This window comes from Charadrius vociferus, unplaced genomic scaffold (genome assembly GCF_000708025.1).
Source record: "Charadrius vociferus isolate BGI_N301 unplaced genomic scaffold, ASM70802v2 scaffold303, whole genome shotgun sequence".
NCBI classification, from domain to species: domain Eukaryota; kingdom Metazoa; phylum Chordata; class Aves; order Charadriiformes; family Charadriidae; genus Charadrius; species Charadrius vociferus.
In genome coordinates, this window is record NW_009647756.1 from 81,468 (window position 1) to 153,556 (window position 72,089).

Genomic DNA, 72,089 nt, shown 5'->3' on the forward strand with positions numbered 1-72,089 from the left:
ATGGGCTATGATAGTTATTATCTGTGTCATGCTACATTTCTGTTATTCCTACATTCTGCATACAGGATAGGTTGAAGAAATCATGTGCCCAAATTCATTAAACAGCAAGCTTTTATTCTGATACATTATTTTTCTGCATTTGCAGCTATGTATGTTTGAATCCTAACAACATCCGATTCCCCAGAAGCATGATTCATTTGACAGATCTAATAACTACTCAGTGTAAGATTTCACCAGACCTTGTAATTTTGTTTGGGGGACTTGGCAGGGCAGTTTCATGCACTGAATTTGGAATGTATCAGTTATTCCACTTTAATACTTAAGTCCTAATACGATGGAGGAGAAATAGAAAGTTGTAAGGAAAAAAGTGCAAATCAAGGCATTGAACAAGCAAGACCATGATGGGTTTATCAGAGAGACCAAAGTGATTCCAGCCTTCTTCGTACTGCCCCGTACAATAATCCATCTTGGATTGCTCACAGAAGGACCAGCCTTCACAGCACCCCCATCTGCTGGACTGTGGCCAGCCTTAACCAAACTCTCACAGGCAGCGGCTTGGGATGCTTTGCACCCATCCCACTGCCCTAAGGGACAACCCATGGGCACTGAGGTATTCACATGAGGAGCTGAGGAATATCGCTTATTGCTTTTCCCTAATAGAAGAGCAAAATGTGTCAGGGTTTTGTTTGATTGGGGGCTTTTCCCCCCTTTATTAAAAAGAGTCAGTAGGTTCTATACTGACATCCCTATTCATGGGAGCTTTGCTTAAATAAAGTTTAAATATTGGCAAATACTTCAGTTTTACAGAAGGGTAGAAAAACACATGCTTTGCTAGGGAAAAAAAAAGTAAAACAAACTTTTCTCAGTATCATGATGAGCTCATCTCTGTCCGAGGGGAATTAAAAGTTATTCTGTTGATTTAAACAGAAGCAGGATCAGTTTCTTTTTATCACGGCCTGATTCATAGCCTAGGAAAAAACAACTAGAGAGTCTTATGGATATTTTAAGATTTCTGCTGATCTATGTACCTATGCATACAGGGAGATGTCTCACTGTAGAAGGAACTGCATTGCCTAAATTAAAAACAGATGGATTATTTATAAATGCAAAAGTAAATATAAGGCAATAAAATTATTACATAAGAAAATCCTGCAAGGAATACTTGAGCACCAAAGAACATATTCTAACAACTTGGCTTGGCAACAGCATGAGAATTTAAAGAAACTGAGAAAGGAGAGGGATGCATTTCTCACCCAGCACCATGCCTGAACCCCAGAATTCGGGTTCTCCAGTCACCCAAATCAGAGGTGGGACTTGGGAGCACAGCAGCACTTTTCCATTTGGTGAACCTCCATTCTGTTTCCCCAGAAACCTGGGCACTGGGGCCAGGGACCATGTGGCTGCACATTGGCGACAATTTTTCTGAAAATTGGTCATGGATTCCTATACCCAGCCCCAGAAGACCGAAAGCTTTCAACCAGTATGCACATAGTCAAAGAGGGGCAGATTCTAAAATTCTTTTTTGGGTCAAAAGTGGCTTCACTGTGAATAGTTAGATATCCATGGATGTCAATGACTGATCCAGGTATCCACACAAAGGAAAAAGTACAATGCCACTCTGGCAATAAAAACAGACAAGTTTGGACTCCATGTACAAGTTTGGACTTGGTTGGACTCGATGATCTTAAGGGTCTTTTCCAACCTAAATGATTCTATCATGCTGTGATTCTATTCTAAGTGATTTCCCCAATAACATAATCTTAGATTGCTTTGTAAAAACCAGCATCAGCATGAAGTTTGTTAGCTATTTGATTTAAAATGTTCCTATGGAAGCAAGCACAAGGTTTATCAACCCTTGAAAAATACCAGGCTGATCCAAGGATTTTAAACACACAGATACATTAATTAGTAGATGTTTCAATCATGTATATAGTAATCTATCATTTCAATATTTACAAACTCTTCTTGCAAAGCTGAGTAATACGATATTTAAAATACTTACTACATAAGTAGTCAAGAGGTTACTATTTTTATTTAATTATGGGTAATATCTAATCCCCACTGGAGATGGTCAAAGTTACTCCATGGAACCATCTTAAACAACGTGTTCAACAACATGTACAGCTACATGTTTAATGCTGAGGATGAACAGCAGCTGCTGAGAAATTCTGAGAGCTGTCAGTAGTTCAGTACTCCACAAAGTCTGGCCTCTTGTGCTCAACAATGAAGGGAGTTCTCTCTGGGCTATTTCTTCACATATGTGGTGGAAGGAACTGCCCATTCTGAGTCTGCTTCAAAGTCCTTCCAGCATAACTCTCCTTCAAGCGTATGAAACAACCTAAATGATTCTATGAAACAAAGCCTCTTTTTGTTCCAGCTGGCCAAAGTATTCACTGCAACCAACTAAAATCATGAAATTCTGAATTATAATGAGAAAACTTGAGAAAAGACTAAGCGAGGTGTAATGGTATTAGAAGGATCTTCTCAAGAATTGGCACAAAGTGGGTATATTTTACAGGCTGGAATGGGGACTGTTAGAATCCAGTAGGTTTAGTGTAGGAGGACAGTGTCATTATGGATTGTTTAAATCAACAACTTCAGAAGCTGTTATAGCCTTAGTCATTCTGAAAAGGACACTTATTTTTCACTGTTGAAGGTTTAATCCTATCAGGTGCCAAGAATTTCCTATTTAATGTACCCAGAGCTATTGTTTCTGGCTCCTGCCTTCATAAATTTTAATTAAAAAATGGGGAAAAGAATAAATGTAGCTTGCAGTTATACACTGTTCAAATAGATGAAATTTCACTAGAAAAGCAGTAAAGAAAGCAATCTTTCTATATCCCTTCACAATCCTTCAGAAATACCGTGCATTTATTCAATTATGGGCTATCACATAACACAATCTGGAGTTGTAACTACTGGGTGGCAAATCTTAATACATCTTTATTGGGCCACATTTGCAGATGGTAAATTAAAGGCTCAATGCAGCAAATCTTACTGATGCAAGTAATTCTTATTTTTGCATGTCTTCTCACTGATTTCAAACCCTTATTTATATAAATCTTTCCATTACCCTCAGTACTACTGTGAGACTAAGATTTTCCAGCATCAGACTTTAAATTATTTGTGGGTATTTTCATGAACAGATGTCATAAATTCTACTGAGTAAATTAGCAGCAATAGATTGCTTAAAGGATATGTGTTAAATGATTGTTTGATGGCACCAGAATTATTCCTTAATTGTTCTTTTTTGGGGAGGGGACGGGGGGGAGGGAGGTAAAGCCTATGGACTACTCCATGTTGCTACTCTAAAGAGCTTAAAATTTATGTGTAAGAGGAAAAAAAAAAACAGAATGTATGTCTAGAATAAACAAGATTATATATAGTTACCAGAGACAAGATAGAATAGACAAAGAAACAATAAGACTATCTCAGTCTAGACAATAAGTCCGATGCAAACACCAGTATTGGGATTTATCTCACCTCACTTTAGCTGTATAAAAGTAAGGCATTCGGTCTTAAACACCTCGGCTGTTGCCGTAGTCCACGGAGAGAGACAGATAACATGAAATGGGCCATTCATCCAACATATTTTAGGACGTGATGAATCACTTTCTGCATGTGGTCCTGTCCATTGACTGCAGAAGGCACCTAGCTAACTAGTCTATGTTTAGTGCTTAAACGGCTTTTAGATGGCTAAATTAGGTAAGAGAACCCAACCCAGCTGCCTTGCAAAGGTCAGGGTATACATAAGGGCGGAGGTGAGTTTTAAGGAAGGATTTACGGACAATAAATTCAGTTAGATCATCATCACAAGAAACAAGTCATTAAATATGTTTGTGAATGTTGTATCTTGGGTCAATAGCTCAGAGAGGAAATATATCGAGTGTATTTTCACACGCTATCTGCTTCCCTATCCTTGCCTTTTCAAACATACATTTTGGCTTTTTAAACTGTTTTGCTTCCTCTTGTTGCTGGGTATAAGGGAAGAGAAACTGGGCTGTGTAATGAGACAGTGAAACCGATGTGAAGGTGCTGACGAATGCTTAGAGCAGAAAGCTGAAAAACACTGATTTTCTTTTCAGGCACAGTTTTACAGAAGACAGTGCACAACAACAGTAGGAGAATAACTTTCAAAAATATTTTTTGTGGAAGTGAAAATCAGATAGTGGGAAGACAGTGAAAGGTAGAAAATACCAGAACTACACTAGATTAACATTATCTCTGACAGGCAACAATTTTCAGAAACGGCCATTGATTTCACAGGTCTTCACTCAACTAACAAAATAATCACTGGATGTCTGTGAAATTTTTGATCAAGAATAATTCTTGCTTGAGGTATTTGAGTCCTTGTAATCAGAAATTTTATGGAAGAAAAGTCCAGGTAAACACAGGAAAGGCATGTGGAATCTGTATTATATTTAGAAGGAGGGAAAATAATAGCCTAAGTTATATTTTGTTTTGTCATCTGAGACTTATTTGTATGTCCATTACTTTGTTTAGTATTTTTGTAGTTTACTTGGTGCAGTTACAAAATCTCTAGAAAAGGTAATTTAAAAAAAGAAATTAAAGATATTATGTAGTTTAAAGAAAATAGCAATTCATAAGTATTGTTTAATTTGTATTACATAAACAATGATTTAATAATAAAATCCTGTTTTATGAAAATACTATATGAATAGTTCTCCCATTTACAGCAAGTGAAATCCATAGTGCTATGATAATCAGCAAGGAGCCAGTCATAGAGACTATGGACTCAGCAAGAGAGCAGATAAATCAAAGTAAAGAGGAGTGCCAAACTTGTACGTGACATTGAAATGATCCTGGATACCCTTCAGGTCTTAAATCTATTTTTGTGTTTGCAGAAGCATCTTGATATTAGAATGGTTCCAATAAATCTCCCTCTCGATGTCAACCCGTTAATAACAATAATAAACCTTATGTCAACCCATAAAATGCTACAGACACAAGCCTTGTAATTTTTTCCATTTTGACTTTTCCCGCAGTGCTGATAAAAACATCTATCACACAAGCACTAAAGCCTGGATCGCTGGTAACAAATTTTCAGGCAAAAGTTGGTGAGGAAAAAAAACTTTGGTAGACTGATGCTTTCTTGATCTAGTGACGCATTCGATTTGTTTTCTAGACATGACTTCAGATTAGACATAACAACTGAATCTAATAGTCACGGCGTTTGTTTATTCTGTGAAAATGTATGGACTGTTATTACAGTCAAGTTTGCCTAAGTTAGTAGTGAAGTGCTTCATCATAAAGTCCTGCTGTAGCTTCAGAGCAGTGCTGGCACAGCTTAGAAAAATTTACTATAATGATCCTTGAAAACCAGCCCATTTTCTTGCAGTTTAACTACAGTCCATGTATTTGTGGCATGGATGGGGAATCTGGACTCCTTCTCCATACCAGCAGTGTTGCAAAACCAATGAAGAGCTCAGACTTTAGAGAAAGGATGCCTCGGTCAGTTACGTATACTTATCACCTACAAAAGAAAATGGGAACAAGGCAAAGTATATCCTTTATTCCCACAGATTCATCAATCCAGGGAAAACAAACTCTTTTTTTTCTTCAGATAAAAAATACCTGGAAAGAACTATAATTTCATAAGCAGCGCTCTGATTTTAGCTCTCCTTCTCATAGCCGCTTCAAGAGACAGGCTGGAAAACGCCCCGGTCCAAGCCCAGCTCTGCTAAACGCTGTGATTTGGTGAAGATCTATCCTGCATATTGGAGAATTCAGTTGAGATATTCAAGGTAGCTTTACACAAACTAGAACAGATGACAGACACAGTCCGGGATAATGCGGAGCTAGTCGGCAGAGGCTAATTTCATGTGGCAATGGCTCTCACTGTGTGGGATTGGACTCTTGTCAATGAGGCCCCTGCCCTGCCTGCCTTGTTGCCACCCTCAACACAGCCAGTTCTCACTGTGTCCTGACATCAGCAGCCTTCTCTATGTCTCCATTTGCTTTTCAGCTAGCAGGCAAAAAACCTTTTGCTGGGCTTGGTGGTCATTTACATAATGCTCACACGGAGAGGAGCCCCAGCTGCGACCGGAGAAGACTGAGCTGGCCCACTGCACAGGACAGGGCACAAGCCAGCTGCGTACGGAGACAGGAGAGAGGTGCAGAACATAGGGAGAAAGAGGAAGAAAGCCTGCAGAGAGAAGAGAAAGGCAATATGCTTCCTCAAACACCAGCAGAAGATGAGTGTAGATGAGTGGACACAGCAGAAGAGCAGTTCCTTCCTACCCTTGGGGTCACCCACTTAGGGCGATCAGCACATGAGCTACAACCTATTGCCTGACCATTCATACCGAAAAATCCAGAGGAAAGAGAACAGACAGAGTCCTGTGCACATTGGAACTTCTGTGTGTGCTTTCACCGTTTGTTGGCAAACAGATAAAATCTGCAATGGCTTTTAAAAGTGCACAGTTTGGACTCCTGTTGTGTTTGTTAATAAGTTGTTTTGATTGTGCTATATATTGCTATGTAAACACATGAGAAAGAGTGAGGAATAACAAAATTGGATGCAAAGTTGTTAACGTTATCAAAATCTTGTAATTACATAAAAGCAACAGGAAATAAAATGACATAGACACTGCAACACTACACATTGTCTTTTCCTCCCCCTCATGATGACATTACATTTCCTCAAGATCATCTTTCTGCGTGATGCAATCGTATGAGCATGGACCACATGCCTTATTTCCTTTTGCTTATCTGCATTCAGCTTCAGAGCTGAGCGATATATTTTCTAGGTGCTGCCCAGAAGTATGTTCACTGAGGCAGCAGTTCCCATCCGTGTCCCAAATCTCTCAGCTCCAGTTAGCATTTCAGCAAGATTGATAACCTCCTCTTTCCATTCCTCCCTTTCATCCCAGACCTTTGGTAGGAAGCGTCTTACAGATTTCTACTACCAAAGCACTGGCAGCTGATGGATCAATGCTCCCCGGGCTAGCCGTGAACCTGCTGGCTAGAAGAAAAGCTGTTCCTTTCTGGGTTTTACACAGCTACAGGTTCCTTGGTAACCCTGAACAATGGGGCTGAAATGCAACAAGACTCCACAAACTCCCCCTGTGTGACTTATGCTTGAGGAAGAGTTGAGAAGAGTAGCTGATTGGGACCCTAGGTGCAGGTAAGCCCACAGAGATTTTCTTCTTGCCTATCCAGCCTCACTAGGTGGTAGCCTCTGTATCATGGAACTGATCTCTAGGGTTTTATATCCTTGGCATGTTAGATGTTTTTAAGGGGCTTCTTTTTCTCGAGGTTCCTACAGAGACCTGCACACATAGATTGAGAGCTCTTCAGGAGAAGACCCTGGCACCCTATGTGCTTGCGGCATCACCAAGTGTCAAATACCGCAACTGTAGCAGCAGCCAACACAATAATGCCAAAACTTGGGCTCCATTCACACCGTATAGTTTACATTATCATCCAAGGAAAAGAAAACAACTTCCTTTTTAGGAGGTTCATGGCTTGCTAACTCACGCGTAAGTAATTATAAAGCCATAATTTATTGCAATTCATGAGAAGAAATGAAATACAAGTCTTAACATATGCCATATATACTAGTTCCTGCCTACATATAGATAATGAATAAAACTGAGTAAGCTTTATTCAGTTCCTTCTCAGATGACTCTTAGAGGGTCCCTAAGCTATTTTCTATAAACTAAATCAGACTTGCCCTAAACACGAATACAGGACTGAGTCATCTAGTCCAGCTCCCTCTTATCACAGGCAACTACATTTTGCAAACCCTCTTATGGCCAATCAATTTTCATTTTTCAAAATAGTTGGAAGTTTTTGCTCCTTGTCCTCTTAGGAAAAATCTTCATATATATATATATGATAGCAAAGTTTTCATTCCCCTGCTTAAGCAAAGTTCCACTTTTTTGTGTGTGGGCTTGTTGCCACAATATCTGATTGCTCTGGACTGCTGTGGGTTAGGTACAAGTGTTCAGAGAAAACATGAGGAAAAACCATATGTACTCATTAGTGAAAAAGATCATCATGACAGATTGCTCTCCATATGTGGAATTTCTGTACGGTAATCTTGCTATTTACATGACACACGGAAAATGTATGATTTTCTAATGACAAATTTAATTTTATATAACACCTTATTAACCATAAAGGCAAGAAAAAGCTGATTTCATTTCTATCTATTTCTTTAGGACTGACCTGCCATAATTTTAATGTGTTATATTTATTGCTTTAGCGTTAATGTATTTATTGATACCATTGCAAAACATGAACATTACAATACTGGTTGGAATCAACAGAAATTAAACAGGCCAGAATAATTAGCCTATAATTGATGTCATGAAGCTCAGACAGTTCTCTATACTTCAGAAGCTTACCTCCAGCAGTTTTCTGATCTACTGTACGTGAGAAAAGGGAAGTATTTATTAGTAAGTCAAAGAAGCCAATTAAATCTTGCAATGCAAATGCCAGAATTTACTTATACTTAATTAAGCTTGACTGAATAATTTTAATTAAATTAATTATTTGCAAAATATAATTAATATTGAAATATTAGTCAAATAATTCTATCAGTATTCTTCCTTCACATTTGAATATTTTTATACATTAAATACTTATGAAGAAAAGTGTCACTTAGGAGAATAAAATAATAAGGAGATAGAGCAGAAAAGTATGCAATCTGGTAAGCAGATGACTCTTTCTTTATCTCAGCTTTTTTTCAGTCTTGTTTAAGTACTCAGTTGTCCAGCAAAAAATGTTAAATGGAAATCTCTTAAAATAGGCATTTTCTTAATTTCTCAAAATAGAATCATATTCCTGTAATCTTTCCTTAGGCAGAACCTTTACAGGCTTGAAGACATACACAATCTGTTCCAAAACTCATGTAATTGGTGGAAACATTTCCACTTACTTCAGTGAATTTTGGAAAAAGCAATATCACAAAAAGTAGTAGGCTGCTCTGTCATGGTTTTGGACAGTAAGTACATGACATTTTTGTTACTGTGTCCGAACTATTTTAAACTCCAGCACAGACTATTGCACGTGATACTGAGAGATCTAAACTTCCTTTTTGGGAGGAAACTATGCCTGAGATAGATTTAGAAAGCAAGATTTTTTTCAGATAATTTGGATGAAAAAAGGCAAATCAAATGAGTTTTTGTTGCTTTATGGAACTGCTACGTAGAATTGTTTATCTTCGGGTAGTGATTTCCCTCACAGGAATTGAAACAGAGCATAGTGACATGGAGAAATACACCTGTTTCCACACTGAAACTGTTGGTAATGATTAATTACAAAGTATTTGGTGAAAAAAACCCACAGAATATAATGGGCATATTACAGTAATTTTCCATAATGATGAAATCAAAACTGTAACTGGCCTATATATTTATCAATGCATGTCTTTTAAACCTAGCTTTCTTTAAATGGACAAGTATTTTGAGGAGTTTCATCCTTATTAATTTTCTTTTCTTTGTACTTAGTGTACCCAGGTAAATATGTAAAAAAGCAAATGTACCAAAAAGCGATTTCATTTAACTTTCATTAAAATTCTCAGATGAACACCTGAGGAGTATCAAGGATAATTTTACCACATTACTTTATCTAACACAGCGTGCCTCCAATACAAGAATTTATTGTTTTCTAGACGAATGCATGTATCTGTTGTAATAAATCATTTTCTGTTATTACAGAATAAGATTTTATGATGCCATTAATTATGTACTTCAGCCAGAGGCATTTTTGCATGAGTTGTAGAGAGATCTGTGACAACAGTGAAGAACTGTACTAATCATATGCAGATATTATTTGTAAGAAACCTGTTAGTAATTCCAAATTTTATATGTAACACTCCAAAAGGGCTTGACATGTACTTTTACTTTTAGCCTCCATTTTTATGGAAAACTTCCTGCCAATAACAAGAGTTCACTGCATGAAACAAAGCCAAATGAACTGTCTGGGAATGGCTGCATCCCATTCGTCATTATTCTATTGAGGTACGTTACTGGTTTAGAAATGGGGCTGGTTCTTAGGAAAAATATCTTTCTTGAGCACAGTGATGGCAACAACTATAGCAGCAGAAAACAAAAGTGAGGTCATAGTTTACTTGCAGAAGTCTCACAGTACTTCAACAAATCTTGTAAATGTGAAGACTCAGGTCTTTATTTTTTTTTTTTTTTTTTTGTTTTAATTTCTGAACTGTTAATCCCTTAAGGCTACGGAGAGCCCCTACCTTTCATGCTTAGATATCTGACTTTGCCAAGGCAGCAGCCTTGCCCATGTTGGCCTTGTGGAGCTATTGATATCTTACCAGATGCTATTGATATCTTACCATTTACTAGCAACAAATTACCAAGTAAACATATTCAAAAGGCTTTTTGATCTTATTAGTTATGAAATAACTTTTAAAGTTTTTATGCAGCCTCACTACAATTTATTTGGGCTTTATTTGAATCAGGAGTGGTCCTACATTGATTTCTCTGATGGAGAAATAAATAGGTGGGGTTGTCAGATGGAATTTCCTCTGTATTGATCTAAGAACTGCACTTATTTTAGGAGGACAACACTGAAAGCATCCTCTGAAAAGCTTTTTGGCACAGAAATCAGAGCAAACAATAAAAGAAAAAAAACAAAACCAAACCCAAAAAACCCCACCACAAAATGCAGAAATAAAATAACTCTCATGGAGTTCCATACAGACCAAAGAAAGAAAAAGAAAGAAGGGTCAGAGAGTCCATGAAGCCATCCAGAGTTTCCACTACTGCTACTGTTTTAAGGAGGAAATGGATGCTTGGATGAGAGGTGGCCGAAACAGTGGTTCTGCCTGGAGGGGTCACCATTACTAATCACTGTGACTCAGATCGCTCCACAAGGCAGGCAGACTGTGCGATATTAGCCTGGGAAAGCAGGCAGGCAGGAAGGGTAGGAGTATTTCACACAAGTTGGCTGCTTTGGCATGTCTTTTATCTTGTCCGTGATCAGCTCTTAAGTGCCTGATATGTGTGTGTGGTTTCTTAAACATCCTATTTTGTAGCTAGTACTAATTCAGTCTTAGTAATGTTTTGTTTGGCTGTGATTCACTTTGAACAAAGCCTTTCAGGAAACCCCTCCAAGCAGCTGTTGTGTTCTGAAGCCTTCTGCTAACAAACTCAGAATCCCAGACAAAGTCCTTTTATTTAATTATTGAAAAATAATTATGAAAAGCCAGTATCTGACAAAGCTGGATATAATGTATGCTTGAGATGAGAACACTACTCGATGTGTCCGATGACGTTCAACAGTTAAATTTTTACAGAGAAGTGAATTCCTTGGGTAATGCCAAAGCTATAAAATACACAGATTGCTTTCTGTCTGTCATCTTTTTTACTTGGTATCACTGAAGTCAAGGGAAAAATTTTCACTGACCTTACTTGGCTCTACAAGACCCGTGCAATGTTTATAGAATTTCTCATGTGTTTCTGTGCATGTGGATGATCCAGGGCTCAGTTTCTATTCCGACTCTGAGTTAACAAGTTTTGTCTATTCAGTCCAGATTGCTAAAAGTACTGGGACTTTCTGAAGGCGCCCATTATTTTAAAGATGTTTGTTGTCCGCTAATAAATGTGTATATTAATCTAAGCAAATGTACATACTGATGAATGTGAGTTAGTACATAACACAGGAAGTACAGTGGGTGTCACTTTGTGATAAGATGCAGTATAGAAAGTATTTCTCACACAGACCACCAGACAGAGGAAAGAGTCTGTGCAACTTTGTCAAGCTTATACGAACAAGAGGAAACACATGGGTTTAAATTTGCGTTAAGAACATTCACAAAAGATCCATTTTAAAAGCTGCAAGGTATGCATTACAAAAAGCAAGATATTGGCAGATAGGCATTAGAAATGTCCCTTGAACGCTAAGAAGGTCTTTTTCCAAGGAACAGCATCTTGCAGCTTGTACAGTTACCACAGTAACTTCTTAATTTTGCTCAGAGAGTCTCAGCAGAGTATCACCAGGGAAAAAATAAAATTGACTTTTTCCCATGTTGGGTTTGGTTTTTTTTTTTCATGAAAAAGAGACTTTTCAGACCCTAGCCAGATTTCTCAAAATTCAGTGGAATTATTTTTGGAAAACCAGCAGGATTTTTCCATTGCTTATAGACAAGGGGCAAACAAGAAATTGTATTTTCTTCTTAATATCAACTACTCTATATATTTCTAACAACAAAGACTTTATATTCTTATGAAAACATGAGGCATTGAACAAAACCTTTGCATTGACAGCAATCATACCAATTGCCATCAATTACATTTATGATCTAATTCATTTACCATCTTAATGAGGCCATTATGGAGAAGCACTAGTTATTCCTCCAGATTAGATTGAAGCAGCTTTTCACTATTGGCTTGAATTTGAAATTCCCCCCATATCCCTTTCCCTTATTTCTGAATTTTTGGCTGCCTTGTTTTATTGAAGTAATAGGGCTAGTATTTGAGGGCAAAAGTAATAGCTGCCTGCCTGGAAAAATTCAGACAAGGACCAGATCTTCATCTGGTGTTAATGAATCTAGAGGTTTCAGTTTCATAGAAAAAAAGTTATATTAACCAGATGAGGATTTGGCTCATGGAATTTTGTACATTAACTTGTCATCCATTTTTTGAAACTTTTCCAAATGTTTCTGTCAATCCACGAGATCTCCACAACGGCTTCTTCTAGCATACTTGAATTTGTTTACTCCTTTGGCTTTGCTTAAGAGAAGGATTTGTAATGTGCTAGGGACATTACCACTATATCTAGTAGTATTATGAACCTAAGAATCCTGAAAAGCATCATCAGACAACTTTGTCTGTGGGACAGTATCTTCCACTCTTACCAACCTGCATTTAATGCTCATGCAGAAGGGAAGGGAGAAAATGGATATGCACCTTTGTTCCTCTTTTCTTTTTTTTCCCTGAGTCTGCTGAAGGCTCCCTTACCAAAACCAGAGCTCCTACAGACTTCCACTGTGTTTTGACTACAGCAGTTCCCAGCAGACCTCTCATGCAGCCAAAGCACATGTAGAGCACAGTAGCGCTCCAGCCTGATCTGCTCACCCTATATTCCTAAGCCAGGGGCTAGAAGACATGTCACAAACCCATTAAGCTGCTCTGCTCCCTCTATGGATCTCTCTGAAAGGAGGCAAAGTCCCCATTACCAATCGTATGAATTATGCTTCTGAAGCAACATAAAGACTGTGGACCACAGAAGATCCAATTCACAAAGGCTACAGTAATGATGAACGGTAAATGTCAGCAAAGAATCATGACTCTAACCATCAAATCACTAGGTGGTTATGAAACAACTTCTTAGTGACTTTGACTTACAAGCTCAAGATCAAAGATTCCAAGCTGGTGGCACAGGACTGGATGACAGTGATGAATTTAAGAAATTTATCACCATGAGATTATGTGCAGTTTAGCACAATGCTTATTCAGATAATTTAAAAAATAGATGGAGTCTTAAAATAATTGTAGAAATCAAAACCAGTAAGTGTATAATCTTCCTGCTGTCAGATTCTGAAAAGCAGATGTACTCAGAGTTTACAAGGTCCTTATTGATTTTCTGTATGATACAGTCTTGTTATCTTTATTAAATATATTTAGAACCATATTTTATATGTTCCTGGAGGAACATGCTGTGTCTGCATAGTTTCTATGCAAAGCACAGGATTAGGTAAGCTTTTTAAGCACTGACATTAATAATGCTATGAACAATTTGCAACCCATACCAAAACATAATGTCACTTACAGGAAGGTGGAGAATATTCTAGATTTCTACATGCCATGATACAGATAATTGATTCTAATCTCTCACAAACAATGGTGAGAGAACAAAAATATACTGGCAGCTATTTTTTGGCAGGTAAATACTGAAGAATTAGGAGAAAGAAAGCAAAATGCAAATGTCTGGAGACTGGGGGGAAAAAGCCTTCCATCTTCCTACTGAAAAATAGAATAGCCACAGACAGGAACTGTCTGAGAGGAAGTAGGCATTTTCCTTTAAATGGCAAAAGAAAATAAGCTTCTTGAATAAAACAAACTGGCAAGATGTTGCATTCACGCCTTGCACTGGAAGCTTGTGTCAAACACAACAAAGCCCTTTCTCAGGGACCATTTGTGTGAGTAAAAACAGACTTCCACAACACAGATTGAAAAATCTAGTGGTCTACTGCTTTGTGACATCAACAACAGCAGCATAGTTGGCGCAGTAGCTCCTATGTGAAGGTGGCAATCTGGACCACAGCTGGGTCCTGGAGGGGTTCCTCTGCCATCTGGTCTCTGCAAGGGGGGGACACAGCTCTGCGATCCTCCTCATCGGCAGTGAGCGTGCAGCCTCACAGGCAGCATTTCCCACAAGTGGAACTGCTGAACTCGTAACAGATAACTCAGACGCCTCACGATTGCCTACATACCTAACCATAGCCTTAGTGACTTAATAAAATAAACAAGTAGTGTAACAAAAAAGTAGCAAGCAAAACAAACAGAAATGCCTCTCCATTCTCCTCAACAGCATGATTTTAACTATTTTTTTTTGGTATGTCTCACCTACAGTTCTTTTGAGTGTCCTGCGTACACAAGTCAGAGGCCCGGGTCGCATGGCAAAATCAATGCTCCCCACCTGCCCTGAGCTTTGAGTTACTTCCCTTTTCATTGACTTCCATTTATATTCCTTGGACACAGTCTTTGAGACACCGGTGCAGACTGTTCTCTCTGGATTGCATGTTGAGCACATTAGTGTTATTGGTCTTTACTGCACCAAAACCACCAGTGCGTACGCTAACCATCTACGTGATTGCCTAATTGCTATTGCCTGCTTTTCCTAGGGCTGAGTCCTTCCACTGCATGAAGGCAACTCCGTCTCTTCCTCTTAGGCCAACTGCTGGGTGGCTCTCCCCTCATTTTTAACTACTGAGAATCAGTCAGGGCTGGTAGTACACTCGAAAGGTTGCACAAAGCAACTCCTACGTGTATATTTTCTTGAGAATGCTTTCAGGTGTAGCTTTCAGCAGAAAACACAGCATTAAGACAAATGAGACACTTGGTCAGAAAGGCCAGTTCAAGCCCAAAGGCTCCAGTCACTCCCCAGTCACTGCTTATCCAGAGACCAAAGGCAGCTACAGCCCCAGCACGCCCATGGTGGCTGAGCACCTACAGTAAGATGGCATCACTTCAGGCCTTGTTGCTCAGTCTACACACATCTACGACAGCAACTTCTTCCTCTCCAGCTTTTACCAGTGTTTCTGTTGGACCATAAGGATCTCAAAACACGTTACCAAAATTTTTATGGCAGCAATACTGCTTTAGAGAGAAAACTGAAGCAAAAGGTGGACTACGAAAGCATGCAAAGGGCCTCTCTTCCACTTCCATGTCCTACAGCAGGGTCCTGCCCTCTTTGCTTCACCCAACATGGGGCTCCAAAGGGGGTGACGGGCCCCTCTCCCACAGGGGCTATCCAGATTGGGGAACATGTACATTACAGTCCATGTGGGGCTTTCATCCTCCCTCGGGGGAAGCGCACCTTCTCTCTAACCTTTACTTTGTCTTGTGCACAGATGCCACGCAAAGGGCATCGCAGCCTATCTGCCTAAAACCGCTGTATCTTCCAGGAGGGCAGAGGGCGAGGGGAGGGTAAGGGCCGTTTGGCACTGTCAGACAAAGTGCTGGCTCAGTTCTGGCGACAGCAAATGTTACAGTCTCTGTCTTACTCTGACTACTAAACATCGTTGCTTTTGGCCAAGTGCTTGGAGCAGCCAGAATCTTTAACCAAATCTCTTATTTCTTCCCAAAGTTTCCATCAGACTGGTTTACGCGTCTTTCGCTCATTTTAAAGGGTGTGGTAAATCCCTCGCTGCAGTCAGTGATCCCCGCTAGCACAGACTAGTGCCGTTTGCATGCCATTTTGCCAACAGCAAGCCCTGAGAGTCATGAATGAGAGCCCAAACATCACAAGACTGCCTAAAAAATTTTAAAACTACAATAAAATTTAAAATAACATTTTAAAATAACAAAGGGAGGTTCTTTTCATTACACTTCAGGTGCTGAAAATTTAGGTTCTTTTTTTTTTTTTTTTCCCCACTCTTTTTCCACTGTCTTGCAGCCTGGAAATATTTTGTAGGAATGAAAGCTGAGATTTACACACTTATGAGTGCTGGTACATTACAGTTTCTATCAAATTTCATTACAAAGCTCTGGGAGCTGGTAATATCATGCAAATTCCACTTAAATAGTTACTTTAAATGTGCAAATAAAGTTAAGGAAATGAGCACAACAGAGCATTTCTTACTATTTATAAATAATTTAAATATTTAACATACATAATGGACCACGTTTTAAGTGATGCAAGGCCTGACATGATTGCTAAAGCATCTAGAAGTGAAAACATGGTTGATTTGATCCAGAATCTCTTGCCATGTATGTGCTTATGAGAGACCAATAGATATTCAAACCCTGTTTTCATATGCAAAATAAATTGTATGCCCACAAAAATGCAGTAGCAAAGCATTAGACTGTTTTAGAAAAGGAGGTTGGTTTCCTCACCCTTGTAAAGGCATAAACTGGACCTTTTGCATTTCCTAACCAATGTATTCACATTTGTAAACAATATCACATACAGAAAAGTTTTATTTTTCTACATAATTCTATAACTGAAAACTGCTGTTCACATTAGAAACAGTACTTTTAGTGCCTAAATTTGATTATGTGTTTTTCTCTTCTTTTTATTTCACACGTTCTAAAAATGCAGATTTCCTGTCACTACTTCAAATTTCCAATACTACTCCATTCTTTTCAACTCTGTCCTGGAAAAGTCCCAGAAAATCTGGTTACCACCCTCTTAATTTTGAACAATCAGGTTCGGGGTTGGTCTGAATCAAACAAGCTTCCATGAAGTGTCACTAGCTTCCGTTAAATAGCCATTAGCAGTGCTGAATCTTCACGCCTGTTCTACTGGAAGACTAGTTAGTTTTAAGAATTTCCTCTGAATTTCAAGTTTCCAGTTCTAAATGGTTCCATTGTGGTTCTCATTTGGATCTTTGTCACCCTCTAGTGTCACGACAATGGAAGCCAGAAGCAAAAAAGGCAAGTTACAGTGTAGAAAATCTGAAAGGTATCAACACAGACCTAAGATTATAGCTACAGAAATAAACAGGATGCAGACAATAGATATAGCGAGTGCAGTCATGCGATTGCATGATACATAACAAAAAATCAAGAGTCAGCGGTTGGTGCGGATTAGGAGGCCTAATCATCTGTCCCTACCGAGGCCGTAGGGACGTAGCTGTAAGCTTTGTGCAGCTGTGTCAAAACACGAGTGTGCTGTTGCCAAGCACGCGCAGCCGTGACAGTTCACAAAGTGCCTGTCAAAGCTCTCCTTGCCTGGACTTATCAGCGTCTCATAAAGACGTTTTTGAAAAGCAAATGCTTTTGTGTTTGAAAGGCAGTGGCACCATATCCAGCAGACTCCTGATGGTGGTGTCCAACACGAGATCTCCTGGGTACCACAGAATCCAACTTTTTTCCTTGGCCAAACACATTCCCCTTCCAGCACAGGATAATGCTGTTCAGTCTAGTTTAGGTGAAAGAAAATAAAACATGAGTCCCATCTTTCCCTCACAGTTTTCCACAATTACAAGAATGAAAGAACCTTCCTGATGTGCCTTAGCACATCTGTTTCCTTCCCTCTACTCCTTACCTTTGTCTCCAACCTCATCAATATCATCTGAACTTTCAGTCTCTGATGCCAACACTATGTTCTCTCAGGTCCTGAAACTCCGTGTCTCTCCTCTCCATGCTCACCAGGGACACGTTCTTTGTGGGGTTTTATTCTACACTGTTCTTTTCCGTGATTCCTCCTGCCTCCTTTTATGTTGCTATGGGGATTACTTATATGCCTTTTTTTTTTTTTTTTCCCCAGAATACATCCTCCAATTCTGCCCTCAGAGAGGACTCCCAGGAAGCACATCTGGAGCCTGCACTTGTAAAATGCTAGCAGAAGAGGAGCTAAGCCTTGCTTGGTGGGCAAGTAAGGAGGGGACATGCACAGGTGGTCTTAGCAGCCAAGAAGAGGGCAAAGGAGTGCAGTAGGTGGGGGACTAGCAGCGACTGGAAGGGCAGAGCAGAAGCAGCAGGCTGGGGTGGAAGGTCTGAGGGAGGAGAGTTAGGAAGGGACAGGGCTATAGGGAGAAGGAGGCTCCTCACTGGGGGCCCTGCAGCTGTTGCAGGGCTGGAGGATGAGAGTTGGGAAGCTGGAAGGAATGGCAGACTTGCCAGTGGAAAAGGGATTTGGAGGTAAAAAGATTTGGATGAAAGGAGCAGAGGGTTTTGTAGTATTTGCAGGCTTTGGCCATGAGAACCGGAGTCTTGGTTAGGAAGCAAAAAAGTCAGTGTGGGCATCATCCCTCAGGAGCTCATCTACCCAGGCTCTTAGTTCAGAAGCAGAGACACGCACAAGGATGTCTTCAGCAAAGTTGCCAGGTGCCACCAGAAATGTGGTAACCCTGCTGTACTGCTGTGTTTGAACCCGTTCCAGCATCCTGTCCACACCACCACTCTTTCATCCCTGAAAACCTTTCTCAAAGTGCATGACAGACTGCCCCAGAAAGACGGGCAGACTCTGCCTTCATCACAGCTAAATTTATTTGATTTTGAGAGCCCGCGTGGCAATGAATGTATTTCAATGTGTATTTTGTAAAGCTCCATTAAACCGAGAATAATTATTAATTACACAGAATAATGATGCTGGTTTCTGCGGGGTGATTGTTCACATTGCAAAACTACTCAGAACTGAGCTTGCCTAGTAGCATCTGCCATAAATAAAGTCAGGGCTGAGAGGCTCTAGGAGAGGTCTGTAGAGATCTTCACCCGGTGTCCACCTACTCAGGACTTTGCCTGGCTTCCCGACTGCTACCCCATCCTTTTTTCAAAAACCCTGAATTTTTCAGTTAAAATATCAGAATGGTAAAAGGTGAGTCAAAGGTTCGCATCCAGGGAGTCAATCACCCCGATAGTTTCAACCTGATCCTGGGCTGTTTTTTTGTTGTTGGGTTTTTAAAAATCTGTCTTTAAATGGCACATAGATTCCCCATTTGTCACCACGTAATTGCCTCGTTTCTTCGTAGAAATGTTCTACTGCTTAATGCTATAGTTTGTCTAGCACTCTGTGATCCTCCAGATGAAAGAAAAAAATGAAAAAAAACTTCTGCTATTTAAAATAAGTACCTGGGAACATCTGAAAAATACAGAATATCTCATACAGACTAATTTACCACACAAAACTATGTTTTCCTGATTTGGCAAATGGTTGATTAAACAGATCCCATGTTAAAATATGGTTTGCTATATTGAATGATTTTGCATAAGTACATTTTTGGATCTTGATTTCTAGAAACACAAGCACCATTTAGTTAATCCACATCTGGTATGCAGTGCATAATGCTGCATGTTTTACTCGGAGTCATGCCAAAGTTTTAAGTGATCAACAGAAACAGTGTCTGTGAACCGAATATATGAGAACATAAATTATAATGACAAAAGACTGGACTTTTTAGAGACCAAACACAGAATCCAAATAAAATTGATGTATTGAGGCTTAGTACTCCACGGGCTAAGTACCTGATTCACAAGGTTGTGACAGATTTGGGGGCTGCTTCGTAGAAGGCAATCAATAGTTTGCAGGATCAGGCCCACAGAGAAAGAAGTGTCAATGATTTTGAAGTTGCAGCTGAAGCTCCCGCGTTTAGCAATCTGACAAAACCTTGGTACGTTAATGGGCTAGAATTTCTAACTGTATTATATTAAATCCTCTGTTGTTCACACAGCACTGATTTTAAAATGGTAAACTGGTATTTAAAACACAAGGATCAACAGCAAGATTTTTTTGGCCATAAGCATTTAAGGAAAATATCACCCTATGATGTGTTTCAGGAACATAAAACCTAACTATGACAGAAAAAGTATGAGTTTACAATGTGTGAATTGCAGTAAGAGGTGGTGCTGATAGTATCAGCTATGAGTAAGTTTGCCTGACACTTTTCATGATAATACCCTATATTCTGTTGCTACAATTTAGCAGTACTTTAACTGTTTGCAATTTTACCATTGAAATTTCACACATTTGAATTTTATACAGTCACATGTGTCTGCTGCAAACCAAATCACCTTTCCTTCCCTCTCTCCCTAGATTCCTCCTTCATTCCCTCGCTCCTTTACTCCCTTCCTGTCTCCTCCAAAGTCATGTCCAAATTACATGGGTTTGTGTCTGTTCACAACCTCTTCTCTGAACAGCTGCAGTACTTCACACCTTGGAAAAGTGACCTGAAATTTGAAAGGGGACAATTTTTGTGCAATGGATATGTCCTTTCCCAGGTTCAGTGAAAAGCCTACCAAGCTTTACCAGGGTCCAGGTCTTTGAAAAATTTCTTCATCAGCGCTCAGGAGGGACTCACTAGCACTTAGCACCTGAAATTTCAAAGGGTGCAACAATACTCTCAGCCAGGAATGACAGAGCTTTTCCTACCTACAGTTGCAGCTTTGGGATTTTACAGATCAGAACTAAGAGCTTGTTTTTCCTGGGGTTTTATCCTCCCTTTCTTTTTTCCTTTTTGTTACAGGTAGAGGATGAAGTTGCCTGATAGAATTGCAGGGTACAAATGGGTGTGAAGCTGATACCTGAAGAAACTGCTGAGGAAACCTGGTAGAAAAAGGAACTGGAAGCTTGTGGAAAGAAAGAAAAACTGGGTCAAGAATTTATGATGCAGAGACAGTAGGATTTATGGGTCAGGGAGCAGAGAGGGAAGAAGGAATGACTAGACAAAGGACTTAGTGGGGATATCAGGACTGGAGCTGGAGATCGTGATGGGATGTGCCATGAAAATCATGGAACAAATTATAAATCCCTGGAAAACGATTATTTGCAAGTGCATAGCAGTACTTGTTAGTCACTTCCTAACTTTTCAGAATGTACTAGTTAGTACTCATCACATTCTCCCAAATTCCTCTGCATCTCGAGTCACGCATATGCTAGGTCACGTATTCAACACTGGAATTCAAGTAACCATGGACAAGTTTAAATTTTTTATTTCTGTTTTACCCTCGAATTTACCCTTTGGCCGAAGGAAAAGTACACTGGGCCAGGGTCCAGGAACTGTTAGTTCTAGCTTCGTATGTGACTAATGTATGACTTTTTACACTTCGCTGTCTTTGTTACTGAGTCCTTTCCTCAGCAACTCAGCCATGGTACAGCTAATATTGTTTTGTATATTTATTATGTGCAAATACACCCTGCAGAGATGTGTCACGGGATTTATGTTACTGCAGCATATAATTACCACTCAAAAAAAGTAATATGACAATGTATCTTATAGGAACCAAGTTCTCAAAAATTACTTTTAAAACTCTTTTTGTCTGTGTACATAATGCTTTTAACCTAGAAACAATGACTCAACAAAACCCCTAGTTTGCAAGCCAATAACATTTTGAACTGTATTTGGAGTCCAAGTGTTTGGTTAAAGTACGTGAAGGTGGAAAGGCCACGCAGCAAGATCCCAAATAGACAAGAACCTAAGTGAGAAGACATTTAGTACCTGGCAAGACTCAGTCCTCAGTGTGTAACTTGGACAACACTGGAAATCAAGGCATCCTGGTTCCCATCCCTCTGCTGTAATAACTAATTACATCACACTGCCCTCTCCGTTGTTTTACGATGCATCCCCGTAAGACTTGGCTAAACCGATTTCTGGTTTATGCAAGCAGAGTTGCCAGCTTCGGTTGGCTTTCTACCACCTTTGCACCACAGCCAAGTATTTCCCCCCATCACCAAGCATCACAATACTGCATGAGGCAGACATGGCTGCGCTAGTTGGTCTCCCAGCTTTCTCCCCACTGGGCATGGAATTAGTGTGGTTAAAACCTAATATGTTTTAAGATCCCACTAGCACTGACTGAGTTCTTTTTTCTTTTTTTTTTGAGTGGCAGACTAAGTTTAGAAAGGGACAAGTAAATTCATTTATACTGGTTAAATTAAAAATAGTGGCTATGCTGTGACAATAGCATCAGGGGAAATCCCAGTTGGTCTTTCAGAACATTTCAGGCTTCCCGCTTCACTGCCTCGGCTGCAGTGTGCCCCCTTACATAACCCAGCAAGCAGCACCAACACACTCATCTGAGCAGGCACATTGCCAAAAATATTTGGTCTATTGAATACCAGCGGTACACAGACTGAAGACTTTTGTGACCCTCCTCCACATGAACTTCAGCTTCAAATGGCAAAGAAGTGTTTGCACTCTTCTCCCTTGAGAAACCCAGATTTACTTTTATGAGGCCATCAATATTAATGTTCATGCGGCATTCCAAAAAGCTATTTTCCCCTTCCTCTTACACTGCCAAATACGAACAATGAAGCAACTTTGTAATCAATGTTTTAAACTGTTTCTTGTTCCTTCCTCCTCCTTCCCCCCTTCTCTTTTCCTATTTCTTTGAGGGCTATTTTTTTTTTTTTTTGGCTGCAGAACCCTATCCTTACTTTTCTCTCTAATGTTTCCCTTGTTTATTTGGCCTTCTTTGCTTTGGGCTTGCATCAAGTTCCTCTGTAACATGCAATCACATAGTTACACAAATGTCCCCGTAATGCTGAAATTGTCACATACATTCCAGATGTCAAATCCAAAATGCTTTGGGTTTTGAGAAGAAAGGCGGAGGAGGAGCAGAACAGACTGAAGCATACACACTCAAGAACTGGGTATTTGGGAAGATGCACATTCCCTGTAAAGCCTTCCAGAACCACAACAATTACTGAGTGCAACACAGCCACTCACCAGAGCAGAGTCCCTGCAGGCTCTCTGGTTAACGGGATGATCCTTCTCTTCTGAACTGTAGGTGCTCCACAGACGAGGATGTGTTTTTCAGAGAAGAGTTCCTAAACTTTATCCAAGCACAGTCTGCGTTTCACTGGAGATTGATTGATCCATAGGGCTAATGACAGGAATTTCTATCTTTTTTCTGTTTTCAGTTTTAACTGCAGTAATTTGTCAGACAATCCCTATTTCAAGGAAGTAAGCAAGCAGAGAATCACACAATACTTTTAAAGGAACACACAAAATTCAGAAACTGTGCTGTGTGTTCTTGAGTGCTCATCTAATGACTTTCATGTAAATATAGATATCGAACTCAACTTGCTGCGGCTGCTTCACATCATCTGGGAAGTAAGTGTAGTTGACAGCCAACTTGTGTCAGCAAGCTGGGGAAGGGCCTGGGTCCAAGCTATACTATGAAGGCATGTCTATGTAGTCAGGTGGAGACAGTTGTGGAACAGCTTAGCTCATTTTCTAAGGTGCAAAATGGAAGACACATTCAATCCAAAAGCTGTTTGGACACGCTAATGTGGAACTGTGCCCAAGCTAATACATTCTGCTCAGAGGCAGGTTATTCTTTTACATAAGTTGGCTGGTCCCTTATTTGGTGAGGTATATATGCTACAGCTTGAAATAACACAGTTCAGCCTTTAATATGAACATTGGTTACTAGACAAAGTCTGCTCAAAAAGCCAGACTTTCTTTTTCTTTTTCATGTTCATCCTTCTGAAGAACCCAGGAAAGTCATCAACTGGTATGGGATATATTATGCTTGCACGGCAGAAGTAGAGCTGAAGTTAAGAGGCTAAACCTCTTAATGGTTTGTTTCTCTTACACATTCACAATGTCTTTCACTCTGCAGGAACAAGTGAAAGGACACAGAACTACTGCCATTCCATTAGTCAAAAAATGTCCCTTTTTCCCTTGTAACTATCGAATGTATACATTAATTTTAAGTTATAGTGGTAATATATGCCACAATACATTTGAGGCTTACCATTTTTTAAGTTAAATAGTACAGTTAAATATTTTTTTCCAATTGAAATGCTCAAGGGTTATCAAATGTATTATTATAAGAATTTAACCTTATATTAAAGTGCTTGCTGTCAGCATATCATGACCTTATAAATGTCTTTTCAGGGAATTTGATGATAATGCACTTCTGTTTCCCATTCTACACAGACTCCAATTGAACAGATTCACATGTAACAATGTTTAGTGCTTTGCTACGTCATTAACAAAGCCAGATGACCTCTCTGTGTCAGAGGTAAGCCATTTCATATACCATCCTACTCTTATTTCTGTTATCGTAACTGAGCTCTTAATTAGCTAGGAGTCTCAGCAATAACTTTCTAATCCTTTACCTGCAATTGCTAAAAATCTGTAAAAATATAAGTAATCCCCAGGACTTAGGTGGGACACAGTCCCGAACTTAGGCATCTAAAATCGTTTCTGGACTGTGCAGAGCTTCACAATCACCTATACTAATTGTGCACACATTTATCTTAATTAGTCTTTCAGGCTGTATCTCACAGTGTCTAGCACTTTGTTTTCCACAGAAGATGTTTACTCTGTTAAAGAATAAATGTTGGGAAAAGAGTGATGCTTAGGTTGTAAAAGTTGTTTTCACTGCAGAGTTAAATAGTAATCTACACTGCATTAACTCCTCTTGTGCTGTCTTGAACTAAAGCATCTGCATAAAAAATGCACAGAAGTATCTCTTTAACTCAAGTTAACTCTGCAGCAAAGACAAGATGACTGTGGTGCCGAAAAGACTTGAATACTCCCTGTTTCTAGTGGGACTCCCATGCAAAGAGACAGGTACCACTGGAAAGTGGTAAGTCACACATCTGGCTTGTACTTTAGAATGGGAGAAACCTTGTGGCAGGACCTATTTCTGTCTGTTGTGCATAGAAGGAATGTTGTTCTGTCTGTCGGGTATTGAAGGTACCTTAGACTAGATCTACCTACTTACAAATTGCAAAATCGAGCTGGGATGCATCCCATCCAGGAGTAATGGTTAACATTTTAGTGAAAAAATCCTTCATCTTTTCCTAGGATACTGGTAACTTTTGACTGAGATTTGATAATTGATGAAGAGTGGTAAAACTGAACAGTGCAGCTGATTGATAGACTCCTTTCTTAGATGAACACAACACACCATTTCCTCAGGCCTATGGATTTTGTTCCCCCCTCACAACAGACTTTCCTGAAGCTAGCATCTATCTTTCATAAACACTCATCACATTTGTTTATATTTGACTGAGGTACAGTTTAGCTGTTTATCTAATATCCTTTTGTCTCTGTGGGCTTTTTCAAATCTCCGTAGAGCAGGAGTTGCTTCTGAGACAGTGGCTACTGTTCCATGGCAACTAAAAATAAAAAAGTGCTCCCTTCTCTTGATTTTGAACCTGCCATCCGCAAATGGCGTTTCAGGCAACCCAGTTCTTACACTGTGAGAGTGTCGTGGTTTGGGCTGGGCTGGCCACTAAAACAAATGACAGGGAGAGAAGAATGAGATAGAGAGAGAGACTTATCGATTGAAAAGAAAACTAAAATATTATTAATAAAAAGAAAATCTAATAATAATAAAATAATGAAATATATACAATATATACAAAACCATATCGAGCTCCCAGGATGATGATCACATCACCGGCGGGCACTGGGAAAGTCCCAGACTGAACATAGTGACAGACAGGAGCTGAACTCAGGAACCAGATTCAGGAACGCGTAGATCAGGATCAAAGGCAGACACACAAACAGAGACCTCCTTGGATGCCGGCCACTGAAGAAAGAGTCCCTTTGATCCCTCTGCTTTTATACTGAGCATGAGGCAGATGGGATGGAATACCCTGTTGGTCAGTTTTCGTTCACCTGTGCTGTCCGCTCTGCCCCATGTATGTGACCCATCTATACTTTGCCGCTTCCGACCCTCCAACTTGGTACATAAGTAAGTTATCTGGCATTGGTTGTTACAGCAATAAGTATAAGCAGGAGCCTCTCTGCATACCATGCCTTGGTATTCACTGTAAACTTCAGACCTTATCTGCTAGAAGAGGACACTGTCTGAAAAATATGCTGTTAATTTCAGAGAGTTAGTTAATTAGAAGAGGCTTAGCTGAAAAGTAAAATTACTGAAAAGAAAATTGATTCTGTTTTACCTCAAAGGGAAGAATCCCTCCATATTATTTTTTTCCACACCACTAATGATTTTATGACCTATGTTATATCATATCCCAAACAATTACTTCTTATCCAAGTTAAAGTATCCCTACTCTACTAAGTTTCATGTTTTGTGGAAGCCATTCCTTATTTTTGGTCACACAAATTGCCATCATTACTATCTTTCCTAGTTCTACATTATTTTTTATAAGCACAACCAGAACAATGCACAGTTTTCAAAATGTGGATGAAATTTATAAATCTGGATCTGCAAATTGCATCATGATTATAATTTCATCACGGTTTCTGTTTTACTGGCCATTTTCTCCTCCTAATTCTTTGGGGTTTTGTTGGTTTGCCATTGCTCAGTATTAATCTGACATTTGCATACACTATCTCTCCAAGAACTCAGACACTCCTTCTGTAATTGTTATAACTTATTCAGAGCTGCACTCGTACAATTGTAATGAGGCTTTTTTGTCCCCATGGGTATTACTCTGTATTTAACACCGAATTTCTTCCACTATTTACTGCCAAATTGCTCCGTATTGAGAGAACATTCTTGCATTCAATCGCAATTGGCTCTTGGTTTGTATTATCTACTGATCTTACGACCTCACCATTTACTTCTTTTCCAAAACATTCAAAATGCAAAGTAGCACAGGAGCGAGCATAAAACCTTGAAGAACACCTATGAGTAAACCACTGCTGTTATCAAAATGGAATGCTACTCTTTCATTCGCTACCCTGATTTCTGAAGTTTTTTCTTTCACTTACATAGGAACACCTGAGAAAACATGATTTATCTCACACTTGCTTTCTCCAGCATGCTGTGATGACAGATTGTGCTGAAATTTTTTGGAAATACATCTATAACTTATCATCCAAATCATTCTCATTCACCTGCATGGGGATTCTTTCAATGAACTCTGATCATTTGTGCCTTACACCCTCTCTTTGCAAAAGCTTTATCAACTTTCCCTTTTTATGTCATGGTTAGCTATGTCTGCCCCTTTTTCATCACAACTGATATCAGCTTGCTCGGTGCAGAGGTCAGGCTTATTGGTCTGTAATTCCTGAGGTCCCTCTGAATTTAAAAACAAAAGGAATGTCACATTTGCCACATTCTATTCGTTTGGAACAAAGCCCAAACTACGTGTTGAGTTACATCGCAGTTAATAATTTGTCACATATATCAGACTTCCTTCAGAAGTGTTTTGAAAACCTGATCTAATCTAGGTGATTTGTTACCATTTGGTTCTATCTAATCTGATATTTCTTCTCTGACACTTCAATTCGAGAAAATCTCTTTGACTTGGCACCATAAAAAAGGTTCTGCTGTGGAAACCTGCCCAAGCTTGTCCATGGAGAACGTTAATGTGAAAAATCAATTTAGCATTTCTGCTCTGGGCTTATCTTCTTCAAATGTTCCTTTTATATCCCAAACATTATAGAATGCCTATAAACCGCCTGGCACAACTCATGCTTCTGATGTGTTTAGAAAAAGTTTTATTATTCATTCTTATGCTTATCAGAAGTTATTCCTCAAAATACTTTTGGCCCACTTTATAAAGGATTTATATTAAATGTGGAAGAGTTTATGTTCTTTTCTGTTTTCCTCATTTCAACATAATTTCCACTTTTTGAAGACTGACTGTTCTTTCTAACAGCCGCTTTCACATTTCTGTTTAATCATGCCAGCTTTCTGTGTGCGTGTGGTCCTTTTAAAGTCTTTTTTGATACATAGTAAATGTTTGCTGTTAGTCTCTGGTACAGCATCTTTAAACAATCAGCATGCCACCTGCAAACTTTTTACTCTTTTGGCTGCTCCTTTTAATTCCTCTTTAATAGCCACGATTTGCATCCTTCAATAATACATAATAGCCTAATAAGATACAGGAGATACATATCCTTTGATACTCTCTTTTGGTTCCTAGGCAAATCCTCATAACATAGGAATTTCTTTTTAATTACTATTTCTAATAACATCTCTGTGTTGTCAGTTTCTCCCAGAACCCTTCTTTGTTTCTTGGGGAATTTGACCAACATGTCAATGAAAGGAGGATCAATCAGATCTCCGATAAGATAGCACAGAGTAAATCACCCTCCAGCTGGTCTGAACCGTACTGAGTAGGTCAGCAGCGCCAGGACTGACCGGCTCCCCCTCCTACAGTCTGGGCTTGCTCTCAGGGATTGCACAGTTAGCTGCAAAATTCTTCGTGACTATGAGGAAAATTATAAAAGTGTTAGGAGATTCGGTAGTGCAGACAGGTGCGAATCAGAGAGGTTCATTTTGAAAGTAGTACTGGTTAACGGAAATAAACTAAAAGAACGTGAGATCAGAACTGCCCCCAGAGATTTAACTATCACAGAACTGCCAAGTGAAGTCTCCTGGATTTGCTAAGCAAAACGAAGTCATTTCAGTCCATCAATTCTTACATTGCACTTCTCTGGAATATGAGTCACATCCAGATTTCAAGACGTTATTTTCTTTCCCCAGCAACTTTCAAGAGCAGTAAAATTAATAACTGATGACATAGAAAGCGAAATGTTTCACATAAGAAAGCTGCATGTATACTAGGAAGAAAAAGACTATTTCAGCAATGCACAAGTGCCCAAATAACAAAAATGAATGTTTATCATACTTGCTACGGGCGTCTTAGAACATTTTCTTTTTCTCTCCTACAGTGCCATCTGGTGGTACTCTATAGAAAAAGCTGAGTCGAATAAAGCTGATTTTAGCCACGCTCATGCTGTGAAGGATTCTAACTTTCAGTTCTGTCTCTCACAAGCTTATCGTCATAACGTTTCCGAGTAATTTGATTGCTCTTTCTATAGACATAGTTTTTAATGTTATTTTTTTAATTTTAGTGTACATTACATCTTACTTTACCTATGTTTATTTTCAAAAGCTGTGATTCCTGCGATGGTCTTTAGACACAAGCAATTACTATATAAAATAAGTAAGTTATTTTAGGAGAATATGTGAAACTTCTTTTTTTTTTTTCCTTGTAGTTTCTAAAAATAGTTTTTTCTATATTCAACAACAAAAAAATTGTATATTTCAATTTATAGGAGGAATTCCTGGTCACGTTGAAACTCCTGGGAAAAATGCAATCAGCTTTTGGGGGTAAGAGCATGACTCAAAGTTTTTTTATCCTTCTGGTGGAAAGAGGAAAGGAAGTGTTTGTCTTGCATGCTGTGGAGGAAAATGTATTACATCTCCAAGAGCAACTTACACCTGCCATCTTGTCTCTGGCTGACTCTCACTCCAGATGTACAGCAGCAATCAAGAAGAGAGCTTGAAGAAGTCTCAGGAGACCTATAAAGTCAACAAAATGGCTTATGACCTCTTTTTTGTTCAATATTTCATGATGTATAAAAAAAACCCAAAGCACTGAGGTTTTCCATTTGATTTTCCATTTAAAAGACAGATCTTGTAAGAGTGTAAGGTTTATCACATCAGGGAAACGGGAAAAGTGTCATTCAGTTGAGATGTTTTTTCAGCTCAGGCTGTTTTCAGCTGTTTAGTTTGTTACTTTATTTTTGTACCGCTAATTCCTATATCTGGAAGGGAAAGTTCGATATCCCTGTCTCTCTCTCAGAGAAGAATAGCGAATACTCTCACCTCAGATATCTGAGTAATCCAGATGTGAAAGTAAGCAAAACAAGCCTTGAAATTTCTGGTATTCAATGTAAATAATTAGGTAGGTGAGAGCATACAAATAAAATGAGACTGTTTCAATCAAAGCTTTTGTTGTTTCAGTGCAAGTCTGAGCGGTCAGACTAATCACATATTATTTTACCATTCTCACATTTAGGGTCCCTGATTTATTTATCAGACAAAATGCTGCAGGGTAATAAAGGGTGCGTATAGCCTCAGCATAAATCATCTTCTCTTTCAGCTTAAGAATTACCCAGGAGGTGAGCTGCCCCATCCTCTTTTTGGTTTAATTCCTTTCGCTTCCATTCCATTCAAAATATCCTCTGAACAGGATGTTCTGCTTCTGCCTCTTGTATTCCTAAAGCTTTTGTATTCCTAATCCTTTTGTGGGAACTGATCTGTGTGTCTCTTCTGCCTAATTTAACCATAGTTTATATGGCTATAAGATAAAGATATTTTATACCTCACTAGTCAAGTGTAAACTATTACAGTAAATCGTGTTATTTTCACAAGTTTGGTAACAAGTGCTAGCTGGCATTATAAGTGTGGAAGTAACACTTTTATTTCCACATTACTGCTTTCATCATTCACGTTCATTTCTTCAGGGGAAGAACGATACTCGATGTCACATTGAGGAGTGTCTCTCCACTACATTTAATTCCTGGGCTGGGAAAAAATATTGCCTAAATATGAAAGGTCACAATTAAACTCTGCAGTATAAATGTACCACTCCCGATTTCTCTGTTTTATTAAACCTTAACAGCATCTGACTGCAACAGAACGCTGTCCTGAGGCCACGGGGAACATTTTCTCAAGCACCGCTTAACTCTTTTTTCCTTTGTTTTGCCTCAGTTGTTTTTTGAGCTGCTACAGCAACCAGGAGAGGAGCTGTTGTGCTTGTACTTAGCTCTCACTTGCATTAAGGCGATGTTCTAGTTCTGTAATGATTTAGGTGGAAGTTGTGTAATTGCTGCCCGCATTTAGACCTAGCTGTGTTTCCAGGCCAGAGATGTATCTTTAAGTAAACAAAAATCAAACTGCAGATTGTAATAGGGAAAAGAAATGGAAGAGACACTGTGCAAGGAAAAGCAATTCTTTTTTTATCAGTCTTTTTCCACATTCATGATACAATTTCTCCAGCAAAGATCTGTTACATTGATTGTAACACGAAAGGGGCAAATCATGTTTGTTATCTTAAGCCTGCTTCCCCCAACATCGATGAGCTTTTTCCTCTCTGTGTTTGCTATCTTAGGCTCTTTTTTTTTTTTTTTTTCCCCTAGCAGAAACAAAGACCTGATCATTCTTCAGGTGGAATATTCCTTTGGGAATATTCGTGATGTTCCAGTATTGCTAAACACAAAAGTTCTGCATACATTTCTGAATATCTGAAAACAAATAAGCAGTGCCAATGGGATTTGCTTCAGCGGAGTATGGAGTACACAGGTTTTAGTCAGAGTAGAGGATAAAAAGAATGCAGACTGTTGTCTCACAACGGTGTTTTTGTTCTTGAAATACTCTTGTAAGGTTCAGGCTTTGCTATATAAATATCATTCAGAAAAGTATCTTCTTAAATACATTTTGGGAAAACCATTAATTAAATTAATATCCTTCTATTATTAAATTTCAAACAGCATGCTCCATCTTTTCAAAGGCTCCACAGCTCTGTTGTTCTCCAAACACAAAGAGAATGCAATGACTAAAAAGCTATCAGACCGAAGCACAGACAGTGAATGCAGCATATTTGTGGGGTGCTTGGAGACAAATGAGATTTTGGCGTAGTGGTGACTCATTTAATTGCACAGCTATCACAAGATAATGTGATAGTATTAACATAAGTAACTATGTGCTGCAATTATTCCTCTCAGAGTGTTATACGGTAGCATTTATAACAGTGTTCACTGCTTCCAGCTCATAAAACAAATCCTGAAAGTATTCTCATAGAGATTACTTTGTAAGTATTCTGAATAAGCTATTAGATTTTGTGTGCATATGGCACCGTTAGCTGCCTCTACCCACCAGTAAGTGCCACTGGATCTGGCAATTACTCACAAAGGCAGGAGTGGGCTGAAGAGCTGTCAGTGAAGGCAGTGCCAGTCCAGCAAGTGGGAAGTCTTTAACCAGGCGTTCCCGAACTACAGCATGCACCGTAGGTAATGCACAAATACCGCCAGAATGGCAAAGTGTCTCCCTCTACGCACACAGTCCTGAAAAGCCACTAAAAATTAAATTTAGGAACACTCTTCTTACACCAATTAACTCAAAACAACTGGCCAAACTGAACTGAGTGGAACTACCTGATCTGGCAAGAAAATGGGTAAAAGAATTGGGTGCCTACAATGAGGTTGTTAAATTCTAATTCTCTGCTGATATTCATTATTTCTGACCCTAAAATTGCCGAAGGTCCATCAAAATAGACACGGAAAAGAACACCCTGGCAAACATTCTAAGCCAAGGAGGTAGGCAAAGGACCCTGGAAAGCGATTTATTAGAGAAGTGATCATGGTTGGGGTCAGCCTTATTTTGACAATATGTGCTTTCAGATAATGTATTTTAAACTCTGTTCATTTACACCTTGAATTATGGTAGGCCCTAAACCAGGTCTTCACCTTTCCAAAATGCCATCTGAATGGTGATATTACAAATTTAAACAAGCAGTCATATGTAAATCAGAGTTAATAGAGCATCCCCTTTGGTAGTTGGACATGCATTATTCAGCTCTGGGTATCTTCTTTTTCCCCTGCGGGCTGCAGCCATGATTAAAATGTTACTTTAAAATGAATGTCTCCACAGAGACAAAGACGGATTTAACACATAATGGATTCTCTCCCACCATGCTATTAAGCAAGAAAGTTACCTCAGCATGAAGATTTCATTACACCTCACCAAAGACTTTAGATACTCCACTGCAATCTCAGAGATTCCACAAGACCAAAACGGATTAAAGCACCGTATCTCTTTAAAGAATATTGTCTTCTTTTTTTTTTTAAATACAAAGATGTAAGATTTCCTGTGAAGCTGTCAATGTACATGCATGCCTTTTTTTTTTTTTTTTAAACACAGTCTCTTATTTTTATAAAAATTGCCTGTTGTGGTGTAAAGCCTGCAAGGCCATTACACATGGTGCAGTTCAACATCAAGTTTTCAACGGCATATTTTATTAAGAAGGTCATTGTGGTTCACAGCACAGAGTCAGACTCATTTTTAGAGCACCAGATCATTCAAAGGCTTTGCAGCCATCACCACACAGTATTTGGAAGAAGCAGCATTTGGACCAGATGGCTTCAGATCAGAACTTGTATTTCAGTACCTTCTGCACAAATATTAAAGTAAGTTCCAGCAGTGCTCCCCATGGACACTGCCTAGAGAGATGTTCCAAATAGACCATGATACAATTAACTAAGATCCAAACAGCGGGAGTTTGAGGTTAAACAGAAATCCCACCTCCATACATACACAGCCTTTCAGGTTTATGCATAGCTGTTTTCCTCATTTAACCAAAGGAAAAGTAAGTCCGTGGCCATATTCCTTCCATCTTTCATACAGCTTAGCTGCCCTTATACGCTATTAGAAAACAACAAACAGAGCAGCCTGCGAGACTTCGGAATTGCCTGTCCCAAATGGCAGGCACTCATCGTCTCCTTCCTCCCTGGGGAAACTCATGCCTGCCCTACCACTTGAGTCTGCACTTAACAGACACTGATTTTGCCTCAGTATAAGTAGAAGCCAAGGCCTTTCTCTCCAGATAGCATCACTTCAAACAGGCCCAGATTAGAGCAAGAAAACGCAAGTATGACTCTCTGCTTAAGTTTAATTCCTTGAAATCCAGGCTGCTGCCTGACTCTTCCACTAGTTCTTGCTGCAGTGCAATCACAGCAAACTCACAGCATCTGCACTTTTGACACAGCTGATTACTTAAGAACACATTTTTTGTGCGGTGGTCACACAGAAATTCCCTAGGACTAATCTTTAAAAACTAGTCTGTGTCAGAATCACTGGAGTCTGTAGAGCTCATGCATAAGATATAAAAAAAACTATACAAAACCAAATCAGTATTAAAATAACCCACTTGCATTTGTCTTCATGTCTTGAAACACAAAATCTTTGAAGAAAAATCTTGAATTATTATGGGAGAAATTCTACTTTGGGCTTATAGCATATGGGATCAAATTATTTCACTGTGTTTTTGCTAAGCAGGAAACTATGTAAGAAAAACGATCAGACTCTGAAATAGCAAAGCTAAAGAATAAAAAGTTTAGGAGATTTTGCAACAGTAAATAATTCCGTTAAATAGAGACTGTGGAATACAGCTGCATTTATTTTAATTTTCACTCTATATTAAACATGAGACTTTTCTTTCTTATAATTGAAGTTAAAAGGCTGTGAATTAAGCCAAGCTAATACCTGAGAAAATTTCTTTTAACTACTGAATACGCTTTATCTGGGTTTGCTTTCCATTGGCTTCTGCCAGTGCTCTGGTGAACAAATGTACCAACAAAGCACAGGGGAACATTCTGACCACAAAATAAGGTGGAATTTGAACTTGTGTCTCAGTTCCACTTAGAAGAGACAATACAAAAGCACATGAATGATACTGCCAATCAAAATAAGCAAATCTGACTCCAAATATGTAAAATTTGCAGTGATCTGCAAGTGAGGGAAGCAATGAGAGCACCAATGGACAGTTCTGGTCTACAACCGCTATTTATATACAGTGAATGTGTTCAGGCATGAAGACAAGAGCCATGTTCAGCATTGTAGAGCTATAGAAATAGATCTGCAGAGAAAATGCATTAGTCAAAAAAGCTAAGCTACTGATGAAACACAGCTCAGTCATTTACCCAGAGTTACATTGCAAGCGATGTTGCAGAGCCCCATGAACAGTCCAGAGGTAGCGCCCCCCACATAAACGAGTGAGAGACACGGATTCGCGTAGTCACATTGCAATTAGCAAACAGCATGCATGACATGACTGAAAGATGAGCAACGCATGAGATCAGAACAAATGGCCTGTGGGACAATATGGGGCAGCTGTGGGCACGTAAGCCAGGGGCTCTGGGGCTGAAGCAGATTGTGAGATCTAGCAGGGAAAAATGGGATGAAATGTAAAGGTAGGTGTGTTCTATAGGGTTTACAGAGCTCTCTGGGGAACTGTGGTGACTATACATAGATATTTAAATACGAACACATTCTTTATTCATTTTATTCAGCTGTAAAACAGGAGTATGTCTAGAAATAAATGAGTATTGTTATTATAAATTTTTCTGATTCACACGTTCTCTACCATGGCCAGAGAGAAAACAGGTCAATAACCTTAAGTACTAATTTCCAGAGCTTCAACAACATGGTCCTTTCAGGGCAGTAAAAAATACAACCAGGATTCTTCTACATTACCTAGAAATAGTTTGCACTATTTTGATGCCTCCTGTAAACTGTAAGTTGTTTCCACCTACAAAAAAGGAACTCCAGATGATGGAGGTAATGTGATTGACCAGCAATATTCTAATTCTCATCATATTCTGGTTTGCTGTAAATGTTGCTAAAGAAAGAAGAAATCAAGTAGTCTTTATCTGAAAGTATATTAATACAAAATCTTCCATGTGTCAAAATTACTAACACCAACAGCAGCCCAGCTGGATTCCTTCTGCTCGCAGAGGAAGATCAGAATTAGGATGAATTAGATCTCTTCCACACCATTATACCACTTCTGCTTGTCAGAGAATGTGGGAGGAAAACTGTTAATGCTGAGGCCAATTTGTTGTTTATGTCATCTATTTGCATGCTTAATTAATGTAAATTACCAGCAGCTACAGAAGTTTTAGACAATGACAACAGTTACGCTCCAGTTTTTTAAGCTAAAACCTCCAGGAGAAATACACGGCCAGTTTATATCTTCCCTACATCAGTGATAGCAATTTCCAGTTTTTATTAATTTATTCTACTTTTGGAATTAGAAGCCAGGCAATAACTACTTTAATAGGGAAAAAGAGATTATAATCAGGCTTAGGACTGGGCAGATGAGAATTACCAATGGGAAACGATCCTTGTTCCCAGAGAGCAAAACAGCTAGTACCCACGGTAGTTCTGGGCACGTCCTGGAAAACAATATTGCACTGTGCAAAAAAGCTGTTTCTGTGGTGTCGGCTTTTTTTTTTTTTTTTTTTTACGCTCCTTTTCTAAACACAATATGATGCGAAGGAATTTCATAGTACTAAAACTCCCAGACATAGACCCAATAATGGAAGTCGTGAGAGGGCTTTGCAAAACAAGCTCAGTGTGAACGCTGCTAGAATGAAGCCTACAATGATTAGACTTCTGAATAATCAGGCAAACAGCCCGCATTGTAACAAGCTCTGTTTATGGGGCTGAAGCAAACACAGACAAGTTTGATTCACATGCCTCAGTAAGCGCAAAAACACTTGTAACAAGGAGCCTTGCAAACTGAGCAATTAGGGCTATGGAAACAGTCTCTGCCCTACCAAGATCACAAGCTCGGTGAGAGGCGGGAAGCGCTCAGCCAAGCTGGGATGCCCCAGAGGGACGGGCTCTCAGCTCCCAGACAGGCGACAATGGCAAAACCAGCCCCTGACTGGGGCTGTGTTCCCTGTACAGCTGCATCAGCAAAACATTGCCGAAAAATGTCTGAGCGGGATTACATAAAAATCTAGCAAAAGAAAGCCCTACAGAAAGCAGCTCTAAACATTTGAGAATTTCTAAAACCGTTGCAAAAGGTATAATTTTTGTAAACAGCACTTTGTTGGCTTTATTACTAAATTGGAATATAAACAATCCCAGCTACAGCAGCTGAGGCACAGGTTTCTGCTTGCAATAAACGTGAATGCATAGCATTACGTGGATCTAGAAGTATGTGTATCATGTTGATCCCTTTACAGATATTATTTACTCTGCATAAAGACAGTGTTCTACTACACTGCTTCACAGACTCATCTGTGTTATGCTTTTTTTAAGAACAAAATTCTCGTGAGCACAGCCTCCTAAGGGGTTTGTTTTATGGAAGGCCACCTACATGAGGCTGACAGCCTTCGACTAACAAGGCTGTAGCCATGAACGTGTAATCAAGGTACAGTTGCTAAAACCTTTCCCGTCTCCTGGGGATACTCCCAACGGCTGGATCCCTTCGAAGCCCCCCAGGATTTTCATGCCATGATTTGGGTCAGCTGTGCTTACCACCACTGTTCTCCCTTGGAGACTCACCCCGGTCCCAATACAGATCACCAGGGCTTTGTGCTGTTCTGTAACGGAGCACACGTGGGGGTAGGAGTGCCCAGCTGTCAAGAGCTGACAGCTTTCCTATCTAGAAATGCCCCCTACTCCCAGGTCCAGCTAAAGGTAACCCTTTAACCACTGCTGCTTCAACACTCGACTGCTACTTCCATGGTTGACCACAGCAAAAAGCTGCTATTCTAGACCATGGACTTCACGTGCTGCAAATGACATAGAATCCTCTATTAGTATCAACTTTTTTGGGTCACCTGCTCTCTTAACCTTTAACAAAAGAAACTATCGCAATGGGTTGCATTAACTACACTAGAGAAGCTTCAGCAAAATTAAACTCACTGTCCTAAAATGCATGTAGCTGTTAGTTTCCACCTCGTCCACACTGTAGTAATGTTGATCTGGTGCACAGTGTCAGCTTTTTTTGCCACCACTTCCATCTTTTCCTGAAGCCCCAGCGGCCCTGACGTCTTCAGATCACGTTGCAGCTTGTTTCTGACCTCCTTACTCTTTCTGGTTTGGTTTCTTGTGTGAATTTGTATTAGAAATCACACAACACAGGATGATAGAGAGAGATACAGAGCAGAGAGACGCCTGCTCTTTGTTCCTTACTTTAACATTGCTAAGTCCATGAGGACTTGGAAATACAAAATGAATACAGATTACAGTTAGCTGGAAGAATCATCACTATTGTCTTCCCTTCATCTTTGTGAAAGCAGCTGTGCCACAGATCTCACGAAGGTGCTCTGCTGAGCGCCAGGCAATTTGTTGGTCTAATAAAATGCATCGCTGCGTGTCAGAAGTTGCAGACCTCATTTCCATGAGCCTGTTGTGTGACCTAGCCATACTTGTTTGCCACTTAAGGGTGCTAGTGAAATTCAATAATTGTTCTTGAAAAGCAATTAAATAGTCTAAATACATCCAAATCAAACAAAACTGGTTTACAATTTATCCACTTTCATTCTGCGTTATTTTTCCATGTTTCTATACTACATTTCTGTGCTGGTCAAGACATGTCTCTCTTGAAAATCATTGCACTTTATGACTCCCGCTTCTTCTGTGTATAATTACACAAGAATTTGAGGATAAGTTTACAAACTCCCTTTTGAGTCCCAAAGCTTGTTCTCTTTTTCCAATTGTATCGGTTAGTCCAAGAAGAAAATTAACCCGTACCTGCAGACTTTGTCATTTCAAGAATTCTAAAATATTTTAAGGATGTATTTATGTGTTCAACCTTTTAACATACGGTTCTTTACTACAAGACTATTGGGAACTGTCAAGTGAAAAGCAGAACATTTAGCTAATGTCTCTAAATTGTTAACGCTTTCTATTAAACTCCAAGGCCATAACATTTTGCTTCCACATTAAGCGCCATTCAAAAATACTAAAAAATCAGTTCTTCATTGTTTATTGCACGTACGCTGTGTAAGATTAGTGCTAATTTCCAAAAATGACATTGCCAGAAGATGGCACCTGCTATACATATTTGGTATTGCTGAAACAACAAAGATGAGCAGGCTGCTCTAGAACAGGGTGGATACATAATTGATTTTCCCCACCCTATGTTCCAGGGTTCAGAGACTGGAGGATATACTCATTATATAATGACACACAGTGACTTCAATAAAAGTAGAATTTAGCCTCAATCTTAAATACAATCACAAGGAAAGACACTGTTGCAGGGTAAGTGCAGAACTATCATTACCTCTAACCCATAGTTATTTAGAATTTCCATGGCTCCACTTAAATTTTATGTCTGCAGCCTCTTTCCCACCAATTGAAATGGTGTGTTTGTTTTCAACACCAAACATTTCCACAGGAATATTTTGCCTTCTTAAATAAAGAAGGTGTCTTATATAAAAATGAAATTTTGAATTCTTAAATATTAGGATTTTGCCTCTAGCTATTTTGTTCTCTTTCTGCCCATTCCATAAGACAGAGAAATCTCTAGTTTCCCCTTTCTCTACAGCGTTTTCAAGCATTTTTGGCTTCATAGCAATCAGAGTGACAAAAGGAGACAGAAACATGAAAATATTAAAAATGTCAGAAACCTGGGCCCTATTGGTTTTATTTCTCACAGTCACACATAAGGAAGAAGTGGGGGATTCTCCAGAATGGATCTTTCTATTGGTACCTCACACCCATAGATCAGATTCAATTACCTCTGCAGGCTGGTGGTGATTGCTGAAATTTGTAAAAACCTTTCCACTTTGGCACACATTTTTTATAATGTTTAGGATACCCTTAAGCTTCAGGACCGAAGCTTTTATTGTAAAGTAGGGTGAATTGCCTGGGTCTGGAGAGCCCTGAGTTAGCAGCGGGGCAGAGGTTCTACGATGTCAGCACCTGTGAAATTTGAAGTGAAGCTACGGGAATTAAGGATGTCCCTGTTTGCTTGTATACGTCCTGCATACTGGTAAGAGCTTTCAGCAAAAGAGAGGGCCACGGGCAGGTCAGGAGGCTTTGGAAAATATGATTCTTGCTAAGTGCTATCGGGGGAAAAGAGGAGCCATAAGTAAGCCCTTTGGGGATACCTTGAGATCCATGAGGTTTTTCTTGCAGAGATCCAAATGCTTGAATGACTAAGTCTGTTATTCACTTTCTGGGAAGCAGACACTGTCCACCGGTAATATTTTCCTAATCTAATCTTTTTTAAATGTAAGTGTTTCATACATTATTACATTCAGAGCAAAGATGAAAAAGTACTGGTAGGGAGCAAGGAAGACTTTTAGGGACCTGTTTGGACAGTATGATTTAAATGACATGCCAAGATGCATAAGGTCTGGAAGGACCTGTTAAACTGAAGGCTCCAAAATGCAGACAAGGCAAGCTCTCTTTGCCAGCTGCAAATTCTTTAAAATGAAAGGAAGCTACAAGAAATGCTTGTTCGCTGTTTCCTGCTCTTGCCCTCCAAAATCAGTAACTCCACCTCCCCACTTCCAAACTGTTGCTGTCCCAGCTCCAAGGGGCTTGCTTTTGCCCTCTAAGCTACTGCTCTCTCCTGGACTCTGACATCTCTCTATGTATTCTTGATTCTTGACTTCTGTCTACGCTCTAAGATTTGATATGACCTTTTAGATTGGCTGTTTTTTTGCAGTACTGTTTCAAAAGTTTTTAAACAGTCAGAATTAGTATCTTGTATTATTTTCAGAGTAATTCATTCCTTTTAAGTCACTACTTCTAGATGCTGGCATTTTCTCACCATATTAGGACAATAACTTGAATGGAAAAAACCTCAGGCTCTTTTTAACGGAAGGAAAATCTGTGAGCTAACAGTCAAAAGAGTTTTCATTAAAATCCATGTAGATTAAAAGGCTAAAACATTCAAATTAGTAGACAAGGCAATCTTCCTAGGGGGAAAACAACAAGGCAAACATTGATGTTCTGAGCAGCACACAAACATGGGAAAACACTGGAGGTTTCATTTTGACAATATACTGAAAATAAACTACCTCAAAATGTCAAATGGTGAACATACCTCTGAAAACACTGAACCATTTTTAAGCACTTCACTAAAACATGCTATAGGCTTAGATACAGGATGAGAAGAGCACAGAACATTAAGCAGTGCAGTTTAACACCCTATTAGGAAGGTCTCACGTGTAATTCCTACCTGACACTGCCCAAGATCACACAGCCAATTAGCAATAAGGCCAGAAAAATAGTTCAGATATTTTGATTTCCCATCCTCCAAGCTATCTGTTAAATCACAGTTATGTCTCAGACTAATGGTATGTTGTGTTTCTATCTTCCGTTTACATGCCTTCAAGCATCTTTTGACAGTATCTATAGGTAGTACCTGTCTGTTATTTCCACTTTGCCCATGGGGAAATCGAAGAGATTTGTTTCAAGCCATGTAACTGCTCATGAACAGTTTAAGAAGTAACACTGAATCCCAATTTACAGTTCAACTACCTGGTGCAGATTAAATGATCATTGATACAGGTAGGAATCTTGACACAGTCCTGCAATCTTTTATTATGGCAACAAGTGTAAATATTGGAGCAAATTCCTTTACCTTTTTTTATGTATAGATGTGCATCTGGGTACTCTTTCTTTGGGTTTGAGGCTCAGTCTCCTTAAGAAAAGCAGTTCCTGTAACCCTGATATAAAGAATATTTAATTAGTCACTTCATTTTGAATGCTAATCAGGATACTTACGTGTTAATTGATTATTAAAACTATAACTACATCTTTATTGTCATTGTAATTGAGGGTTTCGTTCCATACCAAACAGACATACAATTTGCATATTCATAAAACTCAGTGGGTGCTCTTTTAAAAGTCAACCAAATTTAATAAACATAACAAAAACTAGCTTATTAAATACAAATTAAAGCTGGAGACACATTGAACTGAAATGTCACCCTGGTTTACGTTCTTAGGTTACTGCATCAAGGATCATTTTTTCAAAACAAGTCCACAAGAAAGACTTTTAAACAACAATCCCAGCATGCGATGGGGAAATGTGAACACCAGAGTGATAATCACTGTGTCACTTATTAGTAATGCTCTGTGGAGTAGCTCACTTGTATCTATAACAAGCCAAATCTGCTTCTTGGAGACACTGGTGCAACTAGTTCTGTATTTCAGGATTTACCTATAGAAATGTCAGATTTTTAAATAAAGTAAATCTCTTTATATTTTGTGTATTACAGTTTATTAATTAATGAGGGAAGGTCCCCTCATGGATTAATGTCTAATTAAGCATTAATATCTAACAAAGACCAGGAATAAATTGCAGACCTCCAGTGGAAGAAGTCTACATGTGGGAGTTTCCCAAGGATCTTTACTATTCATAAATTATTTGGAAAATGGTGTAAATCTGGAAGGAATAAAATTGCAGGTGATACTACATTATTTAAAGTAGTTATACCTAAAGCTGACCGTGAAAGTTATAGAAAAGGTTTCGCAGCTCTGAGTGACTGGACAACAGAACTGCAGATGAATCGTTTCTGTTTCTGACAAGATGAGAACTAGCAGGCGTGGAATGAAATTATCAGGTAACAAACAGAAAACAAACTGAAGTACTTTTTCACAAAGGATATAAGTAAAAATATGGAATCCCATGCTACAGTTAAATACAGACAGCAAAAATTCAAAAGATATTAAAAAAGGGGGTTGTTAAATTCGTGGAGGATAAGCACTTCAGTAGATATTAGATGTGATGGTCCAACACAATCCGAAATTGTGTTTGGTAGGAAGGAAGAGGATTTTTTGTGAAATACTAGATTATGAAATAGACTGAATCAGACTCAGATACAGACTCAAGCCATCTGTCTCCGCATTGCTGAAGGTGTTTGAGCCAGACACAATACCTATCACGTAACTGAGCCAAACTCTCCACAAAATGCCATGATGGACATGGCTTTTGCTTGAAATGCAAATAAATCAGGAGTGCTCCTAGCCATTATCAGCTTAGACTGTAAAACAGCAAAAAACAACCATGTATCTCCTACACCCCAAAATGTCCATATTTCTCTTATACCTTGCAGATCAAGTGAAGATGGACACTCTTGAACACAACACTGCAATCTAGAGGCTGCAGTAACACATCCTATTTAACATCTCTAGGTTACAGCCCAAGCTGCACAGGAGCTAAAGCAGATGAACTCACATCAGGCTCCTAAATCCTGGGAGCCTAAAAATAACATTCTGCATGTTTGCTTTCTACAGCCACATAAAATACGCATTGGCTTTCATTTATTCACTAGCACTAGATTTTATGCTAAGAGGTTTCCTACTTTCTGAAACAGCCTCTGTCTGGTTTGAATCACAGGCGCCTTTTTCTTTCTCTCAGTTCACATTTTTGGGGCCTCCATTGTTGTTTTCATTCTCAGCTGTACTGCAGAAGGGTATGTTGCAGCTGACTGTTTGTTGTGGAAGGAGTTGTATGGAGCAGTCTCTGCAGCGGAGGTGTCCCCCATGAGCTCATCCCCTGAGAGGAGCTTCTTGCCTGTCCTGGGACCATGAGGTGGAGCCTCCGCCTGTCTCACAGCTGCTGGTATGCCATGCGGTCCTCTGAGCCATCACACCGGCCTGTGGGGCAGCTTTTAAAGCAAGAGCACTGCGCAAGCTTGGGATGTGACACACTGAGCAAGCTATAATTTTCATATTGTATCTCCTTACCAATTGTAAATCAGTCATTTTAAGGATGCTTTCCATTCTTGCTTCCCTTCAGGCATCTCTTATTTCTCTCTGGAAAAAGAAAAGATGTAGTTTATAGCTAACTGCAGGACTGAAATGACATATATAATAGCAACAGCAGGCAACAAATGTGTCCCTAAAGTGGCAATATGGTGCCTTTTGTTTTGTTTTAAGACTTTGGAGTGATAGGCAATTTGTCTTTTCGAGCTGCTATTTGAATAGTTACAGGGAATTTAGAAGACAATGTTATGCACGTACAGTAATGAGGACTGCATGGTCTGACCTAGGCCCTTTGAAAATTGAATGATAGGAAAAGACAACCAGGACAAAATACTGATTATTATGCATAGGGTTATTAGGATTAGAGATTAATAATAGTCGTCTTTTACTTTCAGTTAAAAAAGGCAAAAGAAGCCCATTCTAATCACCAGGTATTCTCACACAAAACTGAACTCTGCCACATTTTGTGAGAACAAACATAGGCTGCGAGGCACAGTTTTGCTGTTAGAAAAAAGAGTTGTTTTATAATGTCTAAACGTAATGGTTTACACATGCGGTAAAACCAAACTCCTCCATGTAGCTATTTAAAGAACAGGTATTGCCACCCTATCCACACAAGTAATCCAGCTCACATCCCTCTGAAGGGATGCTGAGGACAGGATAAGTACCTGTCCATGTCCCAGTGCAGACAGGTACAGCACGACGCCCTCGCCACGTGCCGGGCAAACCCCATTCAAGGCTCAAGGATGCAGCAAGGCAGGAGATACAGAAGCCGCAACGTGTTTGGTGCTCCCCAGATCTCTTTTCCTTTCCCTCTGACTGAAGCCTGAGAGCACCTCAGAGGGGCAGGCACATGGAAAAGGAAAGGGATAGGGGTTGACACAGCTGAGCACCTGCAGCACTCACTGACTTCAGCTGCAGTTGTATGAGCTCACATTTCTAAAACCACTGCGCCAGGAAAACCGATGCCACCATGCAGATCTCGGTGACGGCTGATCTGAAGAAGAGATCTCTGTCTGAATACCTTCTTGCTAAGAATTTAAGGGGGAGTAACACCAGGCACCCAGCGGAGAGCCCCTGGCACGGGGATGGGGCAAGGGGTGCTTTGAGCAGCATCAGGAGCTGCTAGCCGAGAGGCAACCATCCACGTCTGTGTGGCTCCAGCTCATTACTCACTTGGCAGCTCCTCTACTTCTTACTTCACTTCTTTCAATGACTTCAATTTCACTTTTCTCTCTCTCTTTGTTGTTTATTTTAAAACTTCTATAATGTCTCTTTACACCTCCCTTTGCTTATCAAAAGGAAAATCTGGGGTGATCATACTGGTATATTATTTGATATTTTTAAACATCCACCAAAACTTCAGCAGTGTCATGGGTGACATTTTATCAAAATTATTCAGTAAACTGATTTGTTTCTATTTGTAAATGTGTTCTTAGGGGGACAACTCTCATTAACCAAAATGCAAAAATTAAAATTAAAGCAATAAAATAAATATGAAAACCTCATTAAAATTAATCCCTGAACACATTATTTTTCAATATAAGATCATTTCAACATTTGTCATTATTCCAGGCTCTACATGTTTTCCCAAACTAAATTACACTAAGATGTGGTTGAAGAATGTATTTCAGCATTTTAGACTAAGAAGATTTAGGTAGATTACATGTTATCCTTGTACTGAGTGTCCAAAATGAGAGAAATGTAAGGTGAAGGATTACAATCCACACATTTTAAGGTTGAAAATGCCTGAGTAGGAGACTTCAACAATCTTATTTCTGTCCTCCTTTGCTGACACAAAGCCATTCAGTATCTGCCATCGAACTACTCCTGTATGTGGTCCTAAATTAGACTAAACTGACTTTTTAAAGCAGATTGCACTCTACTTCTTTATGATTATGATGTCAGTATTAAAACCTGGGTTTATCTATCTCCTGAATTTTCCTATTATCACATGCTAGTGGGGGCAGCTGAGAAACCACCATGGATCAGTTTCTCTTTCACAGATCTTCGTTCTTTTAAGCCAGGTGAGGCAGGGGGTCTCACTGTCACAGGGCTGCAGGCGACGAGGCAGCAGGAGACCAAGTCCCTCCATCGGAGGGCAAAGAGGGGAAGCTCCTCTCCTGGTTGCCATGGCGATCAGGCAGCCAGAGCCATCCCCACACCAAGCTTCTGGTGAGGGGCAGCATCTCACCATGATCCCACACTCACTGCCTCCCACTTGCCCTTCATTCAGCAATGCACCACTTGCTTAAGGTGCAACTGCCAAAAATCGGTCTCCCCTGCATTTTAAGTTTCTTACAGGAATAATTTTATGGCCTCCTGAATTTTCAGTCTTTGTCATGTCTAGAATCCCCCACTAGGATCCACGTAGACATACATCATTGCTCAAATTTTCATGCCTGTCTCCAGGCCATGTGACCAGCAGATATACACCCTGCACCGCAGCAGAATTCAAAATTTTAACAAGCAAGTTAAAACTACTGTGGGTCTTATACCTCCATTCAACTTACACAAGCAATGTACCATGATATGCAATATATTCAGTATTTACTTCTGGAATGACGTTCAAGCATTTCTACCATTTGCATGCCATACAAATCACATTGCCAGTGGTTTTACAACTCTTGACTATGATTTTAAGCAAGCTTTTTTACTACTTCAGTGGATTCCATAACTATCCCTTCTTTCACACAAGCTTTCTCGCAGGGTCAGGGAGATGATAGTAGTATTCTGGCATAAATGGATTGATAATGTACTAAACCATTGCTGCAATTTCACTCAAGAGTGTAAACTGGTTTTATTGACTTTTGCAAGACAAATAAGTGACTGCGAAACATGGTAGCACTGGAATTCTTGGAATTGTCCTAGTTTCTATATAAATATACCAGTGGGTCACTTGCTTCGTTTGTAGAATATGCACTGCCTCTTGCATAAGAAATCACAGAAATATTAATGTAAAACTACTGCTGTGTCTCAGTGCATTATCATCACATTACTAAGCTTTCAATGGATGATCTTTCTCATGTTCTTAGACAACCTTGACCTTCAGTTTTTAGTGAGGTGAATAATATTACATCACATCTAAAGAGAACAGTGTAATCATCTTTTCTATTTGCAGCACTAAGACAGTCAACAGTATTTGATACAATCAGCATGTGTCTTGATACTGAAGGCACATGGTGACAAGTCTAACTGAATGTAGTTATTTGGCTGTCATGAAGTGCACCTTATGGTGATAAACTTCAGCCATAAAATTGGAAGACTATCACATAAACATGTTTCATGAAGAAATACACTAACAGAATTCACTGCTAGTTTATAGTTGGAAAACGGCATTCTATTTATTACGCTGCAATTTTTACAGTAAGTCAGGTTCCAAAACTCATTACATTTTACAATGAAGTAATTACTGGGTGTTGATTCTTCTCCTTCAACCAACAGGTCTATCTAATTAGTGTACAATAAATTGAAATACCACGATTAAGGATGTGTGAAAGGATAGTAAGACTGGATGCAGCTTCAGTGTGCTTAGAAGCAGGGGGAACTGCACAGCTGGTGTCCCCCCCCCGCGATGTGCTCGGGGTAGGTGCCTCACAGGGAAATGCTCATGGGGAAGCTTCCTCTGCCTTTGCAGCCTCTCCTCTGTAAACACGTCCTAATGCAGACACTACAATAAGCATATCAAGGTAGCTCACTTCACATTTGTATGCAGTAAATCTTAAACTCGATACAAACCTAGCATTTTTTTCTCATTACTTATCAGATATTTTATCTTCTGGATAAATTTCTTCTCCCTGTAATCTTAAAGGATATGGTGTTCATAACACTTTCTGAAGGTTAAGCTATAAAACTACCCAAAACAATAGCTTCAATAAACTCAGAGACATTGTCTTATCTTCAGCGTAAGTCAGCCTCACTGCAGTGCAATGTTTCTAGCTTGGCATGTTATTGGTTATGGGAGACGTTCTGAGGCACAAGGAGCAGGAAGGTTTCTCAGTTCTACTGAAAGTCAAAGAGAAATGGAAGCTTACCCTCCATTTGTGCTTTTGAAGATCCCCACTGTGGGTTTGACCAGCTGCCTGTGAATGAGACTTTGAAATATGGGGTCACTCTTCCACTGGATTAACCATCCTGCCGTTAGCAGTAACGGGATGTGGGTATGACTGTGCTTGTAAAACATTCCCCCAAAGAAACGTGGCTTTATCTAAGAGAGGCTGTGTTCATCTGGTGTTCTTAGGCTGCCCAGGTAAACTGTGGAGCACAAACGGTCTTCCAGGAATATTCTCAAAGTAAGGGGTTTCTTGGTACGTGTTTGCCCTGCTCCTTCCTGAAATCTGTAAATTGGAAACTGGGCAGCGTGCAGAGGTACCCTGGAATGGCAGAAGGAGAAAAAGATTGATGCACGCTATGCTTTAACTATTCAAGCAGCAAAGCAGCCCCCTTTGGGCCACTGCAACTCAGCATAAACGTAAACTACATAAATCTCAGCTGCAGTTCACGTATCTGCTAGAAGAAGAAGAAATAATTAAATAACCCTGATTTTTTTTTTTTTTCAGATCAGAAAGGTTATCCTTCTCTCAAAATTATTTAATCTCTTCAGACCTCTTGCAGCCATTCACAACATTAGACAGCCGTATGATGACAAAGATAATATGAATGCCTCACTTTTATGTAAGACTTATCAGGCCAATATTATTTGTTACTTGGTTAATTCAACAGACAAAGAAAAATAATCACCAAGTCTCAAAGAAACAGGGAATGTTTTTACAGGCCCATTACATCCACACATTTGCTAACCTTGCTAGAGCTACTGACGCTCAGCAGAGGTGATTAATACACCTAAAACAGGGTTTCTCCAGCCTGAGCCTTAACATTATCATATTATTCTTTGCTAAAAGACACGTTCTATTAGATGAAGTAAAGTTCTCTTTCTGATTTCAGAGAGGCCCAGCGGGGGGTTGGGTGGTCAAGTTAGGAAAAATTGAAACTTCATGTCCATAATAATTTGAAAAATTTAATGAATTCTGATGAAGAACTGATCAAAAGAAGAAGTTATTCCAAGATTTCTAGGAAGATTATTTTTCTTCAGTCTTTTTCTTTCCTTTATCATTGATTTGTATTCTGATATTAGCGTGCCAAGATCACTTCTCATGTGCAAATAAGAATAACTAGTGAGATAGTGCATCCATGCTGAAATGCTGGTTTGCCTTTTGTTTGCCCGTATTTGAAAAAATTGTATGAATCTACATTTTAAAAAATAGAAAATCAGATGTGCTGTTCACAAAATGGGCAAAACCTTCAGTTTCATTCGTGTCCTATAATGTACAACAAAAAAATTAGATGGGAAAATTGTATGAAAAATTACAGTACAAGACAGTCTGACTATAGATAAGAGTTTTAGAAATATGAGATTGCCCTCATAGAACTGGGCATATTCACATGAAGAAAGTCATTAGAAAATGACAGATAAACATCAGGGCAGAGATCACTGGGGAATTATGATAAATTTCTTGTTCCTCTGATCATTAATCAAGGGATATAGGTGTTGTTGATCTCCTGAGATAGGGGAATCCTGGGTTGCTGCCTCTGCTCCACGAATTATTTATCTGTTCTCGTGCTATACACCTTTCTGTTCTACTGTAGATTTGAAGCATTCCCTATGGTTAATTAGAATAAATGAAACGCCAAGAGATTAAAAAAATCTGCAGGCATTAGAACAGTGTCTGGACAAGGCAACGTAAGACCATGCATCTGGAAAGAGAGTATGTTAAGCATCAGAAAGCATTTTTTGTACAGTCACTGCCATGCCAGTGCAAAAGGCTTGACTAGGTACTGACACAGCAGCTTAGCAGGGTTGGTTTTGGTTTGTTTTTTTTTCAAGTGGGTTTTAGAATTTTAGAAAGATTTTCAAATTTTGGCTTTCAATTAGTCCTTAGTCCTAGGGGAATTAATTATAAATATGAAATGAACATACATTTAACAGAGAGGTCAGGACACAGTTTGAACATTTTAACTATGAGATTTTAAGATTGCTGCAGTCTAGACCTGATTAAAGATGAAAACCAAGTAAGATTAAACGACCAAATCCCATCATGGTGGTAGATTAACTGCCCCCAGGTGTTCCTTATGATGTGCCATGATGTTTAATGAGTTCATTAATGACTTGGAAAGGGGAAAGGATTGCAAGGCAAAAAATTCTGTTGAGGAGACTCAGTTGTTCATGTGTACAAGGACCTGAGATGACTGTGGAGAACATAAAAGAAACTTAAATAGAACAGGTGAAAATTCGGCTTGATAAGAGATTCAAAATCAGGCTGCAAAGAAAAATAATCTGTTCAAGCTGGAAAGCTCTTAGCTGGTTATATCATCTAAAGGAGAGCTGGGACATCGCTGTACAAAGATCAATGTGGAACTGCAGTCAAGTAAGCAAATCAGCTATGGGACTGTGCAAAGGGTTGGAGTTATCAAGAACATGGAGAGCAGTGTAATGGCAGTACAAAACCAGAGGCATAGCATGGTGGAGTATGTGTCACCCAGTCTCCAAATGGGTGCCAACGAGGAAAGAAAAGAGTTTTCCTGGAGATGATAGAAGTAGTTTACCTTACAAACATGAATCTGTACAATAATCATCATAGAATGGTTTGGATTGGAAGGGATCTTGAAGATCATCTAGTCCCACCCCCCCTGCCATAGGCAGGGACACCTCCCGCTAGACCAGGGTCCTCAAAGCCCCATCCTGTCTGGCCTTGAACACCTCCAGGGATGGAGCTTCCAAAACTCCTCTGGGCAGCCTGTTCCAGTGTCTCACCACCCTCAAACCGAAAAATTACTTCCTAATATCTAATCTAAATCTCCCCTCTTCCAGTCTGAAGCCATTCCCCCTCATCCTATCGCTACATGCCTTTGTAAAAAGTCCTTCCCCAGCTCTCCTGTAGGCCCCCTTTAGGTACTGGAAGACCGCTATAAGGTCTCCCCGGAGTCTTCTCCAGGCTGAACCACCTCAACTCTCTCAGCCTGTCAATAATGCATGTTCTAGAGCGGGTAATCAGGGACAGCCGCTTGTACTTGGTTGTAAAGCAAAGGAGTCATTTAATGTAACTAAGAAGCAGAAAGCTCAATACTTTTTAAATCCGTTTCCACTGTGAAATTCACTGCCATAGGAAATCATTGAGACTAAGAATTCAATAAGATAAAAAAGGACTGAATAATCATAAAGATATCAAGAATATATAGACCTATCATAAATATTGATTTAAAAGAAGATAAATAGCTATTGTATAACACTGGCTGGTCATGGGGTTTTTATAACTTCCTCTGAAGTTTAGGGTGCAAGACATATTATTTGGACAACTGAAGTTGAGGATAACTTGCATTTCTAAGCCTAGTACAGAAAAAAATATTTTAGCCATGCCATAACATAGTAATAATAACAACAAAAATATACTGAGCTAGTCTTTAAAATTACCCACCTAATCTTTAAAATCCACTTTTTTGCCTATGCCTACCTAAACACAGACAGATAAACACAAGCAGAACACAACCTCCTCTCAGCAGAAATCCCCCTCAACTGTAAGTTCAGTCAGAAGTCAAGCTGTCTCATATTTTCTTTTCTGACTTAATATTTTCTAAATTTTACTTTTTTTTGGGCCGAGGACAATCCCTTTCCCCATATCAATGCCAACATCTGATACAAATACAGAAAAAGTTCATTTGAGTAGAAAAAAAACCCTGCACAAACCTGCACTGCTTTGAGTGGATGTTCAAATGACCTCTTCCCAGCCTCATACCCTCCTTCTTATGCACTCAGCAATACTTCAGGCGCAATTCATAGAATTATAGGATCATAGAATTGTCTAGGTTGGAAGGGACCCTTAAGATCATCAAGTCCAACCATTAGCCTAACACTGCCAAAACCACCACTAAACCATGTCCCTAGATTGCTCCAAAATGACTTTGATTTCCCTACCCCTCTTTCTGCCTGTGAATGCAAACACCTGTGCCATCTCAGTGATCCCCCTCACACCTGGTGGGATCACGAGGGCACAGGGCTGTAGGGCTGATGGCCAGGCCAGTGGAGAGCAGGCTGCCAGCCACCAGGCCTCCTCACAAAACTGACCACTGGGTTGGAGAGAAACACGGACAGAGAAGCTCTTAATTTTCCAGCATAATGCGAGGCTTCTCCCATAGGTGAGAGAACATCTGTAGGTGCTCAACATTAACCAATAAATGTTGTTAAGTGTGTGAAACCAGAGGGGTGTTAGCCTGGGGGAGGCAAAGGAGTGGTGGCTCCTGGGAAGAAGGGCATGAGCATGGTGTGTCACCTCTCCTCCCAGCCACAGCCTGCATTGTCACTTTTCCAAATCTGGAAAAAGGTTTCCAGCGACACTCTGCTGAACATACGTCCCACGAACGCCTAGGTGGGGAGAGATGGCAGTGCTGTTAGGGAGCAGTATTTCCTCAATATGGTGCTTTGCTGTTTTTTTTTGATACAGCTACTTCCTCGAGCTGCTCCGACCTGTCAGAAGTGTGAAAATGTCTTCTCTTTGCATCTCAGGAAAAGATGCATGGCTGAATCAGGGAATGACTGCGTAAGTAATTTTGTTTTTTATGATTTGAGCCCCAAAAGGTCTTAAACTGTCAGATTTATTGTCTATCCAATTTTATGACTTTTAGTTGTATTTATTCTCTGATGTTTACCATCAAACGTGTCTACGTGAGCTCTGGTTTGTAGGCTTTCATATTGCTAAATCATTTTTTAAGCTTGAGACGTAGCTTCTGTTCAGCATCAATCCCCTGAGATACACCATTAACATGAATCATTTCTGAAAGTATGTCGTGCAATATGAACTTCGTGTTGAGTCAATCATTCACTCTGATTGAAAGAAGTGATGACCTTCACAGAAGCAGCGTATGGCAGCTAAATATCCCAGGACCCTCTTCACTACTGTCAGTCGTGGCTGCTTTTGGCACTCGTGCAGACTTAATCATAGCACAAAAATAGGCCGAAGATTATTTTCCTTTATGTGGTTAGGTCAGCGGAGCTTTAAATAAAGGACTGACAACAAATTGAGTCCTTTACTGAGTCATAGAGACCACTTCATTGCTTGAATTTTGTTTTCACAGTGGACTTGCAGAAAAATGTAAGTTGTACTTTGGTTAGTTTGTTTCATTTTCCTCAATGCCCATCAAGTGAAAAATTTTTTAGAAGTACTGGCTCCTCAGCAGATATTACAACAGCTGATGGTTTTTTTCTGTCCTCTTAGGAAACAGGCCGAGATTTGCAGAAGCACTGGGGCATCTCCTTCCACTGATTCTGTGAATCTGGACCCAAGGCCTGGGTCCTGCAGATCTGAACTTGCAACAAGGGACGAAAGCATAACTTGGATCAGCGTATTACTCTGACAAGTGCTTAGTTGACTTGTGCTTTAGCACAACTCCCTTTGTAAGAGTAGATGCTATTTCACATTAGCACCTGTTCCTGTACAACTACTGCACAAGTAGGGGAAAAAAAATCAGTTTTGTTGTTAAAAGGTGTAGGTTTTATAACCAGTTCTGTTTTGGGTGTTCTTTGGAATCTTGGATTTGTCACTCACCCTTCCAGTACATCAGCTCTTTCTTCTGTAAATTAGCCTAATTATATGTTCCTGCTTTATAAAACCAGTGGGAGGCCTGGTTCAGCCTGGTTCATTCATTAATGATTTAAAGAGCTTGGAGATTACTGGATGTAAAGGGGCATTAAAGAGAAGTTAAATTCAAAAGAGAGATTCTAAAAAAAATGAAAAAAGAAAATAAAACAGTGTAAGTTCCACACGCTTTCACAAAGTTAGTTTTCCCCGCTCCTCATGTGCTACATTCCACAATAGAAAATATTATAGATATTTTCTTTTTCTTTTGGCAAGCAGCCAGAGTTTGGGGACACTCTTTTCTGTTTGTGGATATGTCATTTTTTTCTGAAGATAATCGGATTTATAAGAGTAATTATCTGCTTCCTAAGCAGTATTTCTGCTGCTGAAATACCATTTCAACAAATACTTCAGCAAGACTAAATATGCAGATTGTGTTTGTCTAAGTTCACATTTGCTCCTAATTTCCAAATTCATCACTCACTGCAATAACTTTCTAGATTTTCATCTTTGAATGAAAAAATCAACATCTGCACCCAAGATTTGGCCAATATATACAAGGTAGTCTCAACAGAAGTAAGACCTATTGACCCCACGTATCCCTTCAGTTCAGTGTCTTTGGCCACGTCATTTGAAAAAATCCAGAGACAGACACAAAAAACTCTAAGAAGGCAATTACTGAGCCCATTCCTATACAAAAAGTTTCATCTCGGCTCCTTCTGTTGAATAATCTGATACAACACAGGAGTTTCACTCTGAATAATCCTACTAGTTGCATAGGTGGATGAGGTTAATATTCATGCAAAATCCTGCTGCTGACAATTAGACAAACACTAATATGCTAAAACTGCATTTGGAAGCATATTTTTGTATAATATGCCTGATGTACTAGTGAGAAAATAATGAGATGGATGATAAAGAAAAATCATTGATGTAGCATTTAAAGAGTAATGAATTGAGTATTGTTTCCAGTAGGAAATGCCATGCCCAAAGGTAGTGATTTAGAATTCAGAATGTCATCCTGTTCATTTCTCATTGTGCAGAGCAAGCCGATGTACAAATACGTCCCACTGTCATACATACTGCTTACACCCAAAACTAATTTGATTTTTTCCTAGTAGATATTGAAATGAAGGAATATTCTTTCTGCATGATCACTTAGGACTGTGGCATTTAAAGGTCATCATGAAAAGCATCTTCCAGACACCTACTATCAACAGCAACCTCCCAGAGTATTGACTGATAATGATTATGTATTGTTAAAAGTATTTTCTGTCAAACAGAAATAAATGTTTTTCATATTGTTTCTTGTTTCTCAGATAAATAGAAAAAGATAACATTTTCAGTATTTATTCTACTGTCTGCTCATGGATGTGAACAGCCCCTTCAGAGTTTAATCTTTATAGCAATATTTTCTTTATAGATATTACAACCTTGAGTTGAGATTTTAACATCAAATACAGTAAATTTTAGTGTTCGGAACTGACAACAGTGATAATAACAAAACATCCCTAAGGCTGTGTGGCAGCAAAGAAGAGTTTTTAAAGTAACAAAATACATAACAAATCATCATAGACAATCGTCTCCAATTTCTTGAGCCTCTGTCATCATATTTTCCGATTGCCCATTGAAACTAAGAGGAAAGACAGGATAGCTAATTGATAGCAGCTAGTTTTAGGTGAAAATGAAAACCGAAATATAGTCCAATGTAGGGAGATACTGATTTACAGTTAAGTTGGAGGTTGGCTGGTTCCCAGAGAATGTCTTTGATCTGTTGGCCATCACAAACCTTATGGAACCTGTAGGTGTAATTGCTACTTTCAAGTCAGGTTAAATCAGGGAACAGTTACATTCCTCTTTGTTTTGGAACAGTATCAGACTGTGTCCCAATCACAAACCAGCACACAAGGCTGGTATAAGCCCTGAGCTATGAGGGTTGAGGGTGTGTTTTGGCATTGTTTGCTTTGCAGCAGACAAGAGATCCCCACTCCCAATTCCTCCTGTTTGTTTCCACTCTTCCTCATGGTTTACCATCCCGTTTTGGGCTATAAGGCTGTGGGCTAAGGCAAAGCCACGAAACAATCCAGTTGTGGGGCTTTTTACTTTATTTATTTATTTATTTTATATTAAAAAAATGCTTCCAGAAACAGGAGAAGGAATTATAGCTCGGAGCACATCAGTGATCAAGGTTACACTGTGATCCAACAAACAATTGCACTGGTACTTCAGAGACAAGCAACTGCAGCGTAGGGGGGTAAAAGCAGGGGATAGAAACTAGTAAAAAGGGGCAGATAGCGGAAGGATCCTTTTAAATTGTCTGAAGAAAATATCTGTGGAACTACATGCTTAAGAGTTTTCCCTGGGGTATGAATGGAAATACAAAGACTGGGTGTTTTTCTGATGTATTTGTAAATATTTGTGTGTCAGATGCCACCATGAAGGCAGTAGGAAAGCCCAGAGGATAGCAAAGGAATCATGGCAGCATGGCTGAGGGACAGTGTTTTGGGGCTAGGTACTGAGTAGAAAAATTTGGAATTATGATTAGGGATTATGAGCAGTCTCCTGTTGACTGATTCCTAATATGTTCAGGCAAGCAAGAATTGATGCCTATTCTCTGAGGATAAAGAGAAATAAGAGGCAAATTTCTAATTGTATTTCATTTCTTCTGCTGCTGGAAACAACTCACAAAACTCAAAGAATTTAATAGCTACTTAGCCTAAAAGATTAGCACTATTACATACAGCAGAACTGACACAGAAAGCACCACTAGCCCAAGGAAGTAGCTTCATTATTAATTACAGTAATTATTTATGATGTTTTTGTTAAGCAGTGACAGTGCACTTAGGACTGTATACAGCCGAACCAGATGCCCGAAGGACCATACAATGACAAGCAGGTGCTGACCATCTGCATCTCATGTCTTTGGTGGATATTGAAAGTGTTGACAAGGGACTCTAAGCTGAAAAGGAAACTATTCATATACTCGCAGAAGATGCTTAATCTCTTGAAATACTTATATTGTTATAATACATAATTGTTAGAAAGTTTGAATGCTCACTAATCATTTATTCTTACAAACAGGAAGCAAAAGAGTAATAGCTGTATTAATAAATGGAACACTGAGATATGATTTATGCAAAGGAATGAGAGACCTAAGGTTACAACCCAACTCCCCATAGTTGTAGTAGGCTCAGCCCAGTTTCCTTTTTTTAGCTGAGATATACTGATTCTTGTCCCCTGCCCTGCACTATACCCTCCCCTTCCAATCTTGCTCCTTTTCCCCAGTCCCTTTCAACGAGCTACCCGTCTGCTTGCCCAGGACTGTTGTTGTGCTGTAACCCGCCCCTAGCGCTGATGTCTAGGGAACTGCTCTTCATTTATTGGAAACTAGTGGTATATCCAATCAATTTACTGACCTACTCCTCATCTAGGGTACTCCTCATGTACTAGGGTACATGGCTTTTTCTAAACAGTAGGGTAATGACAACATTTCTTATCTTAACGGATTAACATAGGTAAGCTTTTTGGAAGGCTTGGTACTGAAGGAGGGGTATGAATGACCAGAGGATCAGAAGTGGAAGGCAATTCCACACTTAAATAATCAGCAGGAGAAATAAAGTATGATTATGGACGCTGGAAAAGAGTGCCGAAGTTGTATTTACATAGAATACCTGTGAAGCACAAAGGTAGGAAGACTATATTAATTTTCTACTGGCAATGAATGAAGGACACAGTAGAACAAATAATATGTTAATATAAGAAATAACTTTGTCACAGGCTCAGATGCACAGCTGAATTATCCCAGCTGGTTGAGATATTACATCTCAGCTGAGCCATGGTAACTGACTATCTGCATACTTCTCACTCACAGGAAGCACGAAGTAAAATGTGCTAGCTTAAACCTCTGCTAGAGATTCTCAGCAGGCTAAGGAGATGCACATGGTCACATACTCAGCAATTCTTTAAGTCATCATAATGCAGCTGTTTGTCCAAGTCCTAAGATATACAGGTATGGGCGCACCTAATTCTGCTATTTGCTATCTTCAGAATATTGGGGTTTGCAGAATGAATATTCTTCTGCGTAAATGCTTAAACAGAAACATTTTTGATCAATGATTTATTAAAAAAGCAACATACTTCAGGCATCCTGAGACAAATATGTGGAGTGGAAGCAAATGTAATGAGTACTAAACAGAGAGCTCCCTGATGTGTTAGGCATGTAACTGCCCTGGAGAGGCAAAATGCCTCAGAGCTCTTCTGTTCAGTTGTCTGTGACGGTTTCACAACATCAGACTAATCCAGGGAGGAGCATGCCCCAACATTTTCATTGGCACTAGTACATTCCACATGCTTATTTACTCTGGCTGTCATCAAACTAAAGATAAATCCAGCATCAATACTGCTTTTTTGAAAGACCTACCAGACAAGATAAATTAAATAGGAGCTGCAGCATTCTTTCTGAATTCACATAATGGGGGAATTTCAAAAACTGTAGCGCTGCCTCTCTTACCAAGGATTTGTAACCCATAATTACATTGATACATGTGCCATGTCAGCAACAGCAGTGAAATTCACAGTATTTTTTATGTGAAATGTACTGTTTTATTACATTAATTCACATTTAATGTGTACACAGTAATAACCATAAAGTATGATAACCAAAGTTATATATTTTCTTCAGAACCTTCATTTAGAGAGCTTTCAAAAGAGTCCAAGGAAATTAAAATATCAGTCAGTTTACCTGCAGGATATAGAGCCAAAGCACTATGCACTATAATTTCTTTTACAAGCAGCCCCTTCCTCACATAATGTCCTACCCCTGAAAAAATACAATAGTCATAATAATTGTACATATTTTTAAAGCTGCTGTGCACAAACCCAAGATTTTAGAACTAGAGAAGAATGCACTACTAGAGGGAAACTGTGTTACTTGTAGCAGGCTGAGGAAAGGAGAGCTGTACTGAAGGTAGAAAATTCAAGAATTTCTTCTCAATAGCACCCATAAAGCAGGGATGTCACACTCAGTTAGGAAACAGCTCTTCTCGATAAGGAGCATAAACAAATGAATAGGCACAAATGGAGCCAACGTCTTGAAGTCCCCTCTCTTGAAAAGAGAAGCAGCAATGATAGGGGGTATGGAAGATTAAAAAGAAGCAATATGATATTTTTATCTTTCTTTTGTCTAATTCTGCTAGCTAGCAGGGCTACATTACGCTAGCATTGATCTAAACTGAACACGAAACCCTTCTTCATTATAAAAAAAGGAGAAAAAAGAAAAAAGAAGAAATGGGACACAATACAGTTTAGTCCCTTACTAAACAAAGAAGCAAGAATAGTTATAGCTTGTCCTGACACTGGACAAAACTTTTGGTAGAGCTAACACAGTAACTAACTCTTCCTTACAGACATAAAATTAAATATCAGGAACATTTTTGTTTGTTAGCTATTTAAATTTAATTACACATGTAAAAACCAAGTAAGCAGTTGAATAGTTAAGTAATAACTGCACGTAAGATTTATACCAGGTGTAAGAGCAGGAAGCAGAGGTACAGAATAGATATCACTGGAATCTGAGAGATAAAAGCAACCCCTGACAGATTATGATTCATGAGTTGGATGGATTTACTTAGGATGACAGAAGCACCCAACACTTGATGGCAAGAAACAGGCATAATCAGAGCTGGCTTTTATCAGCTTTGGCTTGCCAGAACTCTGTGCCAGTAGCTGTCACACATCAGAAATAAGAGTTTAGATTTCTCTCTATTGAAACAAAATACTCAGTAAGAAAAGTACCTTCTTGCCTTCCAACTCTTGAACATTTAAGACTGGCATAAAGAGAGAAGCTGACTTGGCACAGAAACATAAGAGTTGCCCCCCTGACACTGAACAAGACCAATTCTGGTACAAGAAGAAGGTCCCACAGCAACCTCCTTTTATTTTTTTAGGCATAAGCTAACTAAATATACTTAGCTGTTTAAGAAAATCACTTTCACATTACACAAGTGACCAAATGACAGAAACTGTACCAAAATTAAATATGCATTTAATTTGGAGAAAAGTTCCACGGCCTGTTACTACCATTCTCACCTTTCCAGTCTATAAATTTTCTTTTATTATTATAAATAGTCCTTGAAACTCCTCTAATTTGAAATTTCTCTGATAACTCCACAAGGCTCAAACATTTTTCCATGCAGAAATCCATGGTACTGTGATGCCTGTGATGATTGAATGGGATTCCTGGTAAAATATGCGGTGGAGATTCATGTCCACTGGTGCCAAACATCAGAAGAAAGCACTTAGTAGAAAACTGCAGGGCAATGACGCAGATAAACTCCTGAGCAAAGCACTGATCTCTCTTCTGCTTCCAGAGAAGACTCTTGATTCTCTTTGGAGTTTGTTAGTCACCCCTGTGTTCAGCTGATTAAATTTGTTTTTAGATGTCCTGAAGATTATATTGACAGCTCTTCCCGCTTACGTCTTAAGTGGCAAGAAGTTGAAGAGTATGACTTGACATGATATGACAAACGGAAAAATTAAATGCACCGCTGTGTAGCACTTACACTCATCTCCTGCTCACCCCTTGGCATTTTGACTGTGTTGAGACCGGAAGTCAAAGGAATGGATGACATTTGGTTTTGCTGAGATAGCTGTGTTATTGGTGATTTATGGCTAAATTCCTCTGTAAGTACACAAATTAGCAGGGAAGGTGAAAGTTAGCTAGTCAGAAGATTTGTAGAGTTCTTGATTCTCAGTGGTAATTTCATTGAAAAATAAATCATGCAAGCCATAAATTTAAAACAACTATGAAGAAGGAAAGCAGGTAGAATAAAAGGCTGTTTGAAAATGACCACACAGTGCCTATGTCTGCAACCGCAACAAAATATAGTATTTCTTTTAGACAGATCTGTAGATTTAGGACCTGATTCTGATCTTACTTCTACTTCAGTATAAATCAGGAAAGCAGATCCGTAGAACTTATCAAAGCTACACTGGGTTAAGAAACAAATAAAATTTGCAGAGTAAAATCAAACTTAGTATTTGAATGTTGATACTTACATAGTAGATAGTACAGTAAACGTCATACAAAGTTTTTGTAATTTTAGGTATAAAGGGTCAAATTCCAGGTAGCTTTTTTTTTAGTAACTTTTTTCTACTGCAAATGCAAGTACATAGACTTTTTGAAAAAAATTTACCTTAAAAAATGTTACTTCTGTGCACATTCTTTTCTGTGAAAACCTTTTTAGGTATCAGAAATGACTGTTTTGTGGAGCAGCTATCCAGGGAACAACTATATACCCATACAGCATACCCTAACAGTGACCACATGCATTATCCTTATAGGAAGGGAAAAGGCCCCACATTTGCTACAATAACAAAATCTTTAAAAACAGGAACAATATAAAATGATGAACTGGTGGAAAAAAAAAATTAGGACCCATCAGTGGGGTAAAATACTTGCAGTGACACCATTTAGAGAGTTTCCATATTAGAGAGACAAAGACAATATATGCTATCATTAAAAATATGAATTAGGGGGAAAAAGCACCTGAACTATGTTAAATAGTAGATCAGAGAAAGCTATCATCACTGAAGACTGGGAGCTACACCCAAACAAACAGAATAGAAAGGAGTATAAATGGCAGCAAGCGAAACGCAGAGATGCCACATGACAGGCCAGAAGGGATTGGAAGGAGTAACTGTAAGGACAGGTAACCTATTAATAAAACTTTTTTCAAACATACCATTACCAGAAAGCCTGACAGAGAGTAAGATGGGACCAATAGGCAATCAAGGTATGAAAGGAACATTCAAGGAAGATGAGGCTATTGCAGGAAAGCTAAATTAATTTATTGCATCGGTGTTCATTACAGAAGAGAATGAGGTCCCGATATCAGTCATTCCTTATGGGAGATAAGGCTGAGGAACTGGCTCAAATTCAAGTGTCAATAGAAAAGGCTTTAGAGCAAATTGACACACTGAACAGTAAGAAATCTCCAGGAACAGATGGTATTCACTGAAGATTTATAACAGAGCCCAAATATAAAATCGCTAAACTACTAACAGTGGTGTCTAACCTATTACCAGAGGAACAGAAGGTGGGAAATGTGACACCAATCTTTATGAAGGACTCCAGAGAGATCTTGGATCTATAGACTGCAAGTCTCGTTTCTGTACAGGCAAAATGGTAAAACTGTAATAAGGGATGAGATTAATAGACACCTGGACAAACACAATATATTGCATAATACACAGTTTCTACTGAGGGAAGATGTTCCTTACAAATATATTTGAGTTTTTTAAAACTGTCAACAAGCATTGATCATTACAGTGATCCTAATGCTACAATATACTTGGATTTTTAAAAGGCTTTGGACACATTCCTTTATTAAAGGCTTCTACGAGATACATTACCAAGTGATTAACAGAAAGCTGTTGCCATGGATTAGTAATGACTTAAAGGCAGGTGGCAAAGAATAGCTGTAAGTGGTCAACTTTCTCAACCAATAGGTCCCCTAAACACCAGTAGTTGGATCTGTACTGTCCATCGTTCTCCTGTGCTAAGGAGCAAGGGACAGCAGGGACTTCCAGAGCTCACTGGAAAGGACAGTGGAATAACAAGTCCAGTACCAGTATGTGCAGGGTAATGCATTTGGAATAAATTAGTCCTGATTGTAAAAAGAATGGACTCTGAATGAACTATCTCCATCCTGGACAGAGATTTGAAGGTTACTGGGGTTCATTCAATAAGATCACCCACCAGATGATGCCATCACCAATGGCAACTAAAGCGTTAGGACTTCTTAGGAAAGGAACTGAGAACAAAACAGAAAACATCTTAATAAAACTCAGATGTGTAACAGGTTTAACACTGCATGCAGCTCTGGTGACCCTGTTTCAAAAACCTTTTAGTAGAACTAAACAGAGGCAAAGATGGCAATAATCTTGGCAAAAAGCTATAGAGCGGGTCAGGTTCAAAACATGACAGAGATTTAGAAAACAAAAAATTATGTCAAGAGCGTAGGTAGTGAATTGTTATTCACTGTTTTTCACCATATTAAAAGTTAGAGAACATTCAGATGGCAGCAGTTTTAAAACAAACAAAAGAAAATGCTTTTATACACCATATAATTGTGGAACTCGTTGCTTCAGGGTGGAGACCAAAATTAAAATGAATCAAGAAAAGGATTAGATGAGTCCCTGGAGGAGAGGTTCATTAATGAATTTTAAACACAATTCTACAGATGCTGCCTCTGTCTCAGGAAAACCAAACAACCGATGAAAGCTAGAATAGAAGGGAAAAAGATGCCTCTGTACATGTTTTGTTCTTTAAGTACCTGTCGCTGCCTTCCGTTGGAAACCTTCATGTCACCTAGAAGGGAAGGTCTTGCATAGTTAAGAATTAATTGGCAGTAATATACACTGTAAAGCTTTTTTCCCTATATTGTTAGCAGGGTGACATTAATAGTGAACTGAGATGTAACTTCAAGTCATGAATACTTGTCACTTTCTCTGCTGCTTTCAAAATATAAATTTAGTATGTGCCTAACTGAAGAAACATTTTAACTTTCTGGTTTTACTTTTACTAATTGCTCTCATTTCTGCAAAAGTGTTGAGTAATAAGAACTCTTCTGCTCTTAGACTGGGTTTAGCAGATCCAGTCTTTATTTCTACACGTCATAAAAATGTTTAAAAGAAGTGAAACTGTTGAAGAGCATGTTGTATATGTTTAAAAAGGCCTAAAAGAGGTTACAGGGGTAAATACATGGCAGGAGCCAGATCTGTTCACAAACAGACATGGATACAATGCACAGATAAAACCAGAGATGCCAACACAACAGATAGGGTGCCAATTAATTTATTAAAATTCCTCATGTCTGAAAAAAAAATGGCTAAGAAAATGTATCTTCTACACTTCCTAACAACAAATTCTAATGAGCAAGAAACGAAGCTACCAAATTTGCTTTTTATGAGTCACATTTCCAAACTCAGATTTGGTAAATGAGAAAAACCGCTTAATTTTCCACCATTTGTCTCAGAGGCATGTAGTTTTCCCCTCAGCCCAAAGTTCCTCTCTTAATTTGGCTGCCAGGAGGCCTTCTCTGCAGCATCTCCTTTGTTGAGAGCTCCTACTTAAGTTCTGCCTCTGTAAGAGAATAAAAGATATGCTCCAGCTTTTTGCCTATTCAGGGTGGAGATAAGAGGATATAAAGACAATCCTTTAACTTCTATCAAAAACCTGAGATGTTTTGGCATAACACGGACACAAATGCAGAACTGCAGAGGCAGCAAATTCCTCTAAGTGCATATTGTGGATGCAAACAACTAGTAGAGAGCCTATTCAAGCAGCATCTTCCTCAGAAATCTCCAGATCTTGTCGGGTTATACTGAAAATAAAAGTTTCCTACCACTTCATGTAACTCATACGAAAGCTATCTACCCACTCATGGATCAAGTTCTTAATTTTAGGTGGACACAACAGACCAGGTAAATTAGGCTGCTTTCCTGAACGACATCTGATTTACACAGTTGGGGTAAATTTTGCAATATGCACAGAAAAACGTTGTGCTCTGTAGTTAAGGGCAGCTGTGGCAGGGGGTGGGTACTGCACAGAGACTCAGAGGGGCACAGCTGGCTGCCCTCATCTCACTTCACACTACCCTGTAAAAAGTATGTTTCTACTCTTAGGAAGCTTTTTAGGCTGCCTCTAGAGTCTACAGAGAGGGACAGACCCCTCCACAGGGAGGTTCATCCACTTCTCTTACATATTATTTAGCGCAGGATTAATTGGACTCTTAATTAATTAGTCTGTTTCTCTTCATTGGGTATTAGTGGAAGCCTAGCTAAGGGGTTTACATTTGGCACCTTTTACACGATTAGATGAGGGGAATCCTACCCACAGTTTAAAAAAAACCCCAGCATAACCTGTGTCAGTGCAATTACTGTGTGGGTGGAGTAGATACAGGTTTTTACCTTAGACTTTGACTTTCTCAGAAGATCTTAAATAAAGGATAAATAGCGGTACTTCTTGAACAATACTTGTAACTAGTGTGAATATTAAATATAAACTGCACAGATTCAATAAAACAGAGGTGAGGCTGCTACAGCAAGCAGTTCAATTCAGTGAAGAGCCCAAAAGTAGCAATCACAGAGCACTTCAATTCTTCAGTCCAACTGCTTAGCAAGCAGTTCAATTCAGCGAAGAGCCCAAAAGTAGCACTTCAATTCTTCAGTCCAACTGCTATGTAACAGCAACGGTACCGGGTTGCCATCAGCATGTGAATGATGCCCTTCTTACCTCTTCCTCCCCAAACCTCACTGTGACATATGAACTACGGTATCTGGCTCTGCAGAAGCTGTACAGAAGCACCTGAAAGAATAGCCAAACCCTCTTATTCTATATTCTGCCTCACAAGAACTTTTCTGAAAGCTGAAACGCATATAACAGATAGGAAATAAACTATGACATAATCTAGGGAATGAGTAGAACTCTAACAGCTGAGAGAAGTACCGGAGTTGCAGCTTGTTTTGGCTTATGGGAGAGCACACCCAATCCTTAATACCACATCTTCACTAAGCTTTAGTTTTCAGTGCCAATAAACGGTGAAAATTAGTGTAATGAAGTCCACTTTAAAAATAAACAGTATGCAAAATATGCATCATGGTATACCATAAATATAACATGTACTATGAGATTCACACTTTGGAACTGTGCACTTGACAAACGTTTTTCATTCTTCCTTGCAATTGATACCCAAGTATGTTTTCTGAATGTATTTTGGTCTCTCAGAAGCATAGTGCCATGTCCTATTATGTTCCACATGCAAGCAGTTAGAAGATTATATGCCAGCCCCCAGCATTGTACAAGTCAAAAGTGATTTACCATGGATACATGTGCCTCTTGATGAATATTTCTAAGATTATACAGCTGTTGTTTATCAAGTATCATTTATAAAGCATTACATGACAGTAAGCTATAAAGAATGCATGTGCAAGCTTGTAAAATGAAACATAATGCTTGGTAATTTGAAAAATATATTCATTGTAGATTTAATTGTTGAATAGTTATGTTGATTTATACCACACAAATGGGGACTTTATGATTCACAATGACTTAGCAGACAGTGAACTTCATTGCATCACTAAAATTGGTTTATGGGATTGAGTTCAAAAATGGTTAAGTGTGTTCATAGGGATCAGTCCTGCATTCTCTGCACTGCTGAAACTTAGCACTATTCTTGACTCCGCTTGTTCAAACAGGAACACCGCTAGATTCAATACCACCAGCCTGACTGAGTCTGAAAGTTTATGAGATGACTAGTTACAGACTCATTTTAATCAGTTACTAACACCAGTCCTGTTTCTAATAGGTTGGTAATGAGACTTTCTTCAGAAAATTATTTTGCAGTTAAAAGTAAAACGGATTGATAACCAAACTTTCTTCAGAAACTTGCACTTTTAGTTGAAAAAGAAATAATTTATAAGCAAAAAGCTCAACAGTTGGAGAGAATTAATGAAATAAAAAATTAAAATAGTAATTTAGTAATTGTGACATATTTGTGCCTTGTCTCTATTTCCCACTATGCGCTGGACTCACCAGAGAGACAGTAACTCCCATGACTCCCATTCTATGTCAAAGCAAGACACTGCTAATATCAAACCTGTGTACCAGGACAGAAGTAGTCCAGCGAGCTGACAGACCAGGGTTACTCAAGCTTAATGTTCATAAAGCCCTTGAGACAATATGGTAGTATTTCCAATATTTTTTTTTCAGATTGAATATTTTTAATTTTTATTATTTTTAATAAGCTGTCTAAATTTCTGAAGGAGTTGTGGTGAAATTGCATTCCCTGACCATCTCTGACACCTCTGTGTGCAGTCCTAGCTGAGAAGCCTACAGTTATATGGGAATGGAGAACGCCTTTCCTACCTATTCTGTGAAAAAAAATTATCAGTAGCTTCCCTATTTCAATGCACAGAGAACTTCAATATCAAAAGTCTGTATTCTTCATATATGCTAAACTCAGTAAATGAAAAGCAAACGTTGTTTCCTTAAAAATTTAAAGAGTGGGTCTGACAAGTGTAGTGAGCCAAGAATAATCCAATAATGTTGGATCCCAGGTGAATGTATAATTGGATGCAGTTCATCACGGTGCCTGTCTACTTTTTTTCTCATAAGGAAGCGGTAAAAGAAAACCTGTTAGTTTTCTGAATGAGTGAGCAGTAGCCTTGTAAAATGTGTGTAACTGCTTGCATACACAGAAGAATAAATATACACAGCATTCATGCATATGCTTTTGTCATATGTTTGCACACCTGTGACTAGAAAGAAAATAAAGCTGTATTATTTCAGGCTGAAAATTAATGCACAGTGTTTATTTACTGAATATTTATAACACAATCTGAATCTAAAATACCACCACAAGAGAAGTGAAATTCCTGCAGAACACATGGGTAAGATTATTAGATCATTCCTGCTTTGTCAGTTGGTAACCTGCTTTTGACTGTTTCTTTAAGTTACGAGGAATTCTCAGTATAGAATCTATGTACAAACAGCATGTATTTTGCTTTCTTTTGCCTGTTTATTTTTGAAGACTGGATGTGCATTTGTGCTCAGACGTTTGAAAAATGCCAATGCCCTGCATTAACCCACAAACCAAATACCGAATGCAACAGGAATTTCCTACAAATGTGTTAGATGATGAATACTTGGCTCTGATCTCACAGGAACACTTCGAATAGAAAAATCAGAAGTACTGGAATCCAATTATTATGATAGTTCAATTAACCTCTATTGAACAGATGTAGAAATTATACCTAATTATACATGTAGCTGACTTCAGACATGGACCTCTGCCCACCGAGGACTAATCTAAGATCACCAAATTCATTTCACTTCAGACCTTTGCTCTCAGAAATGAGTACTACAGTAAGTGATTTCACCATTAAATATCCCTCTAGCATCATAATCTTTCCACAAGTCTGTTCAGTGCTCAATTTTATACTAAGAAACTTAATGTGAAATCCCCAAGTGTTAGCACAGAAATTCTAAAGGAAAGGTCACTGATAAAGGGGGTTCTAACATGAGCTTTGCTGAATATTGCCGTAAGCCTACCTTGCCTTGGCTCCACAGACGTACACCAAAATGCATTATTTTGTACCTCCAATTTTAATACAACTGTATTTTGGTGACTGAAAAATGTTTTGAATTTATTCCTTTGCACAATGCCCAGTGCAAGACTGTATTCTGAGAACCGAAGTGGTATATATAGTGTAAGATGTCCTTCTACAAGATGGTATTTTCTGTTTGACCATAATGCATATTTCTTTATGATCCAGCAAGTTCCCTAACTTATAGCAGCCTTTTCCTAACACAGAGAAAACAAAGCTTTGTAATCAGTTATGCAGCTATGAACACAAATTCTACACTAATGTATTCTAGGAAAATATTACCTGCATTGTCTGTGCAATGTCATTTTTATTGCTCTCATCTTAAGACTACAGAAGAAAAAATGAGCACAGGATTTATAGGCAGTGGCTCTTTCTCCCAAATACATTTGGTTTTACCACAGTCTTACAGATATTATTTGTCCACTTACTTCTCTCATGCTAGCACCATTGCAGAGGGATGAAAAGAGCCTTTTCCATTCCTCCATGACATTTGTTTCTGTTTCTATCTGTTGTTAAGGCTGACTGCCCTGGTCCTCCTGTTCTCTCCTTAGATATTTTTATGAATACCCTCATTTTCTTACAGCAGCTGGTTTCCAGAGGGAGTCTGTGGGTTGGCATCCAGTGAGAATATCCCTAAATATTCACCACTGTCTTCCAAGTAAGAAAGCGATTAACTGCTTTGTTGTAACTTCTTGGATCCCTATTGATGGGGAAACTTTCTGTCATATACCTAGACTCCTTGTCAGGTGCTCATTCATCTAACTTTTCTTCCTGGTAAATCACCAGCATTGCATGGAGCATATTCCCACAGAAATGACACTGGAGATGGAAATTCTCCATTTTATTCTGGACCAATGCATCTTGGATTTCCAGTGGTTGTAACATTTAGTTACCGTTGACCATAGATTTCCTACCTTTGAGGTTACTTTCTTCTTTTGAATTCCTTTTGAATTCTTTTCCTGATGTTACTTAGATAAGTGAACCAATAAGCAAGATGAGGTGGAGGGAATGGAGAGTCAGATGTTCTTCTGTGACAGTACTGTATCTATATAAGGTCTTATAGGTCTGACTTAGGGCTGCCATTATTTTACTGGTAAAGGGATCTAGTCCCATATAGTGTCTTCTTCCTTAGGGCTGCCAGTATTTTACTGGTAAAGGGATCTAGTCCCATGGGTAAAATCAGTTACTTTTTATGAGACAAACTGTTTATCATGAGTCAGAGAAAGGAAGATCTAGGTACACTGCCTAAATTTATACCCCCGGTGTAGAGTTACAGGTAAATTAATATTCTTCAATAGTTAATATAAAAGTCAAATGTTTTTCAGTGTTTTCTGCTGTGCGGTCATCATTTTAATGAGATAGTGTTGACTACGCCATTTTCTTTTTTAGTTGTGATTGCACTGAACACCTCACCCATGTTTACTGCAGGATAATAACCTTGTGGAAAGCCAAGCAATTTCAGTTTTTGAACACTGGGAAGTATTTAATGTAATTATAGCTTCTTTTAAAACAACTAACAGCTTGGAAATATGGGAAAACTGCAGAGTGGATAACTACTTGAATACTGCTGCTATGATTGTTTTTCCCATAATGTATCTCTTTTAAATAACAAAACTTCGTTATTGGCATGATAATCTAGTAAGACATTAAACTTCAAGCCTGTTAACAGGGAGGATATTGTCTCATAGTATATATAAACTACTGTTTATGCGTTATATTTTGTAATTTACAATTATTGTCTTCTATTGTCTACAAGCAATTACATTTACAGTAAGCAGGTTGTAACAACAGTACTAAGGCAGCCTTCCTTCCAATAAACTTGTGTCCTTCATCTTCTCCAAAATCACCCCTCACACAAATCCCTCTGCTGTTGTACCTGTAGTATCCTCTCCCCGATCATACTGCCTTCCACCACAACATCCTCTTACTCTTTTCAGATCATTCACTCACCTCCTGCAAAACCTTCCTGATGTATCCACCAGACCATCAGCTGCCTTCTATGCCCCTCATCTACACTTTATTTATGCTGCCAGGTGAAGAAAAGTCTGCAAGGACTGGCTGGTGTTCGCTGGCTGGTTGGACAGGTAGTGGGCACGTGTACTACCAAACACCAGATCCCTTATGGGCTGACTTTCCTTCCTTTGGTGGCAGCACCTGTCCTTCTGTCCTTCTCCAGGGGTACAACCTAGGCATGAAGTTCATATACCTTGTAACAACTTGTATCTTTGAGAATTCTGACAAATTTAATTGAAGATGGTCATTGGATTAAAAAATTAATGTGGAAGGAGGACTGGCAAAAAGGATAGTGCAGCCATGTCAGCTTTATATGTAGAGGAACTTTTTTTTAAAGTGACTTTCACAGTTGTAAATATAGATCTGAAACTTGAAAAGGAGTAGGAGTTCTTTTCAGTTCTTCTTTTTCTTTTTTTTTTTTTTTCCCAAAGACATCTTCTCTGGCGTAGAATAAATCCAAATGGAGAACAATACTACTAAATGAAAAAGGTAGCATTTCTGATTAATTTGTGGATGCAAAAATACAAAGCAGTGGAACTGCCTTCAGCTCCTACAGTCCTGAAGTGATTTGGTCGGCTGAGTGGTCAGAGAATTTTGAGGCTGCTTAAACTAAAACACTCGTGGGAAGGCAGAGAAATTGCTGGTTGTACATTCCAGAATTTTCAAATGCAAAGGGACAAATATTCAAATAACTTGTCTGTCCTCATTATTTTGTTTGAATCTCCCTGAAAATACATACACACACTCTCTGTCTCTCTCACATAAAAATATGCTTTATGCAGACACGTCAGTTACTATTGCAGCTAGACTTTTTGAGGACAAATGCATATCATAAAGCCATTTTTATATGTGGCACTTTTACTAGCATAACCTCGGCAGAGGCCTAGATTGAATAAGCGTGAAAATTGAAGTGCCTTCGTATTCAAAATGGTGCTCACTCATCCTTGGTCAGAGTTGAACGAAGGCGAACTCAGAGGAGCATGCACTGCTGGTAGTACTGCAGCTGCCTATAGACAAATACAGAATTATTTTTTATCAGATGTTTGCTACCCAGCAGAGTCCAAACAAAAGGAAAATGTCATCATGGTGTGTCATTTGCGCTGCCACTGCAAGGCTTCAAAATGTTATGCTATTTCCTCCTGTCTTACTGTAACACAACCATTATTCTATGTAATCTATATCATGACTGTATTGCAGAAGCTGTTGTACTGTAAACCTGACACTCTGAGGGCAACTAAGACAGATTTAAGTGCGATAAAAAATAACCTTTGATAAAACATGAGAGCAATGGAAACCTTCCATGACATATTACACACAAGAATAATAAGTAAGAAATTCCTTTAAAATATTCTAAGGCCAAAGACCAGTCAGGTCAGGACCCTCCTGTGCTATGGGCTGTAAAAGCATTTAGCAAATGACTGTTCTTTCCCCAAAGACTGAAGGAGATGAACCAGTCAGTTGGGGGAAAAGGAGAAGGACATAATGCCACAGAAGGAGGCAGATTAATGGGAGACAGTAACACAACATCCAACATGAACAGTACTTACAGAAATTATTCTTTCTTCTATGTGAAAGCCAAGTTTCAAGCCAAAGTTCCAAGTTCATGCTTGTGCTTGGACCTTGTTAGATAAACAAGTTTCAGACTCACCTTGTGAGCATATTGAAATGAAAGAAGTAAATAAATTCTTTAACTAAAAAATAGTCTAATGTGTATAAATCATTCCAAGAAGTATTTTCCATGGTTAGAAAAACTGATGACATTTTAAATAAAACTTCACTCAGATCATAATTGCCAATGATACTACCTTACATCTGGCCATAAAGAGAGAAGGCTGGTCTTAGTATGTTGTGCATTCCTGTGGGGTTTTTCGGTTTAATTTAAATAGGGCCTTGATGATTGTATTATTTGCATTCAGTTTATTCAGATTTTTTTTCTCTAGAAGAGGTATTGATTTTAGTGTTAGTCAATGGAATGACTAACAAAGCAATGCCACAGTACAAAACAACAAGTAGTAAAAGAACCCAACGGAATAATTTTCATTTAAAATGAAAATGTGAGTTAAGTGGGGTAATGACAAAACCTAGCAGGGAATCAGATGTTTCGGGTTAAAAGGAGAATATGCCCGGTGATGAAAGCTATCTGCAACGGAAGAGGGAGCTCTCCCTGCACCGGCCCCCACCAGCCAGGAGAGGTGGGTCGCCTCTTCCAGCTGAGGCTGGGGAGGTGGTGATGCCCGTTCCCTCCCCCTTCATTCTCACTCCTAAATATGATTCAATGCAATTTTCATATTACTCCCTACAGAAAGCTATAGCAGAATGCTCCACAGCAAATTACAGTCAGATATGAGCAATGGATGAAACTGGGTAATGCTTACCAACTCTCGCTGTCAGAGGGATGTTTTCCTGAGTTAGGAAGGCACATTTTATCCCCATAGCAATAAGTCTGTTTCTTCCTGTATTTGCACAAACCCCAAACACACTTGGAAAAGTACTACAGCATAAGTAATAACAAATATCAACTGTGTTTATGACAACCAAGCATGCAGACTGAAGGCTTGATGTAAAACTCACTGAATTTAATTAGAAGACTCTGACCTCATTGAGTTGAATGAAACAGTGACAGCATGATTTTGCAAACTTCCTCTGAGTAGCTGTTACCCCTATACATCACCCTTTCTTTTTTTAATAAGCTGTTCCATGCGACTAAGAAAGTAGTCAAAGGTTAACATAGATAAATAGCTATGTTTACCCTCCACAGATAAACAATTATGCCTAAGGTCTCAATTGCAGATGCCCTAGTGGTATTCTTGTTTGTTTGCTTACTTGTTTGTATTGTTTTGGAGACAATTATTTCCAAACAAGCATAAAAGAATGAAATACTTCAGTTTCAATGTGATCCTCTGAAAAGATGCCCAGAAAGCATCTAGATGCTGGGTGTAAAATTGACTCCAAGTTAGGGACATTAAAGCCTTGCCATGACGTAGGTGTTGGGTGCCATTATGAGATGCCCTGGGGTATCTTTCCTATTCTCCAGGTGTCTCTCCAGAAGGAGACTACAAACCTGTGTTTCAGCCCATGAATCGTGCCCTGTCATTCAGCAGTGTCTGCAGGACTGCTTACAAACCTGGAGCAGATTCTCCAATGAAAACAGTAACTTGCAGCAGCAATAGATCTACAGTATGTTTACCAGTCGAGCATCTGCTTAATCTTTTAT